Source organism: Balaenoptera ricei, chromosome 2, assembly GCF_028023285.1.
Source record: "Balaenoptera ricei isolate mBalRic1 chromosome 2, mBalRic1.hap2, whole genome shotgun sequence".
Lineage (NCBI taxonomy): Eukaryota > Metazoa > Chordata > Mammalia > Artiodactyla > Balaenopteridae > Balaenoptera > Balaenoptera ricei.
The window spans coordinates 99,982,140-100,053,393 of NC_082640.1; the positions used below are offsets into that span (position 1 = coordinate 99,982,140).

A 71,254-nucleotide genomic window follows, 5' to 3' on the forward strand; every position below is an offset into this window, starting at 1 on the left:
GCAGAGGTGAACAGGGCCCGGCCCCGGCCCTCCAGGGCTCACGGCCTACTTAGGGGAGAGTCACATAAAGAAGTAATAAAATCATAACAATGCCCCGAGCTAAGGACAATGTCTCTGCCACCTGGACTCTGCCTCCAGCCATTCTCCAGACCAAAGCCAAAAAGGGATTCCTGGGACACAAAGCCGACCAAGTCATTCCCTTATGTAAAACTTTTAATGGATCTCTATTGTCCTTAGGATAACATCCAAACTCTAGTTAGCTTGGCTTCACAGCCCTTACTGACCCAACCCACATTAACATGAGAATTCTCATTTACTCGTTCACCTAACACCAATTTAATTGAACACTTACTATGTGTCAGGCATTGTGCTGGGCACCAGAATCCTGAGAAAATATAATGTACACCATTTCCTCTCCTGGAGCTTGTAACCTAGCAGGGGATACAGATCTCAAGCAGATACTTATACAAATAATTGATTATAATTGTGATGAGGGCAGGAAAAGGACCATTTCCTCCTCAGCTCCCTGCTTTGACCACGACTCCTCACGGTGCCTGCCTGCCGGCCTTGCCTACACCATTCCCTCTCCTGAGATGCCCTCTCTCCTTCAATTGGCCAGATCTCTGTAAACCCTCAGGTCTCGGGTCAAGGTTCCCTCCTCTTGGGAGTCTTCCCTGAACCCCCTGTGGTTCCGTGGTGGGTCTCACCCCTGTGAGGACGCTGAGTGCAGGCCTGTGTCCCCCAGGCCCAGCACAGGGCTCCTGCGAATGACCGCTAGGTCCCTCTTGATCCACGTGTGAATGTTTGCATTAAAAAATTTTTTCATTATAAAATTATTTACATCGATTTCGCACATTTAAGAAGGCTGGAGCTGAGTGCAAATGAAAACAGAAATGTTTTTTTAAAACAAGGATGCTTGTGAAGATGAGAGCTTTCAGGTGGCTGTGAGTTAGAGAGTGAGAGGGGTGGGCTGCGGAGGAGGCGGGGCGGCGTGGTGAGGGCGGCTGTAGGGCGAGGGGCGCCCTCGGTCAGGCTGGCTTTTCTGGGGTGGGGGGAGGGGGCGTCACCATCTTTCCCGCGGGCTCTTGGCCCCGAAGCCCCTGCTGACTTCCTGTTATCACCCACCATCCTGCCCCGGAGCCCGGTGTCTGCCCCTGGGCTTAGCTCCTGTGGGCTACTCATTGCCCCGGGGAGAGAGGGGCACCGGGAAAGGAGGGGAACCCCAAGGGGGCTGGAGCAGCTGGACCCTCTTGCATCCTAGCGCTCTTGCACCCCGGGGCAGCCTGGCCGAGCCGGCTGGACTCCCATCTGCCGGGTCTTGGGGAGGAACTCCACCCCCACCGCCGAAGTCCCGCCGAAGTCCCGTGGTGGCAGCCGGTCCAGGAGCAGCCGAGGTAGGGTAGGGAGGCGAGCCCTGTCACTCACCCGCTTGCAAAAGCCGCCTGTCCCTCTAGAAGAGGCTTTGTTCTGCCCTGGGAGTCGCCCACCTCCAGCAGCTCATGCGCAGAGTCCCACGCTGCTCCCGCAGCTTCCTCCTCCCTCGGAATCACAGAGCTGGAAGATCACCTGGCCGGCCCCCTTCCCCTTCGCTTAACAGCTGAGGAAGCTGAGCTCCTGAGAGGGAATTAGTGACCAAGGTACCACAGCCGGTAAGGGCAGTCGTGCTTTAAAACAAACAAATAAGAAAGGCAGTCTCCTGGCCCTCACTCAGCCTGGGGCCCCTTTGCTAAGCCCCGCTGCCCACCTGTTTGGGATAGGCTGTCCCAGCTTCTCCAGCTGGTTTGAACCTGACAGTTATGCCTCCAGTGAATGAAACTCACAAGCCTCATGGCCACCGCCCCCTGCACCTTCCTCCACACACACCTGTTCATCTGCCCCTCTGACCGGGAGGTGGGGCAGAGCTGGACCCAACCTGACAGGCTCTCCCAGGCAGGGACCGAGAGCAGGGGCTACACAGTGACTCTGAGGCAGGACTCACCTGGACGGGGAGTAGCTGCCTTACCGCCTTAAGGAAGGAAACCAAGCACAGGTGTGCCCTGTTTGCTTTCCTGGCTCACAAACGTGATGGGTCTCTACCCGCCTGACAGGATAAAGCTCCAAAGTCTTAGCCCAGCCCTCAAGCCCTTCCCAGTCGGGCTACAACCTGCCTGTCCAGCCTCATCTCCCACCACCGTGTACCCCACGCTCCTTCCTGTGTTGTCACACCATCCTCAGATGGCACCACACCCTCCAGCCCTCTTTGGCTTTATAGGTGCTGTTCCCTCTGCCTTGAACACCCTTCCCTGCTTCTCCACATAACCAGCTCCTTATTGTTAAGACCCGCCTCAGAGGTCATCTCCCATCCTCTGTGCAGATGCTTTCCTTCTCTTCCTCTTCCCCCTCCTCCCCCTCCCTCCTCCCCTCCTCCCCCTTCCCCCCTCCTCCCCCCTCCTCCCTCCCCCTCCTCCTCCTCCTCCCTCTCCCTCCTCCCCACCCTTCCTCCTCCTCGTGCCTGGAGTGCTTCTGTGCTAACTTTATAGATAATAAAGAAAATACAAGGTCATGAATCTGTGTCCCCACCAGACTCTCAACTCCTCAATGTCAGCAATTATGTTTTTATCTTCAAATTCGCAGAGGCCTGCACATAGTAGACACTCAAAAAAGCCATAAATTGCTAAACAAAATCAGTATATGGACTCTGGATTTACTCCAGAGCTAAATTAGGAAACAAGTCTTAACGTTGCCCAAGGATCCCCTTCCAACTCCTTTATTTAACAAATATTTATTGACTATGGCTATGTGCAAAGCACTGGTTTGTGTCTGGGGGTCCAGGGTGAGCAGACCTGTGGGCCATCTCTGAAGTCTCTCCCAGTGCCCAACTTCCTGCCTCTCTAATCCTAGATCTAGATGATTCATGGACTGTCTGACCATGCAAGACCCTCACTTAGGATGGCCACATCTGTTCCTCTAATTTGGGGGGCTAGGATGTGCTCTGTGACTACCCCCCCCCCCACCGTGACCAGGTGGGAAAGAGCTTCCTCCGCAAGGAGAACAACAGGGTAAGACACCAGAGCAGCCACAGTGGAGGGTGGGCCTTACCCCCAGCCTGTGCTTATTTTTAAGGGCAGAGCCCCTGTTTTCTTAACCTTTGTATAATCCCTCTCCCCGTATCACCTAGCATGGTACATGGCATGTGACGGATGCTCCTTAAATGTTTTCTGGATGATTCAACCCAGTGATGAATCCTTTCACAAAGACTCATGCCGTTACTGAACTCTGGCATACCTTTACCAACAAATAGATATGATGAGTGCCTACTACACGCCAGGCACACACCAGCGGTTAGTGATCCAATGATGAGTGAAAAATCCGGATGGCGCTCCAGATTTGTGTGGGAAGAAATTAATTTCCCAAACGCGCATAGAATGACATCGTGAAAAAGTTATTAAAGGAGAGGGTCACAGGACTATGGAAGTGCAGGCAAGAGGGCCTGTCCGGGGGTCCGGGAAGGCTCCTTTGAGGAAGAGGTTTGCACATCAATTCACCCACCCACCCACCCATACATTATGGACCATGTTCCAGGGTTTGCTTACCAAGGCGCCAGCACATACTGACTGCTCGCAGATCATTTCCCCAAGGTCCTTCAGAGCAAGAGGAAACCCACATCTCCTGGCTGCATACGCCTCACCCAACAACATGCTCAAGTTTTTAAGTGTAAGTTTTCTGGTCAAGAGGAAAAAAGAATTTTTTGTGTGTGCGTGTGTGCGAAGCAGCTTAAACTGAAGCTGACCTCACCATGGGTGTCTCAGGTTGTTTTGGGGGAAGGTAATGAGCCAACTTTCCAGGAACCTCGGGACACACCCAGATTGCCCAACACTGCAGAGCAGTGCAGCCCAGACACCTCCCAGCCCCTCCCCTCCTTAGTGCCAGCTCCGCCGTAGCCAGAGGTCCGCAGGGGACCACCCCAAATGAACCTTCTCCAGGGTCTGCTCGGGGCAGGGTCAAGGGCACGCTTGAAGGAGGGACCCTCAGACCAGTTGGATGAGGCACAGACCAAACTGTCCGCCCACGATCAGGAGATGGCTTGATGACTGTGCCCTCTGATGCTTCGCCTCTGAGCTGCCCCCACCCCTTCCCAGGGCTCTGAGCTCATAAGAGTAATCCTACTGGCTCTGGACACCAGCTGTCGCCCACACCTTGGCGTCTTCCTGGCTTTCTGCTCAGGCCCCCTTTCTCTCTCCCGACTAACTTCTTTCCATCTCTACTCCCTCAGTAACTTGGGGTGCAAGTGGCCCTATGACGGCCCTGACTTTTCTCCTGGCTGTCACCCTTGTCTCTTACTTTAAGCTTCTGAGAGAGTCTGACCGACATAATAAGCCTTTTCAAGCTGGGGTCTCGTGGGGTCACTCAGAAGAGGACTGAAAACCCTGTAGATCCTTTAAGATCTAATCTCAGCCCTTTCTCATCCTCTCTCCTTCCTGCTGATCAAACTGGTTTTCCTTTTGGATGTAAAGAGGGCTACTACGCCATCATGAAATCTTCCGGATACCGTGGCTTAGAACATAACTTCTGGGCTCAGTTTCCCGAGCTTTGTCCTCCAAGCAAAACCCTTTCTCTCCCAACTTGCCACACATATATGCATATTGGCTTTTGGGAAGGCTGTGGTCTCAGCTATGGATTTTGAAGCCTCTACATTAATATTTATTTGCTCTAGACCAGAGCTTCTCAAACTTTAGCCATGCAATCACCTGAAAAGTCTGTGTATTGAAACTCAGAATCCTGGGCCTCCCTGCCAGAGATTCAGATTCAGCAGGTCTGGGGTGCAGACCCAGGTGATGCGGATTCTGCCAGCCCACCCAGCTGCACTTGGAGGAGGACTGTCCAGTCCTCACCCTGAAGCAAAAGTCACTCCGGCTAAACACTGGAGGGAAGAAGAGCAATGAGGAAATAGTGCAGGGTTGAGATATCTCAGTGAAGACATTTCTAAATATTGACCTACCTCACTGGTTTACCCCTGAGATGAATCCCCCTTTGCCAAGCAAGGTTTTGAGAAGTTAGGAAACCCATCCAGGTCACCCAGCTCTTGACTTGCAGAGCCTAGAGTCAGGTGCTGACCTGTCTGCTTGCCCCCTGCCCACTGTGCCCACCATGAAGCTGAATTAATGTCAGATTTGATTGTTACCGGCAGAACCACTGCCATCTGTCCTGACAATGAGTGGTCAGTAGTGTCATCTCTGCAGAGAAATGAAGACGTTCACAAATGCATCCGCATCTACTCTCACTGGTACCTGTTAGACCCACCACTCCTCAGGTTAGGGTGCCGGGATCAATGCGACTGAACAGGCAGCCGGGGCGGCCTGGCCAGGAGAGGCACTCCCACCCTTCGAGTGTCCCATGCCTGGCCTGACCCTGCTCTCCTGATAGCAAGAGTTCAACTGACATCTCAAGGCTGGTCTAGGGTATTATTACCAACTGGGTGAAAGTCCCCACTACTTACCAAATGTTGTAGGAGCGGTTTCAGCACAGTACTTCTCAAAGTGTGGTCCCCGGACCAGAAGCATCAGATTCACCTGGAAACTCATTAGAAACCCAAATACTTAGATCCCACCCCAGAACTACTGAAGCAGAATCTTTGCGTTTGGGGTCCAGCAATCCACGTCTTAACATGCCTTTCAGGAGAGTCTGATGCACAGCTAAAGTTTGCGAACAGCTGTTTTTACTGAAAGAATGAGCCAGATTCCTAGTGCGGTTGGGAGGATTTGGTTTGGTGACATAGAGGGTTCCCTGCTCTCTGGGCAAGCTCTGACACACATGGTGATAGAAGAGTTGGTGAAGCATATACTAATCCAGTTGTGAAGTCAACTGTAACTTCTCTTGCTTAGCTTGGTTACAGCCTCGCCCTGGAGAGGATTTATTGCCGGGACAGTCTTTTTTTTTTTTTTTTTTAACATCTTTATTGGAGTATAATTGCTTTACAATAGTGTGCCAGTTTCTGCTGTACAACAAAGTGAATCAGCTATACATATACATATATCCCCATATCTCCTCCCTCTTGCGTCTCCCTCCCACCCTCCCTATCCCACCCCTCTAGGTGGTCACAAAGCACTGAGCTGATCTCCCTGTGCTATGCGGCTGCTTCCCACTAGCTATCTATTTTACATTTGGTAGTGTATATATGTCAATGCCACTCTCTCACTTCGTCCCAGCTTACCCTTCCCCCTCCCCGTGTCCTCAAGTCTATTCTCTACGTCTTTATTCCGCTACAGTAACTCTTGTACTCTGCCTGGGCCCTTACTCTGTGGGTGGTAATATTTACAAATTGAGACACAAGGTAAACCCAGTGTCCGAACTCTGCTTCCGGGTCTCTCCACACCAGAGCCCAGGGAAGCCTATTTGTTGTCACTGCAGGGACAGCCTAAACTACAAGCCCTGGCCCAGCTGGTCTTGTTGATGTGCTTCTTACAATCTTCAGTAACCTCCAATTTCCTGTTTTCGAAAAAGAAAGCAAATAAAATGTAATATATGGGGGCGGGGGCTGGGACGGATTACTACATATGGCGGAAACCTCTGTTAGTTCTTGAGGTGAGATAGCAAGTAAATGTGGAGCAGATTTTTTTTTGATGATGTAATCACATACCATAAAATTCACCCTTTTAAAGTGTACAATTTAGTGGGTTTTAATTTAAAAAGTAAATTGTGCCACAAGAACTTTCTCGGGTAATAGGAATGTTCAATAGCATGTTTTGCATGATGCTTTCATGGGTGCATATAATTTTCAAAACTCCTCTAACTGAACCATTAAGACCTGTTCATTTTATTCTGTCTAAACTGTACCTCAATTTAAAAAATAATTTAAAAAGTATAATAAATGGTGCAGTTTCCCAGTAAGCAGCCCAAGGTGGCCTCTGAAAATGGTTCGCTATTCTCTTGACCCAGAAAACCCACAAAAATCATGCAAATCAAGAGGTTCGAATCTTCATGCCATTAAGGGTATGCAGATCCAAAAATCCACCAAGTATCTGAAGGATATCACTTTACAGAAGTAACGTGTGCCATTCTGCCGTTACAATGGTGGAGTTTGTAGGTGTGCCCAGGCCAAACAGTGGGGCTGGACGCAGGGTCAATGGCCCCAAAAGAGTGCTGAATTTTTACTGCGCATGCTCAAAAATGCAGAGAGTAATGCTGAACTGAAGGGCTTAGGTGTAGATCCTCTGGTCATTGAACACATCCAGGTGAACACAGCCCCCAAGATGCAGCGCAGGACTTAGAGAGCTCATGGTGGGATCAACCCGTACATGAGCTCTCCCTGCCACATTGAGATGATCCTTACTGAAAAAGAGCAGATTGTTCCGAAACCAGAAGAGGAGGTTGCATAGAAGAAAAAGATATCCCAGAAGAAACTGAAGAAGCAAAAACTATGGCCTGGGAATAAATTCAGTTAAAAAAAAAAAAAAAAAGTCAAATAAAAGTAAAATAAATAAATAAATGGTGCTACTTCAAAAAATAATCTGAAACAAAATTTGAGAAGTGTCCAGAGGTTTACTCAATGAACTTGTCTAGAAAATAACAAGCAAACAATAGGTCACATTTGCCTTGCAATATGAATCCATTTCTCATCAATGTTGATAAGGAGAATTCAGATAAGCAAAGGAATTATGAAATAAAATAATCAGGTTAACTTGCCCGAGGCAACATAACCTGAACAACATAACCTTTAGAACATGAACAGTATCGACTTCATGATTCCACACAACCAAGTAAAGGAAAAATCACATATATTACTTGATGTAAATACAAAAAAGTGGAGTTTAATTTTTTACATAGTATGCCCACTCTCCAAATAAACAATATTTTATTATATATGTATCATAAGTCATACCAAGTGAATGAGCAAGTTGCTTTTAGCATGTCATCAAGAGTTATCAAATTTAGTGTTTTCCTTAATTTTATTCGTTTTCATTTTAAAACTAAGTAGTATGCACACAAGCAAATAAAACACTACCAAAACCAAGCCTTAGTTTCTAGGGAGAAAATACATAATTACCTGATGCAACTTTCTAAGCATGAGGGAAAGATATTATGAGGGATAATTACCAGAAAAACTAATTCAATTCCTATTGCTCTCACTTAACCTCTCCAAGCCTTAGTTTCTCCTTCTGTAAAATGGGAGTGGTAAAAGCTACCTCTGGGGTTTGTTGAGAGGATTAAAAGAGGCAATCCTTGCTAAAGAGCTAATGCCAGGCTCGTAGTTAGTGCTCCATAAATAGAGATATTGTTAATCAATAATGGAGCTTGCATTTCCCTTCTATCAAGTTTACATTTTAAAAAAATTGATACCCTAAACAGGTATCTCAAGGGTTCCTCATCTTTTTCACTCAGGTGAAAAAGATCTCTTGAACTAAATTTGCAACAGCCTAAAGCTATATTTTAGGAAGGGAAACAATTTATCATGAATGTGTGAAACTACTGTTCAGCCATTGAAGCAACCAATTAATAAGAAACCCTTGGAATTACAGAAGATACTTTTTTTTATGCCAGGAAAACTTCTTTACTATTTTAATCCTAAAAATAAATAAATAAAAATTTAAAAATTCCTATTGCTCTCTGAGGTACATATACGCAACTTCACCCCCCTTCCTTATTCAAACCACATACCATCATTTTTTTAAAAATAAATTTATTTATTTTTGGCTGCATTAGTTCCTCGTTGCTGCAGATGGGCTTTCTTTAGTTGCGTCGAGCGGAGGCTACTCTTGGTTGCGGTGCGCGGGCTTCTCATTGCGGTGGCTTCTCTTGTCGCGGAGCACGGGCTCTAGGCTCGCGGGCTGCAGTAGTTGTGGCGCACGGGCTTATGAGTTGCAGTAGTTATGGCGCACCGGCTTATTAGTGGCTCCGCAGCATGTGGGATCTTGCCAGGCCAGGGCTCGAACCCGTGTCCCCTGTACTGGCAGACGGATTCTTAACCACCGCGCCACCAGGGAAGCCCCATACCATCATCTTTGAATGTAAGAATATGTGTAGTGTGCTTGTGGAATATAGTGATTACTAAAATGTAGACAGTTGTTGCTAGGGACACATTTTTATATTATACACATAAAAATAATTATTTTTGCTACTATGTCTTTTCTAGATGTGAGGCCATCTAGGTGGGCACATATGCGGGGGTTCTTATTTCTAGCTAGGTGTCTGTGTAGGTGAGAGTAAAGGTGAGATGTGTTTATCTTCGGGTGTGTTCGCACTCTGGCAAAGGTTTATAACTGGGGCGCTATGAACCAAAGGTGGACCAGTTACCAGAAGTAGGCGTGTGTGAATCTCAAACAGGCAATGTTCTCACTCATGGAAGAATATAATTTTATACACATTAAGAGCTTTCTCTTCTTTTTTTCCAGTTAGATGCAAATATAGATCATGACAAAGCAAATTTATGAAGGGATACGCTAGATCATTCATACCCTTAAACACAATTAATATAATGGGCTGACTTTCTGAATACTCCTTTCAATGCAGAGGAAAAGAACAGACATTGCTCTAGCACAGAGTCAAAGCCGAGGGAACTATAAAGCACACTTGGGTGTTCACTGTGCAAAGAGCTTTCTCTTTTATAGTGATAATCATTTTTTAAAAAGCAAAAAGGGAATACTTCTTGAACAACTAGTGTATGTTAAACACCATGTCAGAAACTTCTATTACCTCACATAATCTTCACAATTAACCCAAGCAAGTAACAGATTAACCCAATTTCACAGACCAGGAATCTGAGGTACAAAGTAACACGGGTAGTAAAGTGGCAAAGTGGTCTGATTTCAGAGCCTGTAGTTTCATTCTCCCACAAAGTCCCAACTAAAATGTGAGAGAATTTCCCCAAGAAAATTAAAAATGATGATGAACGAGTACTTAATTAGACCTCACTCGTTTTTAGTGATATGGTGTGTGACTTTAACTTTTTTATTCAGAAAGCTTACTTCACATCTTCTTTTTATATGAGAGAATTATAGGTGTTTGCTTAAGGCTCAAGGCCATAAAGCTGAAGGACTCTGGGCTTTGGTTTAATTGCAAACTGAAACCAACAGTGGAAGAGCCTTCCTTCTTCTCTGGGCTCCATGATGCATCTCCTGGTTCTCCTTCCACATTTCTCTCAGTCCCCATCAGGGACCAAATCCTCTCCCCTGCCCACGTCCTTCATGATGACATTCCTCTCTGTTCAGTCTTCAAATCACTTTAGAACTGCCTCTGTAGGCAGGTTTACCCACGCCCTGGCTTTTACCACCCCTTGAACTGTCTCCAAGTCACACCTCTTGGCAGTTCTCGAGAAGTAATTTACCTAGATAGCTTACTGGGCTCTCCAACGTTCAGTTCCAAAGCCTAACTCATTCCTCATCTACGCTTTCCTTGAACATTCCATTTTATTTTCCTCCTGTATTCTCTGTCTTGGCACCACTGCGCACCCAGCTACTCGGGTGAGAAATCTGGGAGTCATTTTGGACATCTCCCAGCCACATCCAATAAGCCTTGAGGTCTTCTCTTCAAGCACGTTCAAACGCATCCTCCTTTTTCCATTCCCTCTGCCACTGCCTTGGTTAGTTATGGCCCTCCAGTGCACATCACCCACCTCTAGATGATATAGCCAACAGTCCCTTGAGAAAACTGTATTATCTCCTTCCCCGTCTTAAAATCCTATTCTGGTTCCTTTGTGCTTGCAGGATAATAGCATAAAAGGCCCTATGCATTTCACCTATCCCACTCTACACTCCAATATTAAATTTCATGTACTAAATTGCTCCAAGTTTCTGAAGAGATGCTGTCTTAGCTCTCTATGGCTAGGTAAATACATGCCTCTACTTCAATTGCCTTTCTGATGTCTAATGAATGGCTTTTTTTTAACATCTTTATTGGAGTATAATTGCTTTACAATGGTGTGTTAGTTTCTGCTGTATAACAAAGGGAATCAGCTATACATATACATATATCCCCATATCCCCTCCCACTTGTGTCTCCCTCCCACCCTCCCTATCTTACCCTAATTAATGGTTTTTGAAGAAACTAGGCTTTCAGGGACCCATCTTCTTCGGAACCTTCCTTTGTACCATGTGCTTGTTTCTATCCATGCCTTACTGTCACTGTATTGCTTGGATTTGTTCACAGATGTATCTCCCTTTCCTATGTCAAATCCTTGAGGCCAGCACACCACCTACCACGTAGTGAATGCTTAACAATTTTACAACTTCTTAAATATTTAAATTACTTGAAAATGTCTTTATTTTGTCTCAAATTTTAAAACTTCAAAGTCCACTAGCAAGAGAATCTTATCCAGATCAAACTCTGTAGAGAGAGTTCTATACAAGCTCCTTGGGAGTCACTTCCATGACCACATATCCATCAAGTACTCAGTACAATAACCTAACAACCAAATGCAACAAGTGAAACTTGGATTGGATTCTGGACTTAAAACTACAGTTATAAAGGACATTACAGTCAGAGGAAATGGAAATGGATTATATGTTAGGTGACAGTATTGAATTAATGGTAATTTTCTTAGGAATGATAATGGTATAACAGCTAGAATGTCCTTTCTCTCAGGCATGAATAGCTTTATGATGTCTGTAACTTATTTTCAGAGTTCATTTTAAAAGAGCATAATATACAGAGAGACACAGCAAATGTGGCAAAATATTAAGTGATAAAAAGTGAGTATTCTTTGTACTAGTTTTTCAACTTCTCTGAATATTTGAAAAATTTCAAAATAAAACATGTGTGGAAAATGCTAAGAATACTATCAAAAATAAAATCAACAAATCTTTTGAAATTTAAGTTTCAATATTGCTGTTGGCCTTTCGCCCTCCCAAACCTGCTGCATGGTACCTTCCACTGCCTTGTTCACCCCATAAAGCCACTGTATTTCAATCAGGTTTGTGTTTTAAAGTTGAAAGGCGCAGTCCCCTCCCAAACACTACCAATTTGCTCTCCTAATTGGCCAAGCATCACAAGGCTGTTCATTTTTGTTTGCCTATATGGTACCACATTGCCCTTTAGAAGCTTAAGCAAATAAAATTGTACTTCCTAACTGGTACATGTAATTCCTTGAAATCAATAATCGGAGATTTTCATCTGGGAAAATTTGAGGTGATAAGGAAAGTAGAAGTTGCAGAAGTAGTCTTGCTTTAATCCCTTCAGAACTGCCAAGTCTCTAGAAAGATCTAGTTAATTCTTATTGCCGTGAAGGTGATTAGAATTTAGCCCTTCTCTTAAATTTCTATTACGTTCAGATGGAAATTAAGAAAAAGGGATTTATGATATTTATTTACAAGAGTTAATGAACCTAGGTATACACCCAAGAGAATTGAAAAGATATGGCTATACAAAAACTTATACATGGCTGTCCACAGCAGCATTATTCATAACAGCCAAATGGTAGAAACAATCCAAATGTCTGTCAACTGATGGATAAACAAAATATGGCATATCCATACAATGGAATATTAGTCATAAAGAGGAAAGAAATACTGATACGTGTTACAACACGGATGAATCATGATAACATTATGCTAAGTTAGAGCCAGGCACCAAGGCCACATAATGTGTGATCCCATTTATCTGAAATGCCCAGAAGAGGAAAATCCATAGAGATAAACTTTATTAGTGTTTCCCTAGGCTGGGGGCAGAGGGGTCAGAAATGGGGGAATGACTGCTAATGGGTACAGTGTTGTTTTGGGGTGATAAAAATGTTCTGGAATTAGATGGTAGAGATGGTTGTAAAACTTTGTGAATATACTAAAAACCACCGAATTGTGCACTTTAAATGGATGAATACTATGTTCTGTGAATTGTATCTCAATTTTTAAAAGAAGTTAATGAAAAGCTATTTTCTATTTGGTCCCGCTTTCAAGAATAGGTAGGCAAGGGGGAGCCGAGGGGCACGCTGGGTTTGATCGTACCTTTGATCTCCAAGGGACCATTGGCCACAGTGAAGAGGAGCCCCAGACTGTGGGATGCTCTCCATCCTCCCCTCCCCACGCCTCACAGGAGCACCACTGTTAGCCTTGGCATCTGGAGGGCTACTCTCGCGTGCCCCACATTCCCATCACTGCCAGAATCCCAGTACTTCCTCCAAGACCAATCCCCATGCAAGTCTCATACCCCATCTTGTCTTCATTTTCCTCACTGTACTTACCATCTTTTATTCCTCTCCCTCCAAAATTTGGTTTTGTTCAGTGCTTTATCTCAGCCGCACAAGAACAGTGCCTGGATAACAGTAGTTATTCAATAGATTTCTGATGAATGAGTGAACTTGGAAAAAAAGTTGATACAGAAATTTGCACTAGGTGTTATTTAAAAAGATGAAGTTCCATGCTTCAGAATGTGTTTATCTCCCATAAAAAGACTTTCTCCTCTATTTAAATATATACCTGAACTTTAAGAAATCTCGCACAAATGGTATTTTATTGGAGACAATCAAATTTAACAAATCTTTATGCATTTTAAGTAGAACATTCAGGCATCATAAACACAAAAATTTCAATACGCAAAGCAAATTTACAACAAGAAAATAAACATAGAATCTTATTTTGGGACTATGTGGTTATTGTTGCACTACCTTTATAATTCTTTATCCAGAGTCTGAAAACGTAGGCAAGCCCTAAAAATGTAGCAGAAGCATTTCCGCACACTGGTATCCATAATCTAGTTTGTGCAGAAGTGTTTCCACTAGATTCATAGAGTACTCTTTGGAAGAAAATAGCGAAGACTGGTCACCTGGTTGCCTTTCGGACCTTCTGCAACTCTTCAATAGGCTTCCATTCTTGGTTGATTGTTATAAGCTTTTAAAAAAGAATAAAAATGTTTTGTTAGGATCTGTCCATCCTCAGGTCCCCTTCTGGGATTTGTACACAGCTCCCTTTGGAAAAAGCATCACCATAACATTTGTAGTCAACGAATCACCTCCTCCCATCGCTAAAACAGTAATATGGGCTGGTTCTATCCCTCTAAAGAGCCTTTGGGTTCCTGAGTGTTACAGGATCAGAGAGAAAGGTCATATCCATTTACCCTACTTTCACTTAACAGGTTCTAGATTTTTTAATTCCCTATGGTTTTATGTGAACTATAAGCTGAAAAAGTGTGTCTGCTCCGTGTGAGTAGAGGTATGATGCTCCCAGCACAGAGATAGGCACATAGTAGGCTCTTAAAATTTCCTCACTGTAATTACTCAACAAAGGTACAAATGATCCAAGTTATACAATAAGGGAAAAGGCACAGAGCTGTGGACAAGATAACTAATAAGCACAGGTAACTCTACTCGATATTCTGTAATAACCTATTTGGGAAAAGAACCTGAAAAAAAATGGATATATGTATATGTATAACTGATTCACTTTGCTGTACCCCTGAAACTAACACAACATTGTAAATCAACTATACTCCAATATAAAATAAAAATTAAATTAAAAAAGGAGATGATGTGTTACAATAACGATAAAAGTTAATATTTGAGTGCTGACTAGGGCCAGGCACTGTGCTAAAGGACTCTATCTTATCTTCTTTAATCCTCTAAACTCTGAGGAAGAGCCCTATTATTGTGCCCATTTTATAGATTCTGAGAGCCTCAGAGAGGCCAAATTATCTAAAATCACCTGTGACTAATGAAGCAAGGATTTGAACTAAATCTCCATAACCCTACAGCACTCTCTTTGCACTACATATTAAATGGCACCCTAAAGGTGAAAAGGTATTACATCTATTTTGCTGACAAATGTGCTAAGGTTTCGGCTAAGTATAAATCACGTTTTAATGTAGCAATACCTTTTTAGGTACAGTAGGATCCACAGTCTCCCAAGGTTCTGGATTTCTTTTTCGATCAATGCTAAAAATAAAAGAAAGCTGATTAAACATTAAAGTAAGTGCATTTAAACTAAGTCTGATATTGGGTTTATAGATACGCTTGGGACAGACTCAAGAGTGCATACTTAGGCGTTGAGTTAATTGAAATTGATGGAACATTCCTTTAAAAAGCTTCACAGTTTGGCTCAAACATCAAGGATCAATTCCTCTGCAGGGTAGGAGGTCTATATTCCCTTTACTGGGCTAGACTGGAGAATGTTCTCATAAGCTGAAGAGCATTTAGGGTGGAAGTGCCAGGCTAAGAGCAAGCAAATATGCTCTTACCCCAGTTTCTGGAAGAGGCAGAAGGGCTGGGCTTGAAACCTGTAGGTGATGAACTGCCAGAGCCTAGCATTACGGCTCTACAGAGCCCTGCACCCAGTCAATATTAGTTTCAGGTTTTTCTCTTCCTCATATTCCAGGACACATAGTATTTTACCTTATATCCAGGGCTAAGATTAGATTCATTGTAGACAACTGAATCTATAAACTCTACCACATTAGGAAAGACCTTTCTAATGAACTGACATTTTAAAATGTTATTAAAATGATTAAGATTGATGATGTATATCCCAAAAGACCGTCTAAGAACTTTAAATTTCAAAACTTAAGTTTAAAAAAAAAAACCAACAAGCTTTATTTTGCTGCAGGAGACGAGGAGGAGGGCCAGTGGATGAAAGGGTATTTAGATACAAGGAACTTATATTAGTAAACTTATTTTATCATTAATCATCATTTGATAGTCTTCTGATACCTGGATGCTTTCTGGCCCTGACTCCAACCAAGTTCACAATTCGACATTCTTATCCTGGGGGGAAAACCAGGAAACTGATACCATGCATTTCATAAACTGAAGGTCAACCTAACACGGCTAAAAACGTTTTTATAAATGATGAATGCCTACTTACATCACATCGGGTTTTCGAAGGGAATACAGAGCAAAAGACAAAGCTCCAGTCGCTGCCACGGTCGTGAAAAGCACCAAAGGAATAAGCTAACAGAGAACAAAATACTCCGACGTTTCAATATGAAACACTTGAAATATAACAGAATAGCTCTATATCATTTTATACTTTCTTCAACATCTTTAAAAGTTAATATTTTTAGTCAGATTTTCAGGTGCTTTAAAAATTTACTTTTTTCTTTTGGACTTCCCTGGTGGCGCAGTGGTTAAGAATCCGCCTGCCAATGCAGGGGATACGGGTTCAAGCCCTGGTCTGGAAGGTCCCACATGCCGCAGAGCAACTACGCCCCTGCGCCACAGCTACTAAAGCCTGCGCTCTAGAGCCCATGCTCCGCAAGAGAAGCCACAGCACTGAGAAGCCCGTGCACCGCAACAAAGAGTAGCCCCAGCTCACCGCAACTAGAGAAAGCCCACCCGCAGCAACGAAGACCCAATGCAGCCATAAATAACAAACAAATAAATAAAACCTTACTTCCTTTCTTTTCATCAGGAGTTGGAAAAAGCTCATGATGACTTCAGTGTAGAATGCCAAATCTAGAAGAAGAAAAAAAATCCAAGATATTGATCAAAACTCAGCTACTAGGACTCAGCCTGGTGGGCTCCAAACGGGCCAACGTATCCCAAAGCCAGCCTCGAGCCGGCTCACCAGAGCCTCCGCCCGAGGGCAGCTCACCTGGGAGACCTGGCAGGCTGCCGCGAGCGGACGATGCTAACGCCCAGAACCGAATGCCGACCCCGACCTCCGCGCATTATATACCAACCCCACCCTCTCCGGAAGGCCGGCCGGTGCGTTCTGGTCACGCGGGCCGCGCAGGGGGCGTGCGGGGCTTGACTCGCTTCCCATGCCGGGCGCCCGGCAACCGGGCGCCCCCTGCTGGACGCCGGGCCTTCAAACGCCGCGCAGCCGGACGCTAGCGCTCCCTGCCGCCTGCCGCGGTTCTTACCCGCCGCTCGGAGCGAGCGCAGGCTGGGCGTTGGCGCGTCTGCAAGGGGGTGGAACTAAGAACAAGGGGCGCTTGGATGGCCAAGAACAGGTGAAAAACAGCCCCTCTAAAAGGAGGTCCGGAAAAGGAGCCGCAGATCCCGGGGTCCCATGGGAGGCTCCTTGGTGCAGGCAGGTAAACTAAAATTAATCCAAGTCACATTAAAAGCTCCAAAAATGTGATGTGGCGCACTTACGGAGATAATTTAAGCTGTAAATTTCCTTTCAGAATAATTCCTTGTTGTCCTGAATTTTTCCATTAAAAAAAAAAAAAGAATCAGGAGATGAGGGAGAAGAAACAGAAAGAATCAACTGGAGAGGTTTCCAAGAGAAGATCTCTGAGACAACCCTGAAGGAACTCGCCCCTAAGCTAACAGCCTAGCCTTGCACGGAGCATGAAGGCGGCTGCAGAAACACGGGAATAATAATTAAATCAGGATCTGTGTGCCAGGCACTGTACTGGAATCTTCTCGACATTTTTGCAAGGTATGTTATTTAGGCTCAGAGATGCTCTAGGCACATAGCCAGTAAGCGGCGGAGATGTAATCAGAAGCCGGGTCTGTCTGGCAATCAGGCAGCGCTGTTCTTTCTGCACCCTGCTCTTAGCAACTGCGATTAAGTCAAGAGTGCAAGCTCAGTTATCTAAAAATAGTTATTTTAAAACAATTATTTTAAAACTGTTTGAAGTTCAAGCTATGAGTTAGCATAAAAACGAAAACATCTTAATGTTTTCTGAACGGCCAGACCCAGCTCTGTTTCAGCCCCATTTTATTTCTAGTCATGGGCTTTGCATTCAAACTGACCTGAGTTCAGAGCCCACCCCTGCCATACTTTATTAGCTGACTGACTTCGAGGAAACTACTTAACCTTCATGACTCTCAGTTTATATATCTGTAAAATGGGGACAAACCTACTTCGGCAGGGAGTTGGAAAAAATGTTAGAATGTATGCAAAGCATGTAGCAGTCTGCCTTGCCTGTAGTAGGCATTCAATAAATAGTAATTATTATTTGCAAAGATTTGTTTTATATAAGGCAGATCATAAATATAACTTCTCACCCAGTTACTGACAAGGGTTCTTACTGTGTAACTCGAGCTGTAGCTGGAGACGTTTGTTGATTACTTCAAAGAAAATTCAACATTTTCCGTGGTTTGTATTGAATAGAATCAAAGAAGCCTTTTAATGCTCCTTCTGCAGAATCTCTAAAGCTTCTTTTGTCAGAAGGTTCTAAGAAAAGCCTCAGTTTGTTAATTAAAGATAAATTTTTTTCTAGGATAGAAGCAGGAGAAAAAGGAAATCTTATAGGAATATATCATGGCCCACAAATTAAAATTAAAATGTATAGCCCTTGGGAATTCCCTGGCGGTCCAGTAGTTAGGGCTCCGTGATTCCACTGCTGGGGGCCCGGTTTCCATCCCTGGTGGGGGAAGTAAGATCCTGCAAGCCGCGTGGCGTGCCCCGGGGCGGGGGGGGGGGGGGAAGTGTAGCCCATGCTTAGTAATGACCTTAAACTTAGAGCCCTACTTTGCCAATGTCATTTCTTTTCAAAATGCAGTTTTGTAATAGCCTAGGCATTATTCTCGGAATGGGGCATGGTAAATTAAAAAGAATAAAACACAAGTCCCTTACTTCATGTTTCTTACAATTTAGTGCCTGTAAGTAACTCTAACATGCTCTGTCATGATCTGGTGCCAAAGACCGATGATTAATTCTGACTAATGGGCTCTGAGAAATCTTACCAAAGGTGAGGATATTTATTTGAACATAGAAATAGACAAACCAACTGTAAAGACATTTTGGGGGCAACTAGAGAAACTTAAATACAGACCAGATATGAAATGATATTAAAGGGAGTACTGTTGATTTTTTCAGGTGTGATAATGGTATTATGGTTATTTTTTAAAAAAAAAAAAACACATTTTAAAAGAGATTATATGTGGAAATAATTAAGAAATATCATGATGTTTGGGATTTACCTGAAAATACTTCAGTTAGAAAACGAAGCAAATTTAGCAAAATACTAATTATTCAATCTAGGTGACAGATATGTGGGAGTTTGTTATATTATTAAATGCGTGTGAAAATGTTCAGAATAAAATGTTTTAAAAATTTATAAATTGTATATAGTGTTAAAAAACAGAATTCAACTGAGTCAATTTGAAGATCTAATTGGCTTCATTCAATGGTTCATGAACTAGAAGGGTGCTCCAAGGGATAGTACAAACAGAAGGCTTTTATAAAGGCAGGAGGGTGGGGCAAGAAGTAGTAGCAAAAGAAAATGCTTGTTTCAAGCCAGACTGTCTTCTTTTGGGGGCCAGGAGGGGGCGGGAGGAGGGGGGAGCGGGAAGGAACCGGAGGGGTCTTTATCATGCAGATTACCTCGCTAGTGTTGATCAGGAAATTTCAGACTGGCTATTTTAAAGCTCACAATGAAAACTAGACCCTGAAAGCCGTACTTTCCCTCTTTTGGTTAATGCCCAGGTTTATTGAGCTTGTGTTTAGTCTTTCCCAGAATGACTAACTAGCAGGCACAGTTCTCACCCTTCAAATCTTGGCAGCGCCCCAAAGGAACCCACTCAGGATACTCACCAGCATTACCCTCTGTGGCTGCTCCAAAGCCCAAAATCCCTTGGGGGAGCTTCCCCTCCCCACCCCAATTGCCAGAAACTTCTAGAACCTTCTCTAGCTGCTGCAACCGGGGCTTGCAGGAGCATGGAACCACAGCTACTTAGTTCCCACGCTAGGAATTTAAACTTAGATTTTAATCAGCCCAGCTCAGGCTTTATAAGAAAACTAAAATATCCTTTCATTAAATATTTTTTGTTGGAATTCTTTCTGCCCATCCTTCAGTGGCTGCCTAGTTAGCAGGTTTAGCGAATATGGATTTGCTAAATTTCAGATGGTCTGGGAGTGTACTATTGATACATTGTTTAATGCTGTAATGTGGCTCAGAAAGGAGTTTGAGCTTAATGTAAAGCTGTTCACACGTCCCAGGTATAATACTTAGAAGCTGAAGTGTTTTCTCACCGATTACGAACACAGCTTTTGGAAATTTCCCAGAGCCATCCTCTAATCACACTGAAGCTGAGTCAAAGAAATCCTTGATCTGACTTCATCATTTATTGATTTATTTCAATGAGAGAAGAGTTTTTGTCCTCAGGAGGCTTCCAAAGTTCTGTTGCGAAGTTATAGTTACAGTTTAAAAAGACATTTTCAAATAAAAACTCAGCCTCTAACCAAAGTGTGGGTACTAAATTTCTAGGCTGACCACTAGAAACTTTCTCTAGGAAAAAACAAGGGGCATACAGCTAGAATCTGAGTTAAGGGGTTCAGGCCTAGGGATGACAAAGGCCTAATGGCTGCCTTTTCCTGTAAAATCAATAACGGACAGAACATGAATGAAAATATTCAGAAATCTAATAAAGTTTCTAGGTATTTTCCCTACTACTCAAAAGCAAGAGTCAGGTTGTTAGAATAATTTTAACTGAATTATATTTTATACCTATAAATAAGACAGGCCTTTTCCTTAACTGTTCCCCAATAGTGAGGTTTTGCTTAATAATAGTACTGGCTCCCGTCAGAAACAGAAAACTTTCCAACTGCTTAACATTTATGACTTCATATAGTTCACGCACCATGTTCTGACTGTACCTATACTTCTTTTGAAGCTCGTCTCCTGTGTTTTATTCACTGCATGATTTGTTGGAGGTGCCCGCTCCCAGCTGCCCTATCAGTGCCATGTCTGTCTCCTTCACTTACACTCCTGCACCCTGTATGGCACCTTGTGAGTGAAGAAAGGGTCAGTAAGATGCTTACCAGATATTGTTAGGCGAGAAAAACAAGAGCTACACAGTACCATGCTTTTGGTTTTAAAAAGTTATCTATACATGTGTAATGGACTGGAAAGTTAAATACCCACGTTTTCTTCATGTTTATATTTTCTAGCATTATTACTTTTTTAATAGAGGAAAATAAAAACTTATATATAACCTATCTCCTTAAAAAATACAATTACAAAAGGAAAACTAGTAGCTATACAGTGGAGAAGATGGACAAGATCATAAACAAGTGATCAAAATTAACATCACCAATAATTTGCAGATGTCACGTGCCTCCAGCTGTGATCTGAGGACATGACAGCACATACATATGCTCCACTGGTGATGCATAACCTGAACCTATCATGATGCACATCAGACAAACACAAATTAGGAACCAACTGTTCTATAAAATACTTAGTCTGTACTCTTCAAAAGTGTCAAGGTCAAGAAAGACTGAGGAACTGTTTCAGATTAAAAAAGGCAAAGAGGCTAAAGAGACATGACAACTAAGTGCAGTGTATGATCCTAGACTGGATCTTGTAATGGGAAAACAATTACTATTGGAACAATGGATGAAATTCATCGTCAATAGATTAAAATGTATCAATGTTAAATTTCTTGAATTTGATAACTGCACTGTGGTCATGTAAGAAAATAACCTCATTTATAAGAAATGTACACTGAAATATTAAAGGGATAAAGGGGCATGATGTGTAAAATCTACTTATAAATAGTTCAGAAAAATACTGTGGTGGGGAGGAGGGAGAGGGAGAGAAAGGAGACAAGTGTAGGAAAATGTTAAAAATTGGTGAATCTGGGTTAAGAGTATATAAGAGTTCTTTGTATTATTCTTTTAACTTTTCTGTAAGTATGAAATCTTAGCTTATTAGGCACAAGTTTTTTTATTTATAGGAAATAACACACACAAAGTGTGAAGTTGCAAATTATAGTGCACGTTCACATTTCAGTTAATCCTTAAGCAGGTATGTAAAATAATTTTTAAATATCTTCTAAGTTAGAAAATCCTTGTTTCTGAAATAAGTTTTTATATAAAGTCAAATCCTTGTGACTTAAGGATGGTTTTACAGTCTTAAGTGATTCTAGAAAGTGCTCTTGTTTCACTGTGGTCGCTTCCAGCCCATTTTCTTGCAGAGCCAGCAAGGCGGCCTATAAGAGACAAACAACAGGAAATAATAAATATGCTTCATTTTTGTTTTACAATATATGGTAATACTTTAAAATCTGAACACAAAAATCTCAGTCTCACTTCATAGAATTTCAATATTCATGATGCTAGAAACATTAAGGTAAAAAGTTAAAGTGATTAGAAGTCCTCTCAGTAGACCATCTTTTCTTCTACATTAAATTCTAGCCTTAAATGGGTGGGGGGCTGGGGGGAAAGCAGACTGCAGAATAACGTAGACATTGTGAGTGCATATATTTTAAAGATGAGATCAACTATACTCCAGTATAAAATAAAAAATTTTTTAAATCAACTATATGCCAATAAAAAAAAAATTAAATTAAAAAAAATGAGAGACTATATTCCTGACCTCAGAGTAGGAGTTTTTAAACAGGAAACAGCACTGATCGTAAAGGAACAGATCAACACATACTCGATGACCCACCAATTCTCTTTGTATATGAAATAGACATACACACACACGTATACCAATAGACACGTACAAGATTGTTCACAGCAGCATAATTCATAATAGCAAAAAAGTAGTAACACAAATGTTCAAAGATAAAATGCGTATATAAATGCAGCACATTCACATACTAGAATATTATAAGCAATAGAAATGAACAAACTACTGCTACACACAAAACAACGGATGAACTTCACAGACAGAATCTTGAGTTAAAGAAGCAGACAGAAAAGCATACCGTATGGTTCCATCTATATAAAGTGCAAAATCAGGCAAAACTAATCTCCCCAGTGCTGGAAGTCAGGAGAGTGGTTCTCTTTTGGGATAGAGTGGGAAGGCCCACGGGAAGCTTCTGGAGAGGTGGTTATACAAGTGTGTTCACTTTATGTTAATTCAGTGCAGTATATCCTTCTGATCTGTGCATTTTTCTGAATGTTATATTTAACACAAGTTTATAGAAAGGAAAAACCCACAGTGGCTGCCTTTTTTGGCAGCCAACATAAAGTCTAAATGCCTTAAAGTGACTTACAAGAACCTGTGTGATCTGGCCACTGTCCACTCCACCTCTTCAGTAATGTCATTTCTCACCTCCAATTGCTACACATTTTATTCCTTCTGCCTCAAACACTCCGCTTCTCTCCCTTAGCCTAGCTAACTCCCTAATCATCCTTCCAGTTTCAATGTACACACACCCTCTCTCAGATAGCCTTCTCTGATGCCCCCAGGTCTGGACTGGTGTCCTTCCTAGGTACTCCCACAGCACCGTAACTTCCCTGACTCACAACATGTTTTAATTCAGTATTACCTCTCTGCACCTCCCCCACTGCCCCATCAACCTGTAAGCTCTGAAGAGAAGGCACGGGACCACAGTGGTCTGTTTCACCTCACATGGTGCCTCCCTTTCAGTAAATACTGCCAAGTGAATGAAGTTCTGAATAAATGAAGAAATGTTTTGAACTATAGGTTTTCTTCACTAATTAACTTACTTCTTTGCAGAGGTTTCCAAGATCAGCTCCAGAGAAAAAACAGGTATCTGCTGCTACGTTTTCTAAGGAAATATCAGGCCCCATTGGCATGTTTTTTGTACAGACTTTCAGAATAGAAAGCCTGCCCTGGAACAAAATAAAAAATAATATGTTTATAACCTTACAACATTTATGTCTGACACAATGCTGTATTAAAACATTTCAAGTTAGAGTTTTCTATCATATTACAGAGAAAGTATATATATTTCAGAAACAAACAATAAGAATCACTTCTCAAGAAGTAAGAAAGTAAATGTGACATCATGATACATTTTAATATTTTTATAATTAATTAAAAAAATAGCCAGCCACAGATATAATCTTTAAGAGACTTGATGAATCTCTCTTTTGGGTACAAACAGTCCCATCAGACATGGTTCAAAAGCAAATACATAAATTATCAGACACAGTTTAAAAATAAAATAGATATAATTTTTTTCCCATCCCTTCAAAATCTGATAAAAGCCTAAGGAAGGAAAAAAATTCATTTTCTGTGTCTTTCACCACTCACTGCCAGTGGCTCTGGATGTGAAGGGCAACGGATTTACTGATTCTTTGGCTGTGGATACATTGTATAATCTTTGTAACCTCAGATTTCTCCACTGAAGAATAAGAATGCTGACCCAGATAACCTCCAAAACCCTTTTAACACTTTAGGATTCCTCCATTCTAGTTGCAAAATAATGTTGAGTAGACTCAATAAACTCAGTATTTTGAGTCTTCCACAAAAAGGAAATTACTACCTTGCTTTTAGGCTTATGTTTCTCTGAAAACAGGGCCAGAGTACCCAGCAAAAGCAGATGAAAATGATGATTTATGACGGGCCCAGGTAAGGAAAAACGTGGAATCCAATACAGGACACACACCATGTATACCTACACCAGTAAGGGATTCAATTCTGCCGTCTTCTTAGAGCTCAGACACTGATGTGTTGTTAGAAATGCTCACACAGAGTAAATGTGCACAATGATTACCTTTTCATCTGGAGGTGGAATATAAATAATCTTATCTAATCTTCCAGGCCGTAACAAGGCATCATCTAACACATCAGGTCTATTTGTTGCTGCAACAATCATGACATTGCTATTAAAAACTTCCTGAAACTCTAGCTGAGGGAAAACATACAACACAAAGTAATGTCAATAAGTTGTTAACTATTAAATGTATTTTTTTTTTAATTACAAATCAGAAGGTCCATTTGTTTCTAAATAGGGGGGTATTTTTTTCTTGGGACTAGAATGCTTACATTTCCTTTCCAGACCACCTTCTCAATATCAACGTACCCCAGAAACAAATTATTATCAAAGAGCTACTCTGTGTACACATTGAAGGGAGTGATCAATCCTGACGGGGCATCTCTCAGTGTGAGAACTGATGAAAAGCTTTACACCACAGCAGAGAACATCTACCTGTTGACCTAAATGCACCTGAGCCCCAGTGAATGATTACAACTTAAATGGACAACTTGAAAAGACAGAAGCATCTGATTAACACATGCATAGCTCTGAAAAGTCTTCGCTCTCATGTTCTTGAAGAGGGAGATTTATTTTACCTCTTTGTTTTCCTTCCACAGGTAGAAATATGACAATTAACATAAGCTGCATTTATATAAATCCTGAAGATAAGAAATATCTAAGAGCAACCAGAGCAAGGCCTTACACATGCTAAGCATTCAAAATTGTTGAACTTAATTATCATAGCAGTTCTCCAGTGATGTGATCTCTCAAAGCAATGAGTTTCCTATATCTGCAAGTATTTTAGCAGAGGCTGGGTAAACACCTGTCAGAGGCTATAGAAGGAAATCCTGCATGATGAGGAGATCTGATTAGAAAACCTGATGGGTCCCGTCAAATTCTAGTGGCATATGTTCCTAAGAAGCTGTAAGACTGTCTTTCCATGAAACAATTTAAAAAATGGGAAACAAGTAAGAACAAGAAAAAAATAAAAGAAAAAAAATTATCTGTCAGGAATTACTTAAGGATACCAAACTCTATATGGAGAAGGCTCAGAAGAGAGGAAGAGGATTTCCAAGGTCACTTTAACTTTGTTATAACCAAGGAAACCCATTCCACAAGAAAACTGAAAATTTTCAATTACTGATCATTGGAAATAATAGTCTGTTTTGTTTCATTTCACATAAACAATTTTAGAAAGGGATGAACACTAGTTTTTCAGGGTATAAAAATAAGAAGAAACTCCCTTCTCCACTAGCAATATGTAGTTATGTTTCTAATCTTAGGAAAAAATTCACATTCATATATATCTAAGATACTTTATTATAAAATTTGCCTCACCTTTCCCAGGTAAATCACTATTTTACCAGCTCTGTAAAAGTCCTAAGAGTCACACTGAAATTATATAATTCTATGAAATGAATCCAGCATAGGAAAAGCTAGTGTAGATGCATTCTACTTAATGCTGGCCTGGATTTTTGGTGTATTCTGGCTAATAAATACCTCTTCGTTTTTTTCCAGCTCGTTGTATTTACCATGTTGATCTGATTTACTTCCTCTTCTCTCTATAGTCTTCAATCCAACACCATCTAATTCATTTAGGAGAACAGAAAGAACACGCTCTTGAACATTACATCCTGTTCTGCTGATTGATCGAGAGCCCAAGATTGAATCAATTTCATCCAAAAACACAATTGCTGGAGTATTTGCTCTTGCTTGTCGAAATACCTTTTGTTCGAAAAATGGAAATATTTAAAAGCTATTCATCATGCCTTATTCATATGAATGTATGTTTTCTGCATTACTCTGTATTTATAATTTTTTAAGTATAAAAAGAAGAGAAAGATTCTAAATGTCTAAGAACTAGGGAATGAATAAATAAGGAATAACAGTATTATATAGGGGTTAAAATCATATTTTCAAAGAATATTTAATATTATTGAATTTTAAAAGTGATAATATTAAGTTAAAAAATCACAGATATATATTACATCCACCCAGTCCCTGCCCAAGGAAACAGAAAGACAAAGGAAATTCACCAAAATGTTAACGGTAGGTAGAGGAATTATGGAGGATTTCTTATTTACACTTTTCTATATTTTCTAAATTTTCTATACACAATCAGGTATAACTTTCCTAATAGGAAAAAAAGCCAGTTATATTTCAATAAATAAGGTTTATCCTTAAGGCATGAAACAAAAATTCAAAAGTAAACTTAACTGCATGAGGGAAAATAAAAAAACAAACCTGAGACAAGATTTTTTCTGAATCTCCAACAAAAGGTGAAAAGAGATCAGCTCCGCTCACTGAAACAAAAGAGCAATGACAGCTCGTGGCCAGGGCCCTCACCAGGGTGGTTTTAGCACACCCAGGGGGACCATACAGGAGAACTCCCTTTGGTTCTGTCAGGCCCATCCTAACAAATTCCCGAGGGAATTTCAGAGGCCATTCAATGCTCTAAAAGTACACAAAAAGAGACAGGACACAAAAAGAGAGAGTTGTTTTAGTATAATGATGAACATCAAAAAATTCAGTAAATTCATGCATTCAACAATCCTCAGGTACCTGCTATGAGCTGGAAATGTGGTCTGATCTCCACACAGCAGCCAGTGATCTTATGACCTAAGTGAGGTCACATCACTTCCTGCTTAAAATCTTTCAATGAGTTCTCATCAGAATTAGAATAAAATCCAAATCCAAACCCTAACTTACCACTGCTTACAAGGCCTCACATAACCCATCGCCCAAACACCCCAGTTTGTTCCCATCTCACGGCCTTTACCTGCTAGTCTCTCTCTGCCTGAACACTCCCTTAAGATCTTTGTGTGCTATCCCTCATCATACATGTCTCCACTCATATGTCATTTCCTTGGAGAGGTCTTCCCTAACCACTATAGTTAAAGCAGATCCTCCTCCTAGGCGGTCTACGCTACTACCCATCTTCTACTTTTGGAGCACTTATTCATTTGCTATCTGAAACTACTATTTTTCCATGTTGAGTTTGTCATTCTGCTCCTGCTAGAATGTAAGTGAAGTTCACCTGTAAATCCCCATCACCTAGAATGACACCTTCACAAAGTAGGCACTCATAATAGTAAGTAAATCCTCACTACCTCTGAGGTAGGTGGTTTTGTTATCATAATAACTTCACAGATGCAGAAACTCGGGCTTAAAAAGTGAAGTAACCCGCCCAGATCTTATTATCTTATTGCTAGCGAGGCAGCAGAACTAAGACTAACCCCAGACAGTGTAGATCAAGAGCACAAGCTCTTAACTACTGATATATTGCCTCTACAGAAAAGGATAGACAAGACCCCTGTACCTAGAAACTCCTATTTTAGTTGGGGAGACAGGCTTGTAAACTAACAAGCAGACCAGAGAAGGGCATTCCACAGACAAGGAACAGTATATACAGAGACACATGAAAGCATCCAATTCATCTCCCAACAGTAAGCAGGAACAGAGGGGAGGATGAGGGAGGCAAGATGCGATAGAGCTGAAGTGGAAGTAGGGTTCAGATCACATTGGGCCTTGACAGTTTTAGTCAACAATGAGGAAGCCGTATAGAGAATGGATAGAAGGAAATGAAACTAGAGGGAGGGAGACCACTTAGCAGTCTCTTGCAAGGATTCAGACTACAAAAATAATAAGGCTTGATGTGTCACAGGCAGCGGAGGTGGTGTGGGAGGGATGTATATGAAACATAAAAGGTAACTGTATTTCACGCAGGGGAAATCCAGAGGGGAAGTTACGTGATGCATGACATGACCCCATGCATTTAGAAGACAGGTTTCTGACTGAGGGGATGGGGTGACCGGCTGTATTCACTGAGGGAGGGAATCCAGGTGTAGAGGTGGAACTGATTAGCTGAACTTTGGTCATGCTGAGTTTGAGATCCCTGGAAGTTATCCAGCAGGCAGGCATTTAAGTAGTTCTAATGATCAAAAGAACTATCTGTGCTGGATATAAAGATTTCTGAGTCAGCAGTTTTCAGGGGACAGCTGAGGCCTGGGACATTGAGGAGATCAAAGGCTCACTCAGAAAATGCAAAAAGAAAACTCTCAGGAGCTTGGAGAACTAACATTTAAGGTAGGGGACAGGAGTGCTCAGAAAGGCAGGAAAGCTTAATATTCAGAGCTAAAGAAACAGTGTTTCTAACAGCAAGGTGTTACTCATCTCCCGCATGTATTTTGTGAAGATTAAATGAGACAAAGCATGTAAAAAATTAGGGGGGCTTCCCTGGTGGCGCAGTGGATAGGAGTCTGCCTGCCAACGCAGGGGACACAGGTTCGATCCCTGGTCAGGGAAGATCCCACATGCTGCGGAGCAACTAGGCCCGTGCGCCACAACTACTGAGCCTGTGCTCTAGAGCCCACAAGCCACTACTACTGAGCCCGTGTGCCACAACTGCTGAGGCCTGCATGCCTGGAGCCTGTGCTCCACAACAACAGAGGCCACCACAGTGAGAAGCCTGCACACCGCAATGAAGAGCGGCCCCCGCTCGCTGCAACGAGAGAAAGCCCATGTGCAGCAACGAAGACCCAACGCAGCCAAAAATAAATAAATAAAATTAAAAAATAAAAAATTAGGGCATATTATAAACGTGCTTATCCAAGGACACAAGGATTCCAGGGTTCACTGTAGATATAGCTTCCAGTTAAGACGAATAAATTATAATTGATACTTATAAATCAGTCTTGTGTGTGTGCAATTAGAGAAACCTACTTCCTTATGGCAGGATCACCCAAAGGGGTATTGGCAAAATCAACTGCTGAGCCTGCAATGCAGGTAAGAAGGGCTGAAGAGAGCTGTGTCCCTCCACAGCCACTGTGAGAACCAGTATCAGGTAGCCACCCAGGCCATACTGACTTGTTTATTATAATTTTGTGTTTTTACCAGTCCCAGGGCAAACTCAGGCCTATGAACAGAGAATCTGTATTTGTATAGCCCATGAACTAATAAGAATCATTTTTACATCTCCAAATGCTCAAAAAAAAAAATCAAAAGAATACTATTTTGTGACATGAAAATTATATGACTTAAGTGTCCATAAATAAAGTTCCATCAGAACACAGATACTCATTACATACTGTCTACGACTGTTTTCGTGCTACAATGGCAGGGTTGAGTGGTTGCAACACAGAGCCTAAAATATTTACTCTCTGGCCCTCTACAGAAAAGAGTTTACTGACCCCGGTCTAAATTATAAACTCTTTAGAGCAAAAAGCAAACAAAAAGAGGGTGAGGCAGGAAAGTATGAAAAATAATATTTGATGCCTATAGGGTCCAGTTAAATAAGGACTGAAAATCGACCATTAGATTTAGATGTTAGGATCGCATTAGTGATGACGGCAAGAAGTTTCAGTGCAGCCTGTTTTCACCATAAAGCATTACACTTAGACTGTCATATTCTACTGGCTTAAGCAGATTCTCTATCTCACCTGTTTTAACTTCAGTTTTACGTCTTCAAGGCCACCAATCTGCTCCCAGCCAACAGGCTTGATGTCCATCAGTCCAATGACACTTCGAAATGAAGAGGGCTGGATCTTTTTAAAAGCTTCAAGGAAGTCTGTTTCATCAATCATTGGATTGTCCTGGTTCTGAAGAAATCCACCCCAAAAAGCAAAATCAAACCAAAAATCAGGTGGGCCTTTTTTGTGGTACACAAACACAATTACTTTTTAATTTTAAATCCTCTTTTGAATTTATACATCTATTTTGTTATGACTATAAAGAAATTTGTAACACATGGTATAAAAAAATTAAATGTCTCCCCCTCAACTCCACCAATATTCATCCCCAGAGAATGTCAACAGTCTCCTGTGTATTCTTCCAGTATGTTTTATGACATATGTATGTGCTTTCAAAGAGATACACAAATGCGACCATACCATACATATTAATTTGTACTTTTTCATTTATCTTAGAAATCTTTTCATGTCACCTAATACAGCTCTACCTCATTCTTTTTGACAACTGCATATTGTATGAGTATTTTAACGACATCCTTCTGTTGAACGTAGGTTGTTTCCAGTCTTTTGTTATTAAAAACAAAGCTGCAACTGAAAGTCCTTGTGCACATGCTCAAGTATTTTATATAATAATTTCCTCAAAGTAGAATTATTGTGCTTAAGAGTATGCACACTTACAATTTTCACAGCTACTACTAAACTGTCCTCAAAGCTGCACCAATATATGAAGCTGTTCTCCCCACACCTCTCCAACAATGGACATTACCAAACCTTAAATTTCTGCCAGTGTGACAGAGGAAATGGTGCTCACTATTGTGTTAATTAAATTTCTTTAATCAAGAGTGAGGTAGAGGAAATAATGGAATTAGAAAATCAGTTTTGCAACCATCGCAGTAAAGGCTGTTTAGGGCAAGAATCAATGGATGCTAATCTAGGGGAGGGAAAGTTTGATGAGGAACAGGATATCTGCATTGTCTCAGAGGGTTTCCTCACAGATTTCTTATTAGTTGCAAAGGGAAAAATAGCAGCTATACAGTAGATAAACTGGACAAAACCTTGACTGATTGATCACATCAGTCACCATTAGGGACACCACCAATGAGGGGCAGGTGGACGTATTGTGCCTCCACATGTGACATCATAAGAAGGACACACTATCACTTATGTAGTATCCCCAATGGGCATGCATAACCTGAATCTGACTATGAAGAAACAGACAAACCCAAACTGACAGAAGTCCTGTGAAATCACTGACCTGCATCCTTGAAAAATGTCAATGTCAAATGTCGCACACATACCAAAAAAGTGCTAAGGAAGCGTTCAAGATAAAAAGAAACAACAAACTAAACACAATACATTATCCTGGACTAGATCCTGTACTGGAGGAAAAGAATGTTACAAAAATTGATACAGTTAGCAAAATTAGAATAGGAACTGTAAATCTGACAACATTTTGATCAATGTTAAATTTCCTGAATATAATGAGATTATACATACTTGTTCATAGGAAATGGACATTAAAATATTAAGGGATAATGGGTTAAGATGCATGCAACCCCTTCTCAAATGATTCATAAAAAAACAATGTGTATACCTAGGCAGTTGACCCTTGAACAACATGGGAGTTAATCCTCGTTTAAGTAGAGGTGGCCCCCCATATCTGCCGTTCCCCACGTCTGTGTAGATTCAACCAACCCCAGACCGTGCAGTACTTATAGTATTTACTATTGAAAAATATCCATGTATAAGTGGACTGGTGCAGTTCAAACCTGTGTTGTTCAAAGGTCAACTGTACAGAGAGAAGAAGAGAAAAGAGAGAATGATAAAGCTAATTTGGCAAAATGTTAAAAACTGGTGAATTTGGATAAAGGATTTAGCAGGAGTTCTCTATATCATAACTCTCCCTGAAGTTTTAATTATTTCAAAATAATAAGTTTTTAAAAAAGAAAAAGAATCAAAAGACTAATTTTTAAAGAAAGTTGAGGATTTTTCATGTGTATAAGCCATTTATAATCCTTTTACTGTCAACTATCAGTTCATATCTTACTACCCATTTTCTCTTGGATTGTTGGTCTTTTCTTATTGCTTTGTGAGAGTTCTTTCTACACCAAGGAAATTGGTCTTTTGTCATGGGCTGAAAGTATTTTTCCCAGTCTGTCTCATGTCTTGCCTTTGCTTATAGTATTGTTTGTTTGTTTGTTTTGCTTTTGAACTTGTCATCTTTCTTTCTTTCTTTTTTTAATAGCATTGTTTTGCCATTCTAAAATGGTCAAATCAGTAAATCATTTCCTTTCTGGTTATTAAAAACTTATATTTCTATTTGTAATATCTGTATTATATTTAAGTATTTGCCCTCTTACATCAAATTCTGAACATTTAGTTATCCCAAAATTCCCATTTTCAATAACAAACTATTTTATCCCATTTATGAAAGATTAAATAAGTGAATATGTATACGTGGAGCTTTTCTGAACAGTGTTCCTAAAAAATGTCAATAATTATAATCTCTGGGAGGTGAGATTTCAGACAATTTTTACTTTCTTTATAATTTTTATCTTGTTTAATTTCTCACAAAGAATGCTATTAAATAGTTTTCTGAAATAGTGCTTTTTTTTTTTTTTTTAACTAGCTAGCAGTATTAGATATTGGGTAACTGAATACTAATTAATTTTTAGGTAACACCAACTAACATTTGAAAATCCCATTTACACTTGCAGATTACTTGTGTGTACACTATTCACTTGATTTTCATAATCCTTTCAGGCAGATAAAAATCCTTTCCCCTCTATGTGTATATGTGTGTGTGTTAAACTGTCTTTCTAACCCTTTAATAGGCATACTTGACAAAAAGCTGAACAAACTGTGACGTGCCCTTGCCTGCCCTGGCACAGACAGAGGCGGCAGCAGCCCCTCAGCTGCCTGGGGAGGGAAAGAAGAAAAAGATGGAACCAGTACCTTCCCAGATGCCTCTGTCCCTTCTTCCTTTTTGCCTTTCTTTCTTCCACTTCCCCTGGTTGTTTATGAACTGAGCCATCACCTGTGGTAACTATGCCTGGGCAGGCCCCTCCTGAAGTAGCAGTGGGCTCCACCCTAGGACGGCTGCAGCTGGATGGTCCACCTAAGCCAACGTGCTTAAGGTCAAACCTGGAACTTCAAAGCAGAGGGAATTCTAAATGTCAACCTCCTTTCCCACACCCTGGTATTCTTGTCCTCCCCTCAAGAGGCATATATCCTCAAATCTTCACACATGGGACTTGTCATTAAATCTTCAAGCAGTTTTGGTTCTAAACCGAAAAGATGAGGACTTACAAGTTCACATAACTCCTTCCCCACCTTTGGTGTAAGAGTAAAAATAAAGGAAGAGAAAATGAGGAAGGATATAAATGACCTAGGTAAAAAGGTTTTCAAAATTTAGGATGATAAATCATCCTTTTATAGCTTAAACAAACTCAGAATTAGGTTTTAAAAAATTATAATTTTAACGTTACAACAGAATCCTCAGCATGCTGAAAATAATTTTTTTCTGAAGGGGTTTAGGGATTCAGGATGACATTACATAAAAGTGAACAGATTTTCCAATCTATAGTGTTGATAACTACTATATTTAAGATAATATCCTAACTATTTTTAAGAAAAGCAGTCATGAATTAAGGATTTGAATGTCCAAGATGAACTTAAATAAAATTCCAGGCACCTAAGCATCTCCTGAGTTAGAAAAGCTTATTTTCCCTTCAAGATGCTTATTAACAACAAAGGGAAAAATAGTATCTTGACAATGGAGAAATCTCAGAGATACCACCTTATCCAAGAAATCAAAGTTAATTTCACCAGTAATAGGACAAAGATATATCATTTCCTACCTAACAGATGCAATGAGAAGAACACAGTATCATTTCTGTGATATTTCTGCCAAAAATGCAAAACCTGAATCAAATCATGAGAAAACATCAGTCAAACCCAAACTGAGGAATATTCTACAGAATAACTGAACTGTACTTTTAAAAAATTAAAGTTGTAAAAGAAAGACTGAAGAATGTTTCTAGATTAAAGATTAAGCAACCATGACAGCTAAATACAATGTGTAATCCTGGATTAAAAAATATTTTTTTCTTTTTTCCTTTTAAAATTTTTGCTACAAAAGAAATTAGTGGGACAAATGGTGAGATTTGGTTAAGGTCTATATAGATTAGGTAGAAGTATCGTGTCAGTGTTAATTTCCTCATCTTGATAATTGTACTGTGGTTTTAAAGTCCTTGTTTTTAGGAAATACACACTTAAATTTTCAATGCTAAAGGGGCATCATGGCTGCATTTGAGAGTATGAATATATATATATATATACACACACACACATAAACATTCATACACATGAAGAGAGTATGATAAAGCAAAAGTGGTAAAATGTTACATTTGACGAATCTGTGTGAAGGATATACAAAAATTCTTTGTACTATTTTTGCAACTTTTCTCTAAGTCTGAAATAGATTCAAAATAAAACAAAAATTAAAAAGAAATAGGTTTGCTTCTTCTGGGGCCACACTCTCTTTTTCCTGACTGCTCTGGGCTTCAGCACTAAAGAGTTACTATGGGAGTGGGGGAAAACGCTCTGGGCAAACCTGAAGAACTCAGCTCTCTGTCCCTACTTTCAGTCATATACTATTTATATGGAGTTCAGATGTAAAAATATATGTAAGAGGACTTCCCTGGTGGTGCAGTGGTTAAGAATGTGCCTGCCAACGCAGGGGACACAGGTTCGAGCCCTGGTCTGGGAAGATCCCACATGCTGCGGAGCAACTAAGCCCGTGCACCACAACTACTGAGCCTGAGCTCTAGAGCCCACGAGCCACAACTACTGAGTCCGCATGCCACAACTACTGAGCCCGTGAGCCACAACTACTGAGCCCATGCGCCACAACTACTGAAGCCTGCATGCCTGGAGCCCATGCTCTGCAACAAAAGAAGCCACCACAGTGAGAACCCCACGCACCGCCACGAAGAGTAGCCCCCGCTCACCACAACTAGAGAAAGCTCGCGCGCAGCAACGAAGACCCAACGCAGCCAAAAATAAATAAATAAATAAATTTATTTTTTTAAAAATATGTTAAGAAACAGCTGTCGATGGTATCAAAAGTTTGAAGAAAATGTACTTACCACTTTTTTTAAATCTCCAAATTAACTTGTTACATTAATAAAAGGGTTCACATAGAAGGTCATAAATCAATCCTTCCTACCTTCTCACTATGAAGCACAGCGTGCGTGGCAGCCTCCCTACAGAGTGCGGTCAGGTCTGCGCCAACATAGCCAACCGTCATTTCTGCAAGGAGGCTCAAATCGACTTGACTGGAGATGGGCATCTTTGAGGTAATCACCTGTAGAATCGCCTTTCTTTGTCTAAGTGTGGGAGTGCCAATGACAACCTATGTGCAAAGCAAGGGAAGAAAAAGTTTACAGCTTAAAATATTATTTTTTTAATCCTCACAAACATGTATAATAATTTAGCGAACAAATTTGGAACTATTACTGTGTACTCTTAAGCATACCTTAGATTCTGAATACATGAAAATCCTTATCTTCCAGAGGAGTAACACTGGCTAGAAAGTTGCACAGTTAAAATTACATATGTCATTTAATAAGTTTTTGTTATTTTTGAGAACCTACCACGTTCTAGGAGCCAGTAAACTAGATAGTCTATGTCCCTGCTCTTATGGAGCTTATTCAGGAGACAGGTACTACATGGTGGAGAAAGAAATCCACCCAAGTTCTAAACAGATTATGCTAAAGTGGGCAATTATCACCTGTCTCTTTAGAATCCTACCACAAAGTTCAAACATCATTTAAGTAATCACTATTCAAAATATTTAGTAGAAATCAAGAATGAATTTAGGATTGAAGTTTATAAAATAGGACAGCTTTGAATATTCAACCTTCCTGGCAACTCAGGGAGCAATTGTGGGATAGGAGGCTGGCGTTCGGACAAGGAATGAATAAATCTAGAAGAGTTAAATGTCTGCGCTGATTTAGTCCTTCCCTGCCTTCCCCCTTATTTCAATACATTTGTTTCTTGAGGCTATCCTACTTTAAATTCTCATTCCAGATCCGTAAGAGTTTAATATGCTTGTAGCAGTCCTAGTTCCCTTAAAAACTAACACTACTGATTATAGTACTCCCCATTCTCAGGACCTGCACAACTCATCCCTAACGGCCCCCTTGCTTCTCAGAACAATTTGACTCTGGAGGGGGAAAGGGTCCTGGCTCGCAGATCATTTGTGGAGCAGAGAATGGGTTCTCTGCTTTACAGAGCCCCACTCCAGCTTCACTGACTTCCAAACCTAAGTGGCAAACGCCTCGGGGCAGCCAACCAGGGCCAGAAGAGGCCGGGGTTCCAGGGTTAATGGGCTAGCTGGCTGAGCCTATTTACCTACCTCTCGGTCGAATCTCCCAGGTCTGCGCAGCGCTGGGTCTAGCGCGTCCGGCCGGTTGGTGGATCCCACAACCACCACCTCCCGGCCCTCACTGATGCCGTCTAGCAGCGTCAACACCTGGGCCACCACGCGGCTCTCGGGGGCTTGGTGTGGGTCGCCCCGCCGGGGACACAGGGCGTCCACCTCGTCCAGGAAAAGAAGGGTGGGCCTGCGGCTGGCCAACTCCCGGGCGTGCTGGAAGACCCGCCGCACGTTCTCCTCGGTCTCCCCGGGCCGGGAGCCCTGCAGCGTGGGGGCACTCACGGCCACCAGCTCCGCGCCCGCCTTTCGGGCCACGGCCCGCACTAGCTGGGTCTTGCCCACTCCGGGGGGGCCGGCCAGGAGCACCCCGCGTGGCACTTCTAGCCCCAGCGAGGCCAAGGCGCGGGGGTAGCGGAGCGGCAGGTGGAGGAGCTCCCGCAGCGAGTCGGCCGCCTCGGAAAGGCCCCCCAGGGGCACCTCGGGCTGCGGCTCCGCTTCCGACGGAGGGAGCCCGCTCAGACTGATGTGGGTGCGAGGGGTGACCAGCCCGGCCGGATTCGGGTTGGGTGCCCCGCTGACGATGTGCAGGGCGGCCACCGGGCCGGGAGCGCCCGGAGGAGCGGCCACCACGTGGCCCAGAGAGACCGGACGGTTCCTCAGCAGCTCCTGCGCCGCCTCCAGCACCGCAGCTGGATTTGGGGCACCGGGCACGCCCGCCAGCTCCCGCAACACCGGCCACACGGCGAGATGCCGAAGGGGTGGGCAGGGCACTAACCGGAGTCGGCTCAGGTTGAGACTCCCCCGGGACCCCGGCCCCCCCGCTGCCGCCCCCGGGCTCGCGCACTGCGGATCCAGTTGCACAAAGCCGTCCGCTCCATCCCGCCGCGGCCAGGCGGTGCAGAGGCAGGAGCCGCCGTCAGGCAGCGAGATCTCCACCGCCGAGCCCAGGTGCGCGCCTAAGGCGCGGAAGGCCGCCGGGCCCAGGCGACAGCGCTGCGTGCCCCGGTCCCTAGCGTCGACGGGTAGCAGCTTTAAGAGCGGCCCTTCGGAAAAGGGACCTGAGTCCGGAGCCATTGCTCACAGAAGACGCAAGGCCCAGGAAAGTGGGGTAGGAATTCCACCCGGGCCAGAAAGACCGGTACACAGAGCTCCTCTGCCGGAAGCACGTGATGCGCATGCGCCAGGGATCAGTTGCCGTTCCCTTACAGGAGGCAGAAAGGACCAATCGGAAAGTTAGACGAAGTTAAACAACGCTCGGATCCTCGGGGCTAGTTTGCTGTGGTGCTGGGATTGATGAACTCCAGTCGTCCTTTCCATAGCTTTACGGACAAGGCCTTCGTCACGGGTGTCTGGGAGGCAGCGTAAGCTACCTTCACTAGGTCATTAAGCATGTACCTTGGTGGTCTGGGGAGTCGCCACATAGCATTCTCTTTCCCTGGCTCCCGGACTCGAGCATCACCATCTGCGCTTTTGGAGTATCAGCCTAGAGACTTTGCTATTTTGTGAAAAAACCTCGACAGTCCTCAGGGGCACAGTATTTTGGAGTGATCTGGTGCCAATGTCTTAGGTGACTTGGAGTGGATGAGAAATACAGCCTTGGCACCTTCAATAACCTGGGTTCCAACCTGTTTGTAAAGTCCATGCATGTCCTTCGTATACAAAAGCACCAGCCGAGCAAAAGAGAATCACAGTGTAGCATTTTAAATCCCTTGAAGAAGGGAAAGAAGGAAAACCAGGCCATCTGACTTAGTTGTGGCACACCAGTACATTCTGTTCATATTCCTGACTTCTCCTTTGGATGTTCTTTGACAACAACTTTATCATAACCTCTTCTGTTCATGTGATTAAGTCCTTATTGTCTATCTGGGGCACAACAGTACTAAGTCCTGTATTAGAGGCAATGCCTGTCTACATTATTAAGACCTCCACCTAATATTCTCTTTCCACCTCTCCTCTCCCCTCCCCACCGGGAATTACTCTTTCCTCCTATCCTTTTAAATTCTGCTCATCAAAAAGAGCTACAGATATTCAAAGTCAAGATAATATGCCTTGTTTTTTATCCTACTCACATCTTTCTACCTCTGTTTTTCCCACTTTCACTGAAACCCAAATTTATGTGATTACAAAATTGAGATTGCAGATGGAATGCTTAAGTCACTGGAGTTTGAGTGCTTTTTCTTCCTACTTATGCAAATAATCAGCTGCAGACTCTATAGTGGTCTCTTCTCAGTGGAAAGTACTGTCAGATCTGGGATCTTATGACTAATGCCCATTCCTGGCCTCACTCTATCCAAACCTCAGGGCAGACACTATGACTAACTTCTGGAGTCCACAGTCACTTATCAGATCTCTGCTGTATGTTTTCAACTACTGTGCTGGAACAACTTAAAAGGAATTAGAAAATAGCATACTAAGAGGAGGTCCTGAAATGGGTAAATCACCCATTACATCCTGTTTGCTTCTTTCTCTTAATCGTATTGCCTTCTATTCTCTTTGGAGAACAAAGACTCTAAACTCAGACTTTTCAAGAACAGCTTTGTATTTTCTGAAATAAAAAGCCAATTCTTTTTTTTTTTTGGAGCAACACGGATGGACCTAGAGATTATCATACTAAATCAGAGAGAGAAAGATAAATATCATATGATATCTCTTTTACGTGGAGTCTAAAAAAAGGGTACAAATGAACTTATTTACAAAACTGAAATAGAGTCCCAGATGGAGAAAACAAACTTATGGTTAACAAAGGTGAAGGCGGGGGGTGGGGGCGGGAATAAATTAGGAGATTGTGATTAGCATATACACACTACTATATATAAAATAGGTATCTAATAAGGACCTACTGTACAGCACAGGGAACTCTACTCAATATTCTGTAATAACCTATATGGGAAAAGAATCTAAGAAAGAATGGATATGTGTGTATGCACAACTGATTCACTTTGCTGTACACCTGAAACTAACACAACATTGTAAATCAACTATAGTCCAATAAAAATTTTTTTAAAAAGCCAATGTTTTTACCTCTGAAGATGTGAACAAAATGCCCATTAAGTTATTCAATTATGATACCTCTACCTCACAGAGGTTCTTTTATTCTGGTTCCAAGAAGCTTTGGGGATCCAAAAAAGGGAAAGAAGACAGGACATGATAACTGTCCTAAATATGCAAAGGGCCGTCATATTAAAGAGTTGGCAGATTTATGTATATCTATAATGCAGAACTGGCCAGGAAGTGAAAGTTTAAGGAGTGAACACAAGACTCTGCCTCCTCATGTGGTCATGTGCAAGAAGTAGGAGACATAGCCAAGGGGCATAACCAAAGCCAATATAGGGAAGCAAATAAAGTTAAATCACTCTTAGAATTTTCTGAATTTGGTTTAAAACAGATGTATAGGCTGCAGTATTAGGGATATGATATGAAGGAAACCACATGTTGCTTTGGATTGGTCTGAAAGGTTGACTTTATACAAGGTCAAGCTAGAATTCTCTGACCTTGTAGGACCCATATACCCAGAAAATAGTCACTTCTCTCTATCCCTAAAAGGTTGAATTCTCACCTTAGGTTGCAAACAAAAGCAAACAGAAATCCTGTTCCTGGACCTTCAGCTATTATCCACACATTCTCAGCAGAACTGTAACTGGCTTTTCTAGTCAGCCAGTGAAATCCACTGTGTCCCTTTAGGTCAGACCATTTGCAACACTATTATTTCAACTACCTTAATAGCCACATTATCATACCAGTCAATGACATAGTTTTCTTCTTGTGGGAAACCACTCTAATAGCAGTTGTGTGGTCCTTTTGCTTGTTTTTAATATGACCCAAAATTTGATGATTCTACGAACTGAAGAGTAGCAATTAAAGCACCAAAGGTTGAACCACTAGAGGGAGTCCAGAACCAAATAAGCCCTAAGGCTGTAAAATTTGAGTTTGAAGTGTTCTCAACTGTGGGTCTAGGTTTTCCCAAGATTCACACCCAGGTGTATGAAACAATCTGTTGACTATATAGTTACTTATTTTCACTTAATTTCTACATGCCTCAGGCCATGTATAACTCACTTCCCACATTGTTCACATTATCCTCGGTACTGAATACTTCATTTGTCCTTTGAAATGAAGGTCACTGTTTCCCTCCCACGTCCAAAAAATGTGTGGGAGTAGTCATGAAGGCTTAGGCATTTTTCAAAATTTTCTTTGGGAAACTTCTTTCCATGTTTCTCTCCTACTCCCAGACCCTCAAACTTTTCTGACTTCAAGCAGACTCAATATGTTTCATTGCCATGAAACAGTTTCTGACCTGCTTTAGTGCCACTGGGATGGATTCTAGGCAAACATACCACCTCCAGACAGAATTCATCAATTCTTCCTTTGGCTTTCCTCCGCATGTCACCTGCACCCCTTTTAGTACATGGCTTCATTATGCCTTGAATGAGCTAGTTGTTTTCCTACCTGTCTTCCCTCTACTCCCTTCTTATTTTAAGAGTTGGCACTGTGTGTTATCTTTAATCTTTCATTCTACCTTTTCTCAACAGGGCCTAACTACTTGCTGTATGATCCTTAGCAATCCATTTAACCTTTCTGAGCCTGATTCTTGTAATCTATAAAATGGATTATTGTTGAGGATTAAGTGAGATAATATTATTTTTTAAACTGAAGTATAGTTGATTTAGAATATTATATTAGTTTCAGGTGTACAACATAGTGATTCAATATTTTTATAGATTATATTCCATGAGGTTCTATTATCTTAATTGTAATGATTATTGTCCACCTTATAAGGACGTTATAATGTATAAAAATTTCTTTTGAAAAGTAGAAAACTATTGGTATGTAACATAAGGCTCTACTAAACAGTAATAGCTATATTTAGAGGGTGCCAGTCACAATTCTAAGTGCTTTACATGTGTGATCTCATTTAATCCTCCCAATAACCTTGGGAGGTTGGGATGATTATTTCTAATTTACAGATGAAGGAACTGAGGCACAGAAAGGCTAAGTAACTTCCCCAAGGTCACACAGTTAGTAAGTGGCAGAGCTAGGATTCAAAACTAGCTCTGTGGTTCCCACTCTGAACCACTACACTATGTTATGCTACAATCAAATTTCGGTTTACCAGCTAGGTTCACTTGTTACTTCTTAGTTATGTGACCTTAGGCAAAGCTTAAAATTCTAAACCTAATTTTCATCATTTGTAAAATTGATAAAAGTAATTCCTATCTCACAGATTTATTTACTCAACAAACATCTATTAAACTCCTCCTGTTTGCTATATGCTGGGCATATTGCAATATCACGTTGATTATATTCACATAAAACACTTGGCATACTGCCAGGCACATGGTAAGTGGCCAATGTTAATTATTGTTTTAATTAATAACAATAAGCCAATAACTTCTCTGACACATGTTTCCTATTACTCAGCTAGAGATTATGTTCTGATCATCACCATATTGTCATTTCTACTGGTCCCTTAATTCTATTTGAAATATTTTTGTGGCACTGTTCTATAGGATATTGCCTTGCTATCATAGCAAAAACAAACAAAACAAGACAGCAATACAAGCATCTCTCAGGGCTAAACAGAGAAAGTGCTTTAAATGGCTACTTTCTGATACATAGCTAAGGCTGGGTGAGGCATGCAAAATATATGCTTACTACCAAGGAACATGAAGTATTGGGTTGGCCAAAAAGTTCGTTCTGTAACATCTTACAGAAAAACCCACACAAACTTTTTGGCCAACCCAATATATTTGATGAATGTGAAGCTGTGAGGACCATCAAATATAATGCTTTCAGGAAATGTACAATAAGGTCATCTTGGGAAAGAAAATAGCCCCACATTACATCACCAGTGACATATAAAGAGCCCAGCAACACTTCTGGTAATCCAGACAGGAAGGGATGGCCTGCTATGCTCTACTGTGCTCTCCTGCACTGTACTTTGGTGCTCTGAGGGTCCATCCTGTGCTTGCCTTACCCACATACTGTGAGAGTCAGCAGTATTTGCTAGATTGCATAAGAGATTTTACCTCCCTAGATTGCTGATAATCAAATGAAATGATATATAGGAAATCACTTTGAAATATTACACACACACACAAACACACATGCAAATAGTGAAGAGTTATATACAAGAGTGTTGTAGTCACGTCCAGAGAATACCTGATGTAGGAAGCAGAGGTGGAAAGTATTATCTTCCCCATTTCTGAACTTGCTCTCAGCATCTTTTTCTTAATGTGGCCACGCTTGCCTTCCTGTCTTGACTAGTTCCCCTTCTCCCCATTTCAGTTCCTATTTTTAAAAATAAATTTATTTTATTTATTTATTTTTGGCTGTGCTGTGTCTTCGTTGCTGCTCGCAGGCTTTCTCTAATTGTGGCGAGAGGGGGCTACTCTTCGTTGAGGTGCACGTGCTTCTCATTGCGGTGGCTTTTCTTGTTGCAGAGTGCGGACTCTAGGCGTGCGGGCTTCAGTAGCTGTGGCACACGGCCTTAGTTGCTCCGTGGCATGTGGGATCTTCCCGGACCAGGACTCGAACCCATGTTCCTTGCATTGGCAGGTGGATTCTTTTTTTTTTTTTTCTCACACACACACTGTATTTTATTTTTACAAGAGATAAATAGACTGACACCAAGCATTGTACATGGATGACCACAACAAAAGCAACAATGATTGCAATTACCAAACATGAAACACACTCATACTATGTCATAATATTGACATTCAGTCCAGTAATCCTCCACTGTAACAGCTCCTTTACTTTGGCAGGTGGATTCTTAACCACTGCGCTACCAGGGAAGTCCCCCAGTTCCTATGAATAATAATAACAATAGTGAACGTGTAGTGAGTGGTGCTTTACATATATTATTTAATCATCATAACAACTCTGTGAGTTATGTACTAGTATTATTCCTGATACATTCAAGAAAGCTGAGATCCAGAGGGTTTAAACAACTTCACAAGGTCATACAGCCAACAAGTGGTAGAGTCAGACTTCACACCTGGAAGTACAGCTCTAGAGCCCATGTTCCCACTACTATGCTGACTGCATCTCACCCTGCCATAGTGCCTGCCACTGTCTTGGATATATATTTACCAAGCTAAATTTTTTCAGGCAGCAGTCAACATTTTTCTTCTTTACCTTTTATAATTCAGTCAATGATACCAGAGTCATTTTTTCATCTAAAATCAACCCTGGGGACGTCCCTGGTGGTCCAGTGGTTAAGACTCCGTGCTTCCACTGCAGCGGGTGCGGGTTGGAACCCTGGTTGGGGAAGTAAGATACCACATGCCTCACAGTGCAGCCAAAAAATTAAAAATATATAAATTAATTAATTAATTACTTAAATCAACTCATATAATATTTGTTACCCAGTATGATAAATTCAGAATCTTATCAACTGGTAATAATTCATGCTATAAACTTTGATTTTTAGTCATTATCTGGGGAAAAGAAGAGTTTAGCAATAACTCTGTATAATATTAACTAAACCACTAACTTAGCTAGCTGACAACCACAAACATATCTACTCGGGAAATGAGGTCAAATCTCAGCTATTTTTCCTCTGATGATTACTTGATATAACATTAAAGCTGCAACTTGCTCAAGGGTTAGGCACAAGTTGGCAGAATCAGCTTTATTAATGACATTGTAAACAGGGATAAGCATTTTGAAATGTATGCAAAATATCTTTCTGAGCTATGGGAATGGAGTGGTGAAAGACTAGGGCTTGAAAGAAACCCTGAAATCATTTAGTTTGTACAGTTAAGCCTGGAGAGGTTAAGTGACTTGCCCAAGTAGTTAATGTTATCCACATGGTTACTGGTTGAATGGGGGCTAGAATTCAGGTCTCCAGATTAGCCTGCACAGTGTTCTTTCCTCAGTACTGCATTTCTGACTAGAACTATCTCAGACAGGCTGCTGTAATGCATACGATGATGTGAAAGATTTTTCACAGTCAAGAAACCCTTCATTAGTTGCCATAATAAAGACACTACATTACACTCAGGAATCATAATTTCATTGTACAGTCTGCCCTCTGTATCCCCAGCTTCTGCATCTGTGGATTCAACCAACTGCGGGTCAAAAATACTTGGAAAAAATTTTTCAGCAAGTTTCAGAAAGCGAAAGTTGAATTCGCTGCACTCTGGCAACTATTCACACGGTTTTAACATTGTATTTACAACTATTTACATAGCGTGTACATTGTGGTAGGTATTATAAGTAACCTAGAGATGTTTTAAAATATACAGGAGGGTGTGTGTAGTTTATATGCAAACATGTTATATAAGGGACTTGAGCATCCATGGATTTTGGAATCCACAGGGGTCCTGAAGCCAATCCCCCTTGGATAGTGAGGAATGACTTTAGATTTAAATAAGTAGATTCCATATGTCATATTAGCTTAATTTGAAAGCAGCTAAGGGTTTGGCTGCTGTGGCTAGATCTTGAAGGACAGACAAACCCACCTTGTGTTTGTGAGAAAATAGAAGCAATCATATAAAATGTACCTTAGTGTCATCCTAAAATCCTCAAGTGTAATTTTAGGATAAGAAGCCTCAAGTTCTAGAATTGGACCTCTCTCCACAAAACTGATCTTTATGTAAAACTAGCTTATTGTCCTTTTGATGTAGTCTGGGTGCTTCTTTTCAACATCAAAGGAACCAGAAAGTCCAAGAACTGTTTGCCTCTAAAGTAGTTCTCTTAAGGAAGAGAATTCTCTTTCCCTCTTTGGGCTTATTTTAGAAGAATGAGTTATTTATTCTTGTCACCTAGCTCCTTCTTTTTCTAAGCTCTGACTGTACTTTGTGAATGATCCATGTCTATTCAAAGCTCTTTGCAGCATGAGAGAAAAGTTCTGCCCTGTCCCAGGAACTTCCTGGCCTCCTAAAGCCTTGCCAACAGCCAGACTACAAAGTTGGGTATGTAGGGTTCCCTGGGTCCTTGTCACTCAAAGAATGATCTATGGACCACCAGCACTGGCATCACCTGGGAGGTTGTTAGAGATGCAGAATCTCAGGCCTGAATCAGAATCTGGCTTTTAACAACCTCCCCCGCATGATTTGTATGAGCTGTCCTGCCTGCTCTTGTGTGAACACCTGTTGCTTCTCTCTGGTCTAGAAGTTAAGGCTGAGACCACTGTACTCCAGCCCAAAGTAAAAACCTTAGGTTTAAAATAAGAAGTCTTTGGTTATTTGGGGACGTAACTTCATTAATCTTGTCTGATAGTTGTTAAACTTGGATTGGAAAAAACTTCAGAGGTCATCAAGTTTAACCATCATCATTGCTGTGAATTTCAGTATCATGATCAATTTTTGTAAAAAGGCTAAATTTTTGTTCAGGATATTCTGTTCAAGAAGATAAAAGCATATGATATACCGTAGAAAGGCAGCCAGAAGAATGGGAGAAATTTATATATTAAAAAAAAAAAAGCTCTTGGTGATTGAAGGAATACATTTCAGTAATCTGGAAAGTTTATTGATGTGAACTCTCTCAGCCATGGTGGTGTCCCCCAAAGAGGTGTTTATCTCTTAAATTCATATTCTAACACCATATGCTTACTTTATATCTGCCCAAACTTACAGTCCTATAGAGTTATAATTTTAGTTTAACTTCCCACAAATTCAAGGAATTGCTATTATCTACTAAACTAAAATCTCCATAAATAAAGGGAGGATAAGAGATAAATCTCCCTAATGAAAGAATTCCAAATACTATATGAAGATAAACCTCTCTTCCTTTCCAGGCTGGTCCTAGTGACTCACTTCTAAAGAATAGAGAATGGAAAGGAAAAATACTAACTTTACAGTGAAGAAACCTGGCACATACCACCTTCACCAAGTGATCAGGGTTAACCTCACCAGTGATAGCATGGGGATATCATTTACCTCCTGATGTAATGTGATGAGAAGGGCACTTGGCATTTGTGGTATGCTTTCCAAAAACACATAACCCCAGTCTAATCATGAGGAAAACATAAGACCAAACCAATTTGAGGGACAATCTACAAAATACCCAACCAGTACTCTTCAAAACTATCATGGTAGCCATAAAAAAGAACAAAATAATGTCATTTGCAGCAACATGGATGGACCTAGAGATTGAGTGAAGTAAGTCTGAGAAAGACAAATATATGATATCGCTTATATATGGAATCTAAAAAAAGGGTACAAATGAACTTATTTACAAAACAGAAATGGAGTCACAGATGTAGAAAATAAACTTATACTTACCAGGGGGTAAGGGGGGGAGGGATAAATTGGGAGATTGGGATTGACATATACACACTACTATATATAAAATAGATAACTAATAAGGACCTATTATATAGCATAGGGAACTCTGCTCAGTACCCTGTAATGGCCTATATGGGAAAAGAATCTAAAAAAGAATGGATATATGTATATGTATAACTGATTCACTTTGCTGTATACCTGAAATGAACACAGCATTGTAAATCAACTATACTCCAATAAAAACTAAAAACAATCAAACTGCCATAGAGCAAAGACTAAGAAACTGTCACAGACCAGAGAAGACCAGAGAAGACACGACAACTAAACATAATGTGGTATCCTGGATGGGATCCTGGAATGGAAAAAGGACATTGGTGGGAAAACTGGTGAAATCTGCATAAAGTCTGGAGTTTCATTAATAGGAATACACAGTGTTAGTTCCTTAGTTTTGACAAATGTACCGCGGTAATGTAAGATGACAGCATTAGGGGGAACTGACACTGGGTGACAGGTATATAGGAACTCTGTACTACCTTTGTAACTTTTCTATAAATCTAAAACCTGTAATGGAAAATAAAATGTCCCACAAACTCATGAGAATAGTTTTAACACATTAAAGTAAGATTTCTCTTGATACGTATCTTCTGCAAGTTTAGAGGGCAGACTTGGGCCAAATGCCGACCTATACTATCCACCTTTAAAATACTTCTTGAGGCCTGTTAGCACCATTTTGCTAAGCCTGGAAGTTAAAGTTTTACCGATTTGAATTCCCAGAACGTAAAATAAAAGTCCATTTTCCTAAAGCTCATTTAACTCTCGCAAAGAGAATTGCACTGATCTCAGCAACGTTTGATGGATTCTTATGGGTCATTGGGCTTTTCTGAGCCGTGGTTATCCCATCGACAAAGTAAGGTCCCTCCCGGTTCTAAAATTCTATAAATATGCCTCTCTCAAATACGTTAAACATTGTTTAAAGTGCGGTATCGATTCTGAGAGGGGGAAAAAATGAACATTTTGATTAGGCAATTAATTCCACAGACATTTATTAAGCGGCAATCACTGTGCTCTGGTACGGGACCTATAGCCCTTGCTCTCCAGAGGTCTCAGTCTGGTGATAGAGACAGATCTGGAAACAAGCTGTTACAGGCATGTAACAAGTGCTGTAAAAGAGGTATTAGCAAGGTGCACTGGTACTCAGGGAGGAATTGCTTCGCTCTGCCTGTGGAGGCTAGAGATGGCTTTGGACCTGAGAAACAAGGACAACCATGAAACATTACAAGTTGATCTAACCAGAGTCAGTGAAGAATCTGTCCTATAGTAGTAGACATTTATTTTAATTGGCTGTGTATGAGAATTTGGGATTACTGGATTTTCCCAGCCATACATTGCTCGTTGAGTCAGTAATTCGGCTGCTACAGAGCTGGGCCGGAAAAGTACACCGTCTCACGTGGCAGATGCGCTCTCTGGCGAATGTTGATATGCGTCAACATTCACATGAACAAGATAACTTTCTAGAAAAGGCCATGTGTGGGCAACATATTCTGTCATTTCTAAATCAGGCCTCATTAAACATTCATGCCTCTCAGATCATTTCATTACCATCTTACGGCTGAACATCTGTGGCTCAGGCCTTACAATCCTCAGTCTTAGTATATAGCTCTGCTTTTAAATTCTGAACAGCCTGGCAGAAATGGAAATGTAGGATTCCTAAGCAAAAATTCAAAATTGGCTCCTACCTGGACCCTAGGCTTGCAAATTCTGAATAATTCTATTTAGGCAGGCCTTTCTTTAGTGAGAACATGACATGACTGTGAGGGGGAGCTTTGCCACTTAAATGATCTTGATGGGGGTGGGGATAACTGCTTTCTCCTGGGATGTTGCCCAAGCCAACCCGAGAGAGGGGTACAGAAAACTGGCAAATGTTACGTCTCCATTTCCCAAGGCCTAGTTAGAGAAATGCCTTCTGCTGGGAGTGATAATTTGGGGAGATTCCTCACCAGCAACAAGCGAGACAGATGGGAGTGAAACAGCAAGCACAGATCTGAGAGAGCTGGGCAAAGTGCACAACAGACAGACGTGCCTTCCCATGCTAATCCCCGCGTCCTGCCATATCATCACTTGTGTGGACACAGAGAAGCCAGGTGGCCATGGGAGGTGTTCTCCCAGAGCAGGGTTTACAGTTTTCCTGGGGCTGTGAGGGAAAACATCTGGGACAGTAAGAGAGTTCTTTGCAGTATACACAGAATCCTTTTCTTCTAAAGAAAAAATTGACGTTTATGGGGTTTTTTCCCTGATTATAAATGTAAGAATGGCTCATAGAGAAAACTGCACAAGTTGCTGAAAAGCAGAAAGAAGAATATAAAGAACACCCATTATAGCTCTATCCAAGGATAGTAACTATTAAAATTTTAGTGAATTTCTTTCCAGGATTTTACATGCATAGGTATTCATCACGGTTGAGAGCATGTTATATGTATAATTTCATATTCTGTTCTTTTTCTCTTAATATTATGATAGAAGAATTGCCCTAGGTTATTAAAATTCTCTGTAAACATTCTTCTTAGTGGCTGCATGTTTTATCCTATGATGAAATTTATTTACTCTAAATCCTAAATTTATTCATTCATTTAAGAAATATTCATTAAAATTTTTTATTTTTTCACTTAAGAGCCCAATGCTGAATGTGTTTTAATTTCCTTACCCATCTGCTAGTTGTTGATCACTCAATCCCTTTCTTATTTCATAGCTTTTTTTTCTTTTTTTTTTTTTTTGAGGATCTAGGCCAGACGTGAAAATAGGGAGTCAGAGTTAAGAAGAAGGTTGAAAAAATACTGGGAGAGGAGTTTAGGCTGAATGAATGAGAAGAGGGAGAGGGTCCAGTGAAAGCTGCTCTCCCACCACTAAGGCATCCAAGGATATTTCCTGCAAAATCAGGAATTATTCATGGGCAAAGAAATCTTTGTGGCACTGACATTATATAACTGAATGATGGTGATTCAGTAACTTCTCCACCATTTCTGGAATTGGCCAAATGCCTTCCTCACTCTTGGGTGCTGACTAGATGTGGCCCACCCCTGGCCAGCACCACCAGTGCTGGCGGCTGTTGGGTTAGGAAAGGGAAGTGCCAACTCAGGGGGAAATGTGAGGCACCTTTTTCAGCAGGGTGACTGGAGCTATTTTAGCCCCTGCGTAAAGTCTTAAGGGTGGACTCAAGTGGGGATGAATATGTAGTCTATTTCCAGAACCATCCCCATGGGATAGACCCTTGTGGCGCATCCATCCCCTTCCTGATGTTCTCCCCTCTTTGACTGAAGTGCAGGGGCAACAGCTACACCTACGCTAAAATACCTTCTCTTGCCTCTGTAGAGTTCTCAGTAAAACACCTAAGCCATTCCTGTGCTTGTTTAGAGTGCTCATACTATATGCTTTCCTTTGCTGTGCAAAGCTTTTAAGTTTCATTAGGTCCCATTTGTTTATCCTTGTTTTTATTTTCATTACTCTAGGAGGTGGATCAGAAAAGATCTTGCTGTGATTTATGTCAGAGAGTGTTCTGCCTATGCTTTCCTCTAAGAGTTTTATAGTATCCGGTCTTATATTTAGGTCTTTAATCCATTTTGAGTTTATTTTTGTGTATGGTGTTAGAGAATGTTCTAATTTCGTTCTTTTACATAAAAATATGGAACGCTTCATGAATTTGCATGTCATCCTTGTGCAGGGGCCATGCTAATCTCTGTATTGTTCCAATTTTAGTATACATGCTGCCGAAGCGAGCATTGGAGTGCTCATACTATGTTCTGGTCTTTCCCTGTCTTTGGCATTCAGCTATAGCTGACCTGTACAAGTTCAATTTGTCAAAGGCTCTACCACGCAATCTTTATAGGTACAGTGTTATCCTAAGAAGGGCAGTTATCTGATAAATAACTCCCAGAAAAAACACTCAGAGATATCCTGAAGGATAAATGGAAGCATGTGACACAACATGAAGCTTACAGGAGAGTATCTGATATTGCAAGTAGTTGGATTACACATATACCTTGTGTTGCAATACGTATTTCCCTGAGAATTTGGAGAAAATCAAGAGGTATGAAAGGTAAGGGCACAGGCTTTGAAGTCTGTGCCTGCGTTTGAATTTGCCTCTGTCAGTCACTTGGCAGCTGTTTGATGTTGGGCAATTTATTTAACCTCCCTAAGGCTTAATTTCTTCATCTACATGAGATTTGAGATTATTTTAAGAATACCTCCTCAGGACTTCCCTCGTGGCACAGTGGTTAAGAATCCGCCTGCCAATGCAGGGGACACATCCCTGGTCCGGGAAGATCCCACATGCTGCGGAGCAACTAAGCCCGTGCACCACAACTACTGAGCCTGCGCTCTAGAGCCCGTGAGCCACAACTACTGAGCCCACGTGCTGCAACTACTGAAGCCCGTGCGCCTAGAGCCCGTGCTCTGCAACAAGAGAAGCCACAGCAATAAGAAGCCCGCACACCGCTATGAAGTGTAGCCCTGCTCGCTGCAACTAGAGAAAGCCCGCGCACGGCAGAGAAGACCCAACGCAGCCAAAAATCAATCAATCAATCAATAAAATTTAAAAATAAATGCATAAATAAAATTTGTCCTTATTTTAAAAAAAAAGAATACTTCCTCATAGATGAGTGAATAAGATAACATACATGAAGCTCTTAATCTGGCACATTTAAGCACTCAGTAAATAGTAGCTATTATTAAGTAGAGTGGACCTTATTTTCAAATTAATTCAGTCAACAAATATTAATTGAGCACTGTCAGGGGCAGGGCTGTATGATAGCCCCCCTCCCCTTATACTTTATCTTTCATGTGAACTGAGTTTTTCTCTGTGGGTTCATTTATATTAAAATGATAACTTTATCTTTTTCGAAACAGTAGATTTGTTACATTATCTGCTAAGTCCTAAGCAAGTCTCAGAGGCTCCTCCAAAAGATAGGAATATTGGTGGTAATGTCTCTTACAAGCCCATTGTTTAATTCTTGATGTGAGCAGTAGTTACTATTTATTTTTGTGCTCTAAAAGAGAAATTTCCTTAGCTTTCCTTAAGAGAAATCACTTAGCTTTGAGGTTAATTTTTGCAACTTTTTAAAGATAAAAGAGTGTTTTTAACCCCAGAGTCCTATGCTATATAGTTAAAGAAGTATTCCCCCTTTGCATTTTTAAACAACTATTAATTTGGCCTCACTTGAAAGAATTCTGTTGGTTCCTATAAACGGGCATCAGTTCCTCTCTAAATAAAGGTATTTTAATTTCTATCTGTCCTAAGACTGAGGTGACCCAAAGATGATGTACAAATGGCCAATATGCGCATGTAAAGACCATCAACATCGGACTTCCCTGGTGGCGCAGTGGTTAAGAGTCCGCCTCCCGATGCAGGGGACACGGGTTCGAGCCCTGGTCTGGGAGGATCCCACATGCCGCGGAGCAACTGGGCCCGTGTGCCACAACTGCTGAGCCTGCGCTCTGGAGCCTGCGAGCCACAACTACTGAAGCCCGCGTGCCCTAGAGCCCACGCTCCGCAACAAGAGAAGCCACTGCAATGAGAGGCCCGCGCGCCGCAATGAAGAGTGGCCCCAGCTCGCTGCAACTAGAGAAAGCCCGTGTGCAGCAATGAAGACCCAATGCAGCAAAAATAAATAAATAAATACGTTAAAAAAAAAAAAAAAAAGACCATCAACATCATTAGTCACTGGGGAAATGCAAATTAAAACCACAGTGAGACACCATGTCACACCCACTAGGATGGATATGATCAAAAACAATGGACTTACAAGTGTTGATGAGGATGTGAAGAAACTGGAACCCTCACACATTGCTGGTGGGAATGTAAGACTCGTGCAGCCACTTTGGAAAACAGTTTGCCAGTTCCTCAGAGTGTTAACCATGGAGTTAACATATGATACAGCGATTCCGCTCCTAGATATACATCCATGATCAATGAAAAATACATTCACAAAGAAACTTGTACATAAATGTTCATAACAGCATTATTCATAATAGCCCAAAATGAAAACTATACACGTCCATCAACTGAAGAATAGATAAATATAATGTGGTAAATCTATCTATGGATAGAATAGATATGGAATATTATGTGGCCTTAAAAGGGAATAGTAAAATAGATAGCTAGTGGGAAGCAGCCGCATAGCACAGGGAGAGCAGCTCGGTGCTTTGTGACCACCTAGAGGGGTGGGATAGGGAGGGTGGGAGGGAGATGCAAGAGGGAGGGGATATGGGGGTATATGTATATGTACAGCTGATTCACTTTGTTATAAAGCAGAAACTAACACACCATTGTAAAGCAATTATATTCCAATAAAGATGTTAAAAAGAAAAAAAAAAGGAATGAAGTACTGATACATGCTACAATATGGATTAACCTTAAAAACATTATGCTAATTGAAAGAAGCCAGACACGAAAGACCACATATTGCATGGCTCCATTTACATGAAATGCCCAGAATCGGTAAATCAATAGATAAAATGTAGATTAGTGGTTGCCAGGGGCTGGGAGGAGGAGTGTCTGCTAATGAGTACAGGAGATTTCTTTTGGGGATGATGAAAATGTACTGGAATTAGTGATGACAGATGGCCAATGCTGTGACTATACTAAAACCCGCCAACTTGTACTCCTTAAAAGAGTGAACTTTATGCTATGTGAATTTGTATCTCAATAAAGCTGCTGTTTAAAAGTAAAAGACTGGGCTGGAACAGGTGCACTTGTTTTTCCATTAACAAAAATTGCCTGCCATATACTCATGTATCAAGACATTATCACATATTATCATTATGACCTTTGCCTTTTAGTTTAAGTTTACTTAGGACCTGAAAGAGTAGAAGAGTGCTTACTGCTTTTAAATTCCAGAGGGTAACTAAAGACTGAAGTGAAAGAAATTAGAAGATTCCTTGAAGCAGACGCTACATGTTTCTTCCTTAATTTTCTTAAAGCCAGGTCAGTTTGAATGCCGATCTAAGCCAAGATTATTTTAAATACTTGGAGAAAGCTGGGTTTAACTTAGTTGGAGCTACGGTTTGCAGTGGTCATCTGATGAAAGACTCCACCACACTGAGAAATGCTGGGCAGTAATAACCCTGCTGTTGACAACTAATAAAAATCCTAAAAAGATGTGTAAGAGGACAGTGTTTCAGAGGCTGCTTTCATAAAATTTTGCAACTCATTGGATATGGAGGACTAGATTAGGAGGAGGAGGCAAAAATGCCCAGAGAGTTTCAAGCCAAAATGACTAAAATATGACAGAGCCGTTGACAAGAGTTAGCAGGAAGGGCTGGTGTGAGTTCCCCTGCAGGCACACTGAGTTTGAGGTGCTGACAAAACACCAGTGTAGAAGTATAGCATTTTTAGAGCTGGAAGCGACCGTATTGATTATCTAGTGACTAGTGCCTTTATTTTCAATGAGAAACCTCAGGCTGAGTGAAGGCGAGCGACTTGCCCAAGGTATAGCTGAAAATTGGTATCAGAGCTACTAGGCTAACATTCTGAGCTGCAAGTAGTTGGAAATGCAGATCAGACACTCAGGAGAGAAAGCGCTGCTACTTGGAAAGAACAACTCGGAAGTCAGCTGAATAGTGGGGATAGCTGAAGTTATGTGAGAGGATTTCTAGAGACATAAAGGATGTTGAAATCAATGACTGCAATGACTCAGAGAGGGAGGTCCGGTGATCCTAGCCTGGGCTTTCAGAGCAGCACCTCCCTTCACTGGACGATTGATGGAGGGCCTATGTTTTGTCAGGCGCTGCGCTTGGGATACAGTGGCAGATAAAAGAGGCTCCCTGCCCTTTTGGAGCCAACGGCCCAGTGAGAGAGAGAGCAGCAGGCAATTCCAGTGCAGTGTGACAGATGCTGTGAGGTAAGAGAATGGGGTGCGGTGGGGGCCAAGCTGGTCCCCCAGCATTTCAGGTCCAGAAACTGAATTTTATCAGTTTACTCAGAATTGACTAGGCAGGCAGGAAAGGGAGAACACTGAGAAGGAGAACATACTTTGACAACAAGGACGGAGCTACACTAACCACACTCACCAGACTGTGAAGGATAAGCTAGACAAAGGATTTAATACTTGACGAGGAAGGTTCTGTCTTTCCAGCCTTATGTGCTCGTCCTGCAGGGTAACCCCCTCCCCGTGTCCCCATTCCCAGGAATTGGAAGCTTGCTTGGTAAACTCAGAATCTGAAGGAGGTGAATATTCTTAAAGGATATTTCATCAAAACCCATGAAATCATTCTTGTCCTCAATAGATATCACCTTTCCAGACACCAGAATATTCTGATTCCATTCTTAGATAGAGCTGGATGAATAGACTCTGATAGATGGTACACTCTGGCTTCCTTTGTAAAAACTCCATTTTGGCAATCATACCTCTATAAATGCAGTCCTTTACATATTTATTTGTTTATTAGGTAATTCATTCACATGTTCAAAATGTAAAAGTACAATAGGGTATACAGTGAAAAATCTCCCTCTTGCCCTGTCCCCTAGTCACCCAGGTCCCTGTCCCAGGGCCAACTTAAGTTATCCGTGTCTTGTGTACCCTTCCAGAGATATTTTATTAATGCAGTCCAAATAATACTCTTTAAAAATTGCATCTTCCTTTAATTACATTCCAGTCATGAGAATATATTTAAGTCACCTTGTTTGAATTTGAGTAATCCCACTTTTTTGATTTCATTTGAGAGATATCCTGTCTCTTAAACTATAGGTACAAATGTCTCTTAGAGTGGGTAACTTCTGCCGATAGCCAATCTCATCCATGTGTGTACGTGTGTGTGTGTATGTGTGTGTGTGTGAGCGTGAGCTTCACAGAGTATCTGTATCTCTAAGTTCTAGGAACACATTATGATTGCTTCCTATGTACAGATTCTGATGTCAGTCATGATAGTGAAATAATGATTTCTTACAATAAGCTCTTTTGTTATTTATTTTCTGGACCCTATAAGTATACTAGCTTTTTGTTTTAATCTCAGGACACGTTTCAAAAACTCTGTACTTTGTTGGTTGGAACCAGGTAGAGTTGGGCATATCCCCAAAGCAACAGTAATGAGGGAGATATTGGAAAGCAGAATTTGCCATGCTTCTGATGTGTTTTCTATTCCTTGTCCTCTTACCTGCCCCCCCCCATCTGCCACATTACCCTAAATTATGCCTCTAGATTAACCTACAAGAGTATACTACTATTAGACATGAATATGCATAACCATTAGCTACGAGACCACCAAGATCCTACAGGTACTGGCTCAGTCAAAGTTATTGGTGTCATACTAACCTATTGCCAATGAGGGAAAAGACGGTAGAGTTCACAGTGTATTCCATTTCTTCTGAAAAAAGCAGCAACCAAAGACCAAGGTGTTAACAGGTATCACCATCGAATACTTTGCAGAGTTGGCTCAGCAGTACACAAACAAACCAGTGTGGAAGACGTGTGCTTCCAACTGATAAGGTCAATCTAAAAATTGTTACGGAACTTTTTCAAGAGCAAAAAACAAATGAATAATAAATTAATAAGGGGCTTCCCTGATGGCGCAGTGGTTGAGAATCTGCCTGCCAATGCAGGGGACACGGGTTCGAGCCCTGGTCTGGGAAGATCCCACATGCCGCAGAGCAACTAGGCCCGTGAGCCACAACTACTGAGCCTGCACGTCTGGAGCCTGTGCTCCGCAACAAGAGTGGCCGCGATAGTGAGAGGCCCGCGCACCGCGATGAAGAGTGGCCCCCGCTTGCCACAACTAGAGAAAGCCCTCGCACAGAAATGAAGACCCAACACAGACAAAAATAAAATAAAAATAATAAATAAATAAATTTTAAAAAATAAAAAATAAAAATTAATTAATTAATAGGAAAGGAAAATTAGGGGGTGAGGAAAGTGCTTTGATTTGCTTTTACAGTGGTAGGACTGGTCTGGGTGGCTCTATCCATACACTTTCCTCTGGATTCCAGGAGATAAAGGTATGTTCTATGACTATAATGAGGTTTTTTTTTGTAATGTAAAACTTAATAACCTCCTGGCCTTATTATTTCCAGACACTCCCAATTCTTACATCTACAGAATCAAAATAGTGCCTTTAATGAGTGACATGAGGATGTCCTCAGATCTCAGACAGAAATGGAACAAGTAATGTCAATACCACTTGCTGTGTATATTTACTGTCCCCTTACATTCCGTTATTGAAGACCAGCACATCTCTGGCCACGCTAAGTACACTGAGAGAATTAGAACTTAGAGGTGGCTGCATTTAATTGCTGGGAGAAGGCACTCTGTAAAGTTTGAGAAATGTTAGAGATTTCCCAAAGCCTTTACTAGAAGTGTGACACCTTCATGAGAAACAGGAAAGAATTTGATTCCAGGTCACACAGCAAGTTAGTAGCAAAGCTAAGACAAGAACCTAGATTTATTGACTCCTTTCACCTGATTATCACATTTGGAGGCCTCCTTATTGTTAGGGCTGGTAAAATATTACCTCAAATTCGTATAGCTTTTAGTGCCACATTAAGTTCTACGTGTACGATCTCTCCTTTTGGCCCATTTGTGTGCTGGGGACAATAAATGCAATTGTTCTCCGTTTGAGGATAAGAAGATTGCAACTCAAGAAGACACAAGGTAGTCTATAACAGAGTCAAGACCAGAAACCAATTCTCCCAATTCCCTCTCCATGGCTGTTTCCACCATGCTATCCTGCTTGTCTAGCGCCTGAACTGGAAAATGAGTGAAAGACACCACAGTTTAAAAGACAGCTCATTAAAAATAAATAATTACATATATTGTAGGCACAGACATGAAATACTCTCTGTCCCCTCTCCTTCTAACAACATAAATGTTAAACCGAGTTCTCTAGTTTTGCACAAATCCTCAGCAATTAAAACTTTGCATTGTTTGGGAGCTACTTTTCTAACAAATGTATCCTTATCAAATTGAAACAAAATTTTAAATACATGAAATAGAAGGGAAAAAACTCCCTGTAGTCCTCCCTTATTTCTGGCCCACATTTATCTCTATTTTCATGACTGAGTTTCTCAAGCCAGGGACCACGGCCGAAGACTATTTGAAACAACAAGTATTCCAAAGAACACGTAACAGGCTAGTGGGTGGAGCACGCAGCACCCCGGGGAGCGGATAACCTGAGTTCCAGACTTGGTCCCCTCCAGGCTCCATCCCGGTGTTGCCCTAAGAAGCCACCTAAACTTCAGGTGGTTTTGGTCACTGCAAAATGAGGGGACTGGGTCAGTACACGGAGATGAATTTAAACGTGAGACTGTACTCACGCTTTGCATATTTAAATCTATAAATGTAAATTTAAAACCATACTTGTATATATCATTACGTTGACTTGTCAGAAATCGCGTCCTCCTCCCCGTCCCTGAGACAGGGGGCCTGGTTCGGCGGACCCGGGCGGGGCTGGCAGAGCTCGGCAGAAACCCGTGGGCGGACTGACAAGCTAACAGAGGGCCAGCCCGTGGGACTTGACCCCGCGTCCCCCGCGCTCCCTGCCCTTCCTAACTCCCGGGCGGCCCCGCGCGCCGCCGTGCGCTCCGCGGCCCCGCCACCTGCTCCCGGCAGCCAATGGGGCGCGCGGGGGGGCGGCCGGGGCGGGGCGAGGCTACAAAAGGCCGCGCACCGGGACACCCTGCTGCGGGCGCGCTCTCGGGGCACTCGGAAGGAGGTGGCCGAGCGCTGAGAACAGTCGACTTGTGGACCAAGCGGGCGCGAGGCGATGCTGCGGGTGCGGTGTCTGCGCGGCGGGAGCCGCGGCGCCGAAGCGGTGCACTACATCGGGTCTCGGGTGCGTGCGCCGCCGCCTCATCGGGCGGCCGCGTGCTCTCTTCCCCCTCTCCTTCCCTGGCTTTCCCCCGCCGGCCTTGCACGACCCTGTCCTTTCTGGGCCCCCTTGGAAGCTCGTCTTCAGGAGCCTTTGCCGGCTGCCGGAAGCTTGGCGGTGTCCCAGGGGAAGGGGGCGTGCGTTGGGGCCACACCCAGTGGGCACAGCTGCGGTCTGCGCGCCTCGGGCTGCGTTGGCCGTCGGCGCGGGGGGCGCCGCCCTCCCCAGCCGGAGGGGGCGAGGGCGACAAGCAACACCGATTAGTGAAAAAGGGCGGCCTTTTGGCGGCTCATCGCTATGGGTGGGCAGAGAGTTGGGCATGCGTGTACCGTGGATGGACTGGAGAAGGGGCGAAGTGGGACTCGGGGACGGAGGAGGAGCGAGCAGGCTCATTCCAAGTGTAACGTGGAGTCCTGAGTCGCGAGAGGAGTTGGAGCGAATTCGGTCTGTACCCAGATTTCTGCCCGGTCCTGCCCTCCGCTTCCCTGGTATGGAAGCACGCGCCTGCAGCAAACCCTCTCTAGCTCCTGGGACAGGAATAGCCAGGCAGTTTGGTTTCCCCCAGCAATTGGCTTCAGAACAGCTGTCACTCCCTCCTGCTTTTTAGTCTCCACCCTGGCTCCCCTCCTGCCTCCTTCCCAAGGCTTTTCACAGAACCGGATAGAGATTTGTGGGGTTGAGGTTTGCCCAGTGTATGCGGGACTCTCCCTGCTCTAGAGTTTATGGGCTCTACGTTTTCAAAAGCCTTTCTTTGAAGTTCTTAGATCTCCTTCCTAGTTGTTTAAGTTTGTACCTGGGTTAGTTAATCCTTATCTTGGCTAGGGTACTGTGGACCATCTGTAAAATAAGCCCATGGCACTTGGTCACTCTCTCATAATTGCAGTGCCAAATAATGTGAAGTGTGTGTCAGTGAGGACAAATTGGTGGTTTGAAGCTGATTATTCTGAAAGATAAAGTCATTTAAAATGCTTCTGTATTTTCATTTGCGTGGGGTGGGGGGAGAGGATCCTAACACTAGTAACCTTTGGTACTGAAAGGGACAGGAGGCTCCCTCCCCCAGCTGGACTTGGCAGGGAGATCCGGAGCCACTTTCTGTAGTTTTCTGGGAAGAAGGGTGACCCATCATCTGCAGAAAACTTGCTTAAGGCTTGATTGCAGAAAACCATTCCGAGATATAAATGGGGGTGTATGGTCTTTGGGGACTAAATCTTCTCAGAAGTTTTAAAGAGTTATACCAATTAACATAATAGATAAAAAGATAATGTATAAATAAACACAGAAGTAAAATCTGTAACCCCACTACCCACCTATCCACTAACAGCTCGGTTTACATTCTCCTAAAAGATTTTAAATGCCTGGCTGTGTTATCCTGGGTTTTCATCCCACTTCTACTTCCCCCTCCCCCAAGTACTGTGCAGGACCACACAATAATCTTTTCTTTGTTCTTGGAAGCTTGGAAGAACTGTAACAGGATGGGTGCAGCGAACTTTCCAGAGCACCCAGGCAGCTACGGCTTCCTCCCGGAATTCCTGTGCAGCTGACGACAAGGCCACTGATCCTCTGCCCAAGGACTGCCCTGTCTCCTCTTACAACGAATGGGACCCCTTAGAGGAAGTGATAGTGGGCAGAGCAGAAAATGCCTGTGTTCCACCATTCACTGTGGAGGTGAAGGTAAAGCCGGGGTTTCACATGTCTGAGCGGGTTCATTCCTCATGGTCTGCAGTCTGGCTTCTGCTCCCACTCTCCTCTGTAACTGCGTTCACTTTAGCTTACCCAAGACCACCCAGATCCAGTGGCTGATGATATCTTACTTGGCATCTCTGCAGTATTTGACACTATCTACACCAATGATTACTCCCTCCTTCAGGTTTGGGGAGACTGTTTCGGGGGGTGGGGGGGATATTAGTTCTTTCATTATTCCTCACATCTTCCTTTACGGTCTGTAATGTTGGGCTGAACAGAATTTCACTGTAGCTGTTCTCATAGTTTCCTCCCACCCCTCCACTCTGGTCCAGATCTCTCTCCTGAATTCTGTCCATATATGAACACGTTAAATTCCTTGTTGGATATTGCCACTGGACCTCAGACATGGCACATTTGAGTTCAGCTGCGAGCCACTCTGCAAAACTGGGACGTTCTTCATTCCTTCCTTTCGGTTTTTGGCATTCCTATTTATTCAGGCTAAAACTTTTATTTATTTCTCCTTCAGTCACATCCTCCACATCCATTCTCCAAGATCGAACAAGTCTTTTATCAAAATGAACCTTACCTCCATCCCTCTGTTACTGCCTTAGGTCAGGATCTCATCTACTGCCTGGACTATTGCAGTTAACTCCTAACTGGTCTCCCCTATTTGCTGTACTCTCTAAACCACCTCTAGCTTCTAACAGAGTAATTTTTTAAAACCCAAATTCAATATTGTTACTCATCTGCTCCTATCAATCCTCTATTTTGCTAGCCTCTCTCCTCTAATAATTTCACCCAGGTTTCAGCAGACTTTATAAGATAACCATATAAACAGCCAAATTAGACTACTACCAAACAAGCCTCAGTCCTTTGCTCCCACCTAGAAGTCTCCCACCTACCCTCCTGCACCCCTTTTGTCTGCAGTTTAAACCTCCCCCTCCTCCTACCACCTAGTTCCAGTGGCACCTCCCACAAAGCCTTCCAGGACTTCCCTGGTAACAAGTAATATCTTCCTTTTTTTAAACTCTTAGTGCTCTTTATCTGTAATATTTTTATGACCAGAGTCTCTGTGGGCTGGTATTCCGGTTATATACTGCATAAGGGTTCCATCCACACTTCAGATGCAGCTTAAGCTTCCATTAATAATGGGTTACAAATATATCTTCAGTGTACTTAAATTCTTCCTGAATATTAACATTTTTATTTGTAATGTGGGTTGAGGAAATAAGTTCTGTTACATCACTGTCATCATCATCAGAAATGTTGCCTACCTTGTATCAGGGCTCCAGAGTTATTAGCACAAAAGAACTTGCTTTCCATCTGGAGAGGTATGATGTTTATTACGTAGAAATGAAGACTAATACTAAGTATCTTATGGCAACTAGCGCAAGGCAGTTGAATTCAAATACCAGGAGAGCTAAGGGAAAAGCAATGACCAAATGCTGGATAGTTAGGAAGTCTTCTTCCTAAACGAAGAAAATAATTCTTGAGTTAGACCTTGAAGAGAAGGTAATAGAAAAAGTCATAACTTCTTCTGGTTGTTCTGAAACTACCTTTGGTTTTGATATTTGAAATTTGATGAACAGATTAATTTATGTATCATCCACATGTTTTAAAAAGGCACGATCTTTTAAGTCTTTTCTTGAAAGGAAGTCCCATCCCCTAACCACTTTAATTGGGTGGAATTAAATTTCAAATTCAGGCAATAGTTTATCCTTCTATTTGTCTTTAGAATAACTGACTTTTATATCATGTGATCTTACGGAATCAGAATTCTAAGACATTATTTTGAGTTCTTTGTCACTTGATCTATGATTTTAGATTTTGAAATTTCATGGACTTTTGGAAGGTGCCAGGCTGAAGTCAGGAGATCAAGATTGAATTAGGTATTTGATAAAAGCTTATTAGCTAATCTCAGTTAATCAGCTATTTGACCTTGATTCCACAAATTTCTGGGCCTCACTAAAATGAAGATATTAAGAGGGTTGCTATCTACCTAATGAGATTAAATAGGAAGGTAAAAGGTTACATGTTACTTATTTTTAAAGGACAAAACTACAACTCATTATAGTTGTACGGATGCAGTTTGCCAAGTGTGTTGAGGGTATAATGATTGTAGATAATAGTAGCTTAAGCAGTATTGATTTCATTCATTTGTCTGGTTATTTCTGCTTTATGACACATAAGAAACTAGGTATCGAGGGAGAGGAAATTAAATCTAAGACATGCATGGCCAACTAGAAGGTTTTACCTTCTAGTTGGAGAAGAATGACACAGATATATTAATCAGTTTGGGACCAATGAAATATAAAATAACGTAGTAAACCATTTATAGGCAGTTAGAGCATACGATATGTTGGAAGATGTAAGTGCTAGAAAAATTTTATGGGAATGAGGAACATAGTTGTCAGGAAGCACAATTTTTGAAAGCTATGTGGCTTTTTATTCTGCAAACATAGTGAATACTTTCCATCAAATATCTGCTTTTTGTTTTGCTTTTGTCTTTTTTTTCTAAAGCCCTTGAAAAAACGACCTTTTAAAAATACAAAGTCGAGTGGGATGAATTGGGAGATTGGGATTGACATATACACACTACTATATATAAAATAGATAACTAATGAGAATCTACTGTATAGCACAGGGAATTCTACTCAGTGCTCCGTGGTGATCTAAATGGGAAGGAAATCCAAAAAAGAGGGGATATATGTATACGTATAGCTGATTCACTTTACTGTACAGCAGAAACTAACACAACATTGTAAAGCAACTATACTCCGATAAAAATACAAAGTCGATCAAGGTTAATGTAATATAAGTTTGCAGCTGGATAAATAATGTTTCTATTGAGATTTCCTAGCCTTCCAAAGACAGTATTTAAAATTCATTTGGCAAACACCCCTAAAGGATTTTAGGCTCTGAAAGACTATCAAGTTTCTAGGAATGCAGCTACGTGTCTGCAACAGATTATTAAAAACATCACATGCTAAGCATTTAATATAGTGTTTTCTTATCTTGCAGACACTTGGTAAATGATTGCTAACTTATTTAGCAGGGTTATAAAGGAAGTGTAAATAATTTCCAACTATCTCTTGGAAAATGTAGCCTGGCCTGATCATTCAGACTTTGTCCAACCTTAGCCAGAGTATGAACTATACAAGAGAATTCACACTTGTTCAAATAACTTTTTTCTCCCAGGAAAGTTTACTTTATATTTATCAAGCAAGCTTCACTCTGCACAAATAGTCACATGGGATACTTTGGAATGTGTCCAGCAAGAAAACATGGCTGTGCAGCAGAAACTATTTAACCCAGTGTTAAATTTTCAAAGACTTCTTGTCCCCTCGTGGGCTCTAAGAGATGTGCCTGGCATGAGAAGGAGGAAGTGGTGAATGGATGAGTAGTACCAGGATGTCTGAGGGGAATATAAAGAGTTGTTATTATCCTCTCCTCTGGTTGCTACTGCAGGACCTCCTAGGAGTACAAAACAATAGAGTGCTCTTGTTTTGTTTTGTTTTGTTTTTTAAAAGAGTGGATTGATCTTAACAAGCAATCAAATTTTTAATTCTGATAACATTTTTCATGGGCCAGAAACTGAGCTTATTGTTTACCTATAGATCTTCAAAAATAAAGCAACTAACTGATCATTTAGACAGGGTTTGGCAAGGTTTTTCTTTACTGGGCCCGATAATAAATGTTTCAGGCTTTGCAGACCATAGGTCTCTGTCACAACTACTCCACTCTCAGCTCTGCCACTGTAGTGCAAAACCACCACAGGCAATATGTAAATGAGTATTTCTATGTTCCATAAAACTTTATTTGCAAAAACAGGCAGCAGTCCAGATTTGGCCCGTGGACTTTAGTTTGCCAGCCCCTGTTTTAGAGCTTCACTGGCATCTCCCTGTTTGCTGAAGACCTGTTTTTCAGATTCTTATTCCCTCCCCAGCAGGCTCAGCTGCAGCCTAATTGATGTGAACCTAGGTATTGAACTAACAAGAGGCAGGTCTGCTTCCATATGTTTGATATTTATCAAATAAATAAATATTGAGGTGAAAGTGGAAGTAGAGACATATAATCTGGAAAAGACATGGTCTTTGACATTAAAGAGCTAGACATCTAGATAGTCTATCTCATTACCCAGTTTCCCCTTCTTTATGGCACTTATCACTGTCTGGAGTTATCTCATTTATAATAATGGAAACCTTATCGGACATGATTAGGACTAGTGATTGGTTAATCAATGATATAAGGAAACATTTTAAAAACACCTGCTTTAACACACACCTACTAGAGAATGGACCTGAGGATACAGGGAGGGGGAAGGGTAAGCTGGGACAAAGTGAGAGAGTGGCATGGACACGTATACACTACCAAACGTAAAATAGCTAGCTAGTGGGAAGCAGCTGCATAGCACAGGGAGCTCAGCTCGGTGCTTTGTGACCACCTAGAGGGGTGGGATAGGGAGGGTGGGAGGGAGGGAGATGCAAGAGGGGAGAGATATGGGAACATATGTATATGTATAACTGATTCACTTTGTTATAAAGCAGAAACTAACACACCACTGTAAAGCAATTATACTCCAATAAAGATGTTAAAAAAAAAAAACTTAAAACATATAAATGTACGTTGCTTTGCCAATCTTTTGATGAAGGTCCAAGGCTTTTTCTTAGCATTTGGATCTTCTGATTGGAATTCTGCTTTATGTGTCTTGATAAATTATATCCATATGCGTCTCCTACATTTCCCAACGTAGTTTTTAATTTGGCTGAGAACTTTGCACATGGAAAACAATCTGAATGAAGAATCCTTCCAGACGTTTCCACTTTTGAAAACCAGTCTTTTATAGTTGTTGTACCTACCCTAATTCAACAGTAATTTTTAGCAAATTGATTGAGCCTTTTTAAAGCATTCAACTGCTTTCCATTCAGTTGTCTTTTAAAATGCGTATAACCCTTGGACACTTTCTAAATGTTAAGATTTTTTTTTTCAGCTACTTAAAAATTTGGGGATTTGCTTATCAAATCACTTCTTTTTATGGTGAAAGGACCTGAAGCACTATGAGAGCTTAGACGGATTGGGGAGAAGAGAGGTTGGTGGGGAGAGACACTTTGGCAGGGAAGTGTAGGAAGCACTAAAGGTAGACTTGCACCGCTGCACAGGTTTGCCAAGTGGTGATTCTGCTGAATGAGAAAATAATCAGTAATGGCTTTTTAAGAGAAACAAAGCATAGTTGAGAGTATGTCCCTAACCTTTAAGGGAGCAGTGTCCTATTTTCCTACAAAGTATCTTGAAGTGCTGTTTTTTAGACAGAATTCTGGGATGCCTGGGTAGCCCATGGTTTTATCTTCGTATAGGTGTGCTTTTATTCTCTTAAGCTATTTCGTTTGTTCTCTTATTTGATTTCATTGAGACTGTCTAATGGGAGCGTCCATGTCCTATTTTGTCTATGAAGCATGTAAAAACTGGCCCAAGAGCATTCCAAGTCCATGTGAGGGCAGACAAGCTGTGTGTGGTAAGGCACATGGTAAGATCTCAGGCAGAAGGAACAAAAGGTCTCAAAACATCCAGAGAATTTAGAGATCTTCATTCAACAAATACTGAGTGTCTTCCCACAGTCAGTGTGCTTGGTTCTGGGGATGAACACTGCACCAGCTGTGGTCTCAGTCTCAATTCCATTAAGTTATACAAGTAATTGTTCACAACCTATGAATCTATCTTGAGCTGTAATTTTTTCCTGTAAGTATTTCACTTACTTTCTTCTGGTTCTAGGCCAACACATATGAAAAGTACTGGACTTTTTACCAAAAGTATGGGGGCCATCATTTTCCCAAAGATCATTTGAAAAAGGCTGTTGCCGAAATTGAAGAAATGTGCAATATTTTAAAAATGGAAGGAGTGACAGTGAGGAGGCCTGACACCATTGACTGGTCTTTGAAGTATAAAACTCCTGATTTTGAGTCTACGGGTAAGTGATGTTGGATACTTTAACTGCTAGAGTCTTAATTTTTTTATTTCTCTCAATATGTAAGGAGAAAGCTCTGATTATTTCTCAGAGATCCCTTTGTTTTAATAATCCTTCAAAACTTTAAAGATTATTTAGGAACAGTTTGGTTCTTTTTGGTAAGACTTAGATGTACACATTCTAAACTCCATTGTAAATCTAGAATTTCCTTGAAAGAAGCAGTTTTTCTAAACTTCATGGGCATTTCCTTACATAAGACCAGTGGATTCCATTTAATTTTCCTCAAGAACAGAAATTAAAAGGGGAACAGAAACATTCCCATCTTATTTTTAACTGACACTGCTGCAGGATTGTTTTTGTGCCTGAGTTCAGTGTGTTCTTTTTTTTTTTTTTTTTTTAATATTTATTTATTTATTTATTTGGTTGTGCTGGGTCTTAGTTGTGGCAGGTGGGCTCCTTAATTGCGGAGTTCGGTGTGTTCTAATTTACAGTTGTAAGTGATCCTTGGCCCAATTTTCATCTTGTGGTACTGATATTCCCTGAAAAACTCTGTTAGGAGTTACAAAAGGTGAAAACTTGGTGGTTCAAGATCTCTTTGAACAAGAGATGCTTCTTTTTCTCTTTTCTTCTTCCTTTCTTTTCTTTTTTTTTTTTTTCTGTTTGGCCTGGCTTCACCATCCCCACACAGAATTCATGTTAACAGTCTAGCATGTATCATTTAATATTTTTTCAATTGCGTATAATGATATACATATACACATATAGGTTTTCTGTAATTTTTATTTTTTTACCAAAGAATGAAATCACATTATATAGACTCTTCTGTCTTGGAAGTTAGCATCACTGAAGTTGCTCTGGAATCTTCTGGCCTGACAGGTTTATATGGTGCAATGCCTCGAGACATCCTGATAGTTGTGGGAAATGAGATTATCGAGGCTCCCATGGCCTGGCGTGCTCGCTTCTTTGAGTACCGCGCATACAGAGCAATTATCAAAGACTACTTCCGCCGCGGGGCCAAGTGGACAACAGCTCCTAAGCCCACAATGGCTGATGAGCTTTATGACCAGGTAAGTCCCCAATTATGGGAGAGCTTATTAGTAACTTTTCTAAATAATCCACAGAGACTGAGAGAGTCTCTGATACCTTGTATTTATTATGTATTTCAGAAGCTGAGATCACCTACTTTTCGAAAACTGATTGTTTTATGATGAAAATAAGAGTAAATGATAAGTGATAATAACAGTAATAATAATAGCTAACACTTACTGGTGTTTACCATGTGCCAGATCTTGAACTAAGTACTTTATTTACATCCTCAGTCCTGTTTATTTTTCACAACAACCCCGTGAGGGAGTAGTTTCATTCCATTACAGGGAGGAAAACTTGTCTAAAGGCGCACAGCTATTCATTGGTGGCGACAGAACAGTCACTAGGCTGAACTCCAGCCTCTTCTAGAAAAAGAATTTGGTCTGTAGGCCATATTCACAGTGAAAGGAAGTATATGTCTCTTATTAGATCACTTACTGTTTGATCACTTATAGAAGAATCAAAAAATGAAAATTTCTTTAAACCCTTTAGGGGTTTAAAGACAGAAGTAAGTAATGAATCTATTACCCAACCACACACCCAATCAAATTTGGTAGGGAATGCAGGGCATCGCATTTTGTGGTATGAGTTAGGCTCAGGGCCAACTTCCTTTTTCAAATGAACAGAATGACTTCATCTTGCAGATTTTCAATACTGTAGATAGACACATAAATCATTGTATGGGTCATGGAATGTTTTCAGTTTCATTACTGCCTCTGTACCACTTGCTTCCAAGTGTGAGGAACTTGTCATGCCTAGTTTTTTTTTGTTGGTGGTTTGGTTTATTTTGGTTTGCTTAGCATGGGCCTACATCTTCCCATGCATGTTTCAGTCTAGAACAGGGCAGTAGTATTTCAGGAAATGATGATGTTGAACTAATTTTCTTAGTAATGAAGGCCCTATCAGTCATCTCCTCATGAACCAAGGCATTGTGTGTGTTCATTCTTGTTCCAATTAGGATTACCCCATCCATTCTGTAGAAGACAGACACAAATTGGCTGCTCAGGGAAAGTTTGTGACGACTGAGTTCGAGCCATGCTTTGATGCTGCTGACTTCATTCGAGCTGGAAGAGACATCTTTGCACAGAGAAGCCAGGTTGATAAAGGCTACCTGGGAAATTTCTCACTTTATTATTATATTTTAAATTTCTGAAATTAAAATATTTTCATCCTATTTTTAGTTATCTGAACATACAACCAAATGTTTATAGGTTTATGTCTCCTTTTTTATTTTCAGGTGACAAACTACATGGGCATTGAATGGATGCGTAAGCATCTCGCTCCAGACTACAGAGTACATATCATCTCCTTTAAAGACCCCAATCCGATGCACATTGATGCCACCTTCAATATCATTGGGCCCGGTCTTGTGCTTTCCAATCCTGACCGACCATGTCACCAGGTAGGGGAGTTCTTAGGACTCTGGAAAATCAATAGAGTTCGGCAACTGAAGGAATTGCCACTATTATTTTAAGCACTCCCGTGATTCCTAATGGTTCTAAATGACAGATTCAGCAATGCTCACAATATTATGATCAAACATTGGATTGCTTATGTTATATTTACTACAAGATGTCCAACACTCAGAAATATACACTATAGCCGTGATAATTAGTGTAGTGTCATCAGACTGACTTTGGCTGCTTGCTGCTGTCAGAGCCTCAAGTTTGTGCGTATGTGTGTGTTTTTATTGAACAGAGTGGTATTATCTCATAACTTGCAGCCGAGGTTCCTCAGCAGATGAATTGCAAACAAGATGCTCTCTGCATGTCTGGGGTAACACCATTAGGTAGTGGGTGTCTTCTTCCCTCTCCAGTGGGGCCCCCTTCAGTCAGGCCCACCCGGCAGGGGAGGGGCAGAACCACTGCACTGCAGCAGGTCTATCCCCCCTGCAGCCTCCTACTTCTGCCCGCTGCCCCCTACTTCCAGTTGGGCAGTGAGTGATTTTGTGTTATTTGCTGGGCTGCAGTGCGCCGTTGCAAAATTCACTATTTTACCACATCACTGTTCATTTCTAGTCTATATATTTAGACCCAATGACCAAGATTCCTTATTCACTTAATTTTAATTTATATATAATTTATATAAATCAATTATATATATTATTAAATATTTATTTAATATAATTTATTGATATACTAAGTGGGTATGTGAACCAGGGATGGTTGGGTTATAATAGGTCACTAGGGACAGTTATGGTTCTTTGGGAGTATATTCCTAACATCTGTCTTTATACCATGGTCACAGACGCAAAGTGACAGACTATGAAGTGGATGGACTATGTGTTTGACATAGTCGTATTTTGTTTTCTTATAACTAAGTAATAGGAAATATTTTCATTTTCTTTAATGAGAATTTCTCAAGGAAAATATCTTTGTGGTCTTTTAAAATCTCTGAAACCTGTGAAAAGCACAAGAATAGTTTTAAAAGCTTTAACATTTCTGTTACTTTTTAACTTTAATCTGGCAATCTGAGGATTTTGTGTACATTTTAACTACGATTCAGACAAAATCATCCAAATGTTTTGAAATTTTAATTTTTTAATTTTGGCAGTTGAGAAGACAGCTTCTCAAAAAGAATTATTAATCATAAGGGCTATCAGAGACCAAGAATGATAAGAATAGTATCTATAGATTTAAGCCTCTTTGGGTTTGGGGGGTTTTTTTTTTTTTTTGGTCTTGCAGATTGATCTTTTCAAGAAAGCAGGATGGACCATAGTTACTCCTCCAATACCAGTCATCCCAGATGGTATGTTTACTTTTGTATACTCATAGCCTAAAATAATTACTTCAGTGGCCAAGAATCTTTCACTTATAGACAGCAGCCTGCATATTAGCAATTTAGAATATTTCCCTGGTAAGCAGTAAACTGGTGCTTGGCACTACGGGTACTAGAACAAGGCTGGACTTGTGTTCACAACCTCTCCTTCCATAGAAAATGAACATGAAAGTACAGGAAAAATCAGTATAAAACAATATCACAGAAAGCAAGAAATGCCTTTTTAAAGACAACAAGATGAAATTCAAATGTGTAATGAGTATGGATTGATTCATAACATTTACAGATAGTCTTAAGATTAAAATAAATTTTCACAGGGAAACTGAACTATTGAAAGAATTGAGCTGTCACTTGAATATTCTTCACTTCTGAATCCTTGCTTTAACCAAGAATAACAGCAGACATGATTTAACGGTTATTGCTATTTTTAGATCACCCACTCTGGATGTCATCCAAATGGCTTTCCATGAATGTCTTAATGCTAGATGAAAAGCGTGTTATGGTGGATGCCAACGAAGTCCCGATTCAAAAGATGTTTGAAAAGCTGGGTATGTACAATAAATGAAACATGTTCATATTCAAAAACATTAAATGAGAAGAAATGACATGCTAGGTCTGATGTATGATTTATCTAATTAAATTTCTGTTCCTTTTAGAAGCACCAAGTTATTATTTCATAGATGGACAATATATTTGTTTTCAACAATCACAACCTCAAAAGTTTGGAGATGCATCCCAGGCTCCTTAGACACCCCCTTAGCAATAAGTTTATCAATCTTCTGTGACTTATCTAACTTCCTGGTGCCCAAGTGTGGAGAACTACCCCTTTGCAGATGAGCATATAGATGATTTGGCCCTTCGCCAAATAAGAAATTGTTGGGGTCCTTTAAAAGTAATTTAATTGTCATTACATATTTTAAAGGACGTATAAGGATACAGATATAGAAGTGACATATGTGTGATAAGCACTGTGAACAAAGTAATGAAATACAATAGAGGATGTCAGTAAATCATTTCAGCTTCCAACTAAAAAGCAGAACTGTTTATTACTTGGGTGGGAATTTGCTTATCGTGGTATTCAAAATTTAGACCAGTTATTCTATACTGAGAAAAGCGTTGAAAGAATTTTCATACGGCTATTATTAGGGTGCAAAAGTGTGTGTTTATCACTATCATTCTACTTGACATATCCTAAGTGTCAAATAAAGCCAGGCGGTACACTTGTTGAAATCAAGTCATGTTTTGATTTATGTCTTATATTTCAGGTGTACTACTCAGAAGATATTGTTTGCCCCTTTGAAACATCCCTCTTTAATGAAGTATCAGTTTAAAAAGATTAGCCCATTAGTTTTAGATTGAGCCCAATCTAATGATTTCACCCCTAATGCTATCCCACTTTTTTTTTTGTGGCTTTTGTTAAATAAGCCAATTGCTTGGGTTCAGTTTCCTTGTCCATTAAGATTTTATTGTTTCTCAACTTAAAATATTATTAAGTACCAAATA

General features: G+C 41.3%; 3 protein-coding genes and 2 non-coding genes across 9 annotated transcripts in view; 1 reads left to right on the top strand and 4 right to left on the bottom strand.

Moving 5' to 3' along the window:
• Positions 1-9,449: 9,449 nt before the first annotated feature.
• Positions 9,450-9,565, bottom strand: LOC132361451 (small nucleolar RNA SNORA22). The gene has a single exon (XR_009501739.1). It is a non-coding gene; the product is annotated as a small nucleolar RNA SNORA22 (small nucleolar RNA).
• A 3,869-nt stretch (positions 9,566-13,434) lies between these two features.
• On the bottom strand, positions 13,435-16,656 carry C2H15orf48 (chromosome 2 C15orf48 homolog). The gene is made up of 5 exons (XM_059915552.1): positions 16,488-16,656; positions 16,287-16,348; positions 15,759-15,844; positions 14,773-14,833; positions 13,435-13,793 (listed from the first exon to the last, which is right to left on the bottom strand). The coding sequence occupies exons 2-5, from the start codon at positions 16,320-16,322 to the stop codon at positions 13,725-13,727; spliced, it is 252 nt and encodes an 83-aa protein (XP_059771535.1). The 5' UTR covers positions 16,323-16,348; positions 16,488-16,656; the 3' UTR covers positions 13,435-13,724.
• A 4,844-nt stretch (positions 16,657-21,500) lies between these two features.
• On the bottom strand, positions 21,501-37,298 carry AFG2B (AFG2 AAA ATPase homolog B). Of its 5 annotated transcripts, none has more exons than XM_059913373.1 (8): positions 36,140-37,297; positions 34,949-35,134; positions 29,689-29,847; positions 26,495-26,704; positions 25,783-25,975; positions 24,269-24,357; positions 23,256-23,381; positions 21,501-21,784 (listed from the first exon to the last, which is right to left on the bottom strand). In XM_059913373.1, exons 1-8 carry the CDS (start codon positions 37,232-37,234, stop codon positions 21,617-21,619), a joined length of 2,226 nt encoding a protein of 741 aa, XP_059769356.1. In that variant the 5' UTR covers positions 37,235-37,297; the 3' UTR covers positions 21,501-21,616. The 5 variants fall into 5 exon arrangements, 4 of the variants coding, with proteins under 4 accessions (XP_059769356.1, XP_059769355.1, XP_059769357.1 ...); XM_059913372.1 differs by having other exon boundaries at positions 24,269-24,403; positions 25,751-25,975; positions 36,140-37,296; XM_059913374.1 differs by lacking the exon at positions 24,269-24,357 and having other exon boundaries at positions 25,751-25,975.
• Positions 37,299-50,062: 12,764 nt separating this feature from the next.
• On the bottom strand, positions 50,063-50,166 carry LOC132360990 (U6 spliceosomal RNA). Its single transcript, XR_009501307.1, has one exon. It is a non-coding gene; the product is annotated as a U6 spliceosomal RNA (small nuclear RNA).
• Positions 50,167-58,047: 7,881 nt separating this feature from the next.
• GATM (glycine amidinotransferase) overlaps positions 58,048-71,254 on the top strand; it is a 14,960-nt gene continuing 1,753 nt past the window's right edge. Inside the window, exons 1-8 of the mRNA XM_059913376.1 lie at positions 58,048-58,206; positions 59,695-59,913; positions 65,695-65,890; positions 66,764-66,954; positions 67,932-68,069; positions 68,211-68,375; positions 69,658-69,721; positions 70,183-70,299. Coding sequence (XP_059769359.1) covers positions 58,138-58,206; positions 59,695-59,913; positions 65,695-65,890; positions 66,764-66,954; positions 67,932-68,069; positions 68,211-68,375; positions 69,658-69,721; positions 70,183-70,299 — 1,159 coding nt within the window. The 5' untranslated portion in view covers positions 58,048-58,137. The remainder of the gene's footprint in view (positions 58,207-59,694; positions 59,914-65,694; positions 65,891-66,763; positions 66,955-67,931; positions 68,070-68,210; positions 68,376-69,657; positions 69,722-70,182; positions 70,300-71,254) is intronic.

What these genes read in the sequence shown, in the direction of transcription:
- C2H15orf48 (XM_059915552.1), bottom strand. Translation starts at nt 16,322, where the DNA reads ATGAGCTTTTTCCAACTCCTGATGAAAAGAAAGGAA. An exon ending in TCCTGATGAAAAGAAAGGAA is followed by an intron (nt 15,845 to 16,286) that starts GTAAGGTTTTAT and finishes GTTCTCTGTTAG; the next exon opens with CTTATTCCTTTGGTGCTTTT. An exon ending in CTTCGAAAACCCGATGTGAT is followed by an intron (nt 14,834 to 15,758) that starts GTAAGTAGGCAT and finishes TTTTATTTTTAG; the next exon opens with CATTGATCGAAAAAGAAATC.
- AFG2B (XM_059913372.1), bottom strand. Translation starts at nt 37,234, where the DNA reads ATGGCTCCGGACTCAGGTCCCTTTTCCGAAGGGCCGCTCTTAAAGCTG. An exon ending in CTGGGAGATTCGACCGAGAG is followed by an intron (nt 35,135 to 36,139) that starts GTAGGTAAATAG and finishes CTTTGCACATAG; the next exon opens with GTTGTCATTGGCACTCCCAC. An exon ending in TTCCACCTCCAGATGAAAAG is followed by an intron (nt 23,382 to 24,268) that starts GTAATCATTGTG and finishes ATTTTGTTCCAG; the next exon opens with GGCAGGCTTTCTATTCTGAA.